The sequence below is a fragment of the Fundulus heteroclitus genome, chromosome 11 (assembly GCF_011125445.2).
Source record: "Fundulus heteroclitus isolate FHET01 chromosome 11, MU-UCD_Fhet_4.1, whole genome shotgun sequence".
Classification (NCBI taxonomy): Eukaryota; Metazoa; Chordata; class Actinopteri; order Cyprinodontiformes; family Fundulidae; genus Fundulus; species Fundulus heteroclitus.
This window is the reverse complement of record NC_046371.1, coordinates 20162915-20235003: the sequence shown is the minus strand read 5'-3', so window position 1 is coordinate 20235003 and position 72089 is coordinate 20162915. Positions and strand designations below refer to the sequence as shown.

Genomic DNA, 72089 nt, shown 5'->3' with positions numbered 1-72089 from the left:
AAGGCCCTGGTGTGAGGCCCTCTGCTGGTGCAGCAGTGGGTTTCTGCACATGCTGAGCTTAGATGTGTCCCTAAGAAGAGATATTACAAAGGGTCTCTGTTTGTTTTCTGAATTCATTCTGAGTTCCCACAATTTATTCTGAGTGCCCGCCATAGGACTAAAATGTCTTTCACATTCAACCCATCCTTACCAAAATAAAAAAGGTTTTTACACATGCACCGTGTTTATGAATGGTTATAAGCATATTATAAAGCAGTGGCATAGAACAAAAATGTCCACAGCATTGACTGAATTTCTTTCAGATGTTTTCTTATGGGACCCTTCTAAAATGTTTGCAAGATCAGCTATACGAAAATGTGAGATCAATTCAACACTATTATTTGCAAGTGTGCCTGCTGGCAAGAAGAGCGGCTTTTTATGCTCATCTGCTGCCTTCCACTTGCCATCAACAGTGGGCATAGATTTAGATAAATGTGGTCTTGATATCAACACAAAAATAGTCATCAGGACACCTAATTCACTATTCTTGAGGCGATGCAACATAAATACAGCAATTTCCCCTGTCTGTTTTCGGCATTGAGGCTGCTGAGCTCGCTTCTGCACTCTCCAATGTATTTGCTGCTTTGAAAGCATACCTCTTGCAAAAAATATCCTGCTATCAAGTGCAAGTGTGAACAGCAGCGCTGAACATGTGCCTCTTAATATGTAAGAATATTATGAAAAAATTTTTATTTAATTAATCAAATTCAGACTGTATAGTTAACTTTTAAATAGATTCATTGCACACACACACACAGATATATTTACAATGTTTTTTTTTATTAATATTTATTTTATTTTATGCTTGAAGCTAATGAAACCCCCATTTATTTGTCAAAAAAGTAGAATATTTCAATTGACCAATAAAATATATGACTAATGACTATTATCACAAAAATGTTGGTCTAAAAAGTCTATCTTATAGAGCATATTAAGTTATTATTAAAATTATTGTTTCCTCACCAGTCAGCACAGTAATGGCCTGGTCATTGAACCAGTTATTGGTACTTGCAGTTGAGCTGGCAGGTCCTATCGCCTGCTGCAGAATGAAATCAGCAATTCCATAGAGCTTGTAATCATAGGAAAGTATGAAATGCTGTAAGGTTTGCTGCTAGTCAGCTGTAAATGATAAAACACAGAAGACCAAGGCTAGCAGATAACTTGGCACTCCAAATCATTACTTACCGTGAAAACTTCACATTGAATCTCAAGCAACTTGGATTATATCCCTCTCCACTCTTCCACCAGACTCTGGGACCTAGATTTCCAAATCAAATGGGCATTGACTTTCATCTGAGCAAAGGTCTTTGGAATACTGAGCTACTGTCCATTCCGTTTTCAGCTTACACCATGTAAGATGCATCTGACATTGTTTATGATTAAGGAATGGCTCTACACAAGGAATGCGATAGTTATAGCCCATGTCCTACAGGTCTACGTGTGGTGGCTCTTGAAGCACTGACTCAAGCCATGGTCCACACATTAGCCCCATTTACACTACCCTTGTGAAACCGATCCATGCCGAGCTCGGTCTGAGCTTGGATCAGTTAACCAAGCCGAGGTTGGTTCTGATGACCGTTTACACATCACGCTGTCTCGGTTCCTTGGTTCCTCGCCTCCTAGTGACGATCTGCGGTTCTAATGCTCTCTAGGATTGAAGGAGGGACTCAAGCAAATCAAAATGGCGGCGCCCGTAACATTCAGGAAGTTATGCTTGGTTATTATTATGATATTTCGGTGTTTGCGGAGAGTCAGGCAAAGATGGCAACTTTTGGTGAATTTACTTGACAAAGTCGGCTTTTGGGAAGTGGATAAGACAAACGAACGTCTAATCAGGGCTCACAGACGCAGGAAACAACGACAGATGTTGAGGTTCATCACACGCCAAGCAGAATCATCACTGGAAACCGTGTGTAACGGTAGGGAAGCTAGTATTTTTATGAATGTCTGAAATGTCAGCTGGCTGTAAGGAGATAAAGCGGGCTGCTCATGCGCTCTTTGTTATTAGAGAACCAAGCCAGGAAAAAACCGGGCCGAGCCCACACATGGAACTGGTCTGCATTTAGCGCGGTCCGGTTGTGTCTGGCTCGGTTCAGTTCAGTTTGTGTTCCATTTACACTGGATAGTTATTTCGATAACCGAGCTCGGACTGGTCTCGGCACGGTTAAAAAGGGGTATTGCCATATTATCATTAATATGCTTGCCTACAGGCCTCCATCAACAGCAGTGGCCTTTTAGGGCTTACCTTATGTTGAATGTCACTAACTGTTTGCTGGAAAGCTGTCAAGTCGGCTGTCTTCATTGTCGAGGCAGATGACTGTTCACACTGAGCCTGGTTCTGCTGGAGGTTTTTCCTTCCCGTTAAAGGTGAGTTTTCCTCTCCACTGTCGCTTCATGCTTGCTCAGTATGTGGGATTGCTGCAAATCCATCAACAATGCAGACGACTGTCCCTGTGGTTCTACGCTCTTTCAGTAGGAGTCAATGCTGCTTGTTAAGACTTGATGCAATCTACTGGGTTTCCTTAGATAGGAAATTGTTTTGACCAATCTGCATAATCTGATTAAATTTCACTTTGAAAAGTGCCTTGAGATGACATGTTTCATAAACTGGCGCTATATAAATAAAATTGAATTGAATTGAATTAATTGTATAGGCTATTACATGGACATGCTAAAACACTTTTGTATTACAAGTAATTTTTATTGGTCTTGTGCGCTGTATATTCATGTTCAATAGGTCAGAAGATACACCCCTATGATGTTTGTATGAGGCTTGAAAACACTACTCTGTAGGTGATTAATCTATATAATGTGTTCCCCTTAGTGAATTGAAAAACTAAAATGCATACAATTTTCAGTGATAATCTAATTTATATATGACTAATATATAAACTTTCTGAGAAACTGATTTTTTTATTAGCTGTATGCCATAATCAGCAATATTAGCAGAAATAATCACGCTGTGTATAATTCATCTGTTCACTCTTAATTAAATTATTTAAAAATGATGCTTATAACAACAACAACAACATTCTGCCACTTTAAAACTCAGTAAGCTTTTGAAATAAATATTAAAGAGCACATATACAGCTTGAGATAGAGGTCTGCTTCCATTGGTATATGTTATCTTGTGTTATAAAAAAAGTAATGGAGAAGTTTAATCGAGTTGAATTACATTAAAATATGCATGTTTGCAAGAGAAGGTGCTGCTGTTACATTACTGTCACACTCCTCCTTAAAGAAGGTCAGTATCAACAAGGCTGCAAGATGACACATGGTGTCAGGTCAGATGCTAAAATCATGTGCTGACCAGCTTGCAGGGTTTTTCTGGACATCTTGAACCACTCCCTGCAGCTCTTTAGGACCCTGCCTACCTGAAATCCTCCATCTTTGTGCCTGTTTCCAAAAAAACAACCATCACCTGCCTGAATGACTGCTGTCCTCTTGATGTGACCACTGTCATCATGAAGAGTTTCGAGACAATCCTCCTGAAATACCTCAAGGACACCATCTACGCTGGCCTGGACAGCTTATAATTCGCTATCAGGGAGAATCACTCTACAAAGGAGGTTGTCGCGCCGGCACTTCACATGGTTCTGACTCATCTGCAGCATCCTAAAATTTATGTTAGGATACTATTTGTGAACTTCAGCTCAGCCTTTGACACCATGCTCCCGCACATGCAGGCCCTGAAGCTCTACAACCTAGGATTATCCATACTGCTCTGCTCCTGGATCAGTGACTTCCTCATCAACAGGCCCAAGGTGGTGAGGATTGGGAAACGCACATCTGCCCCACTGATCCTCAACACTGGAACGCCGCAGGGTTGAGTCCTCAGCCATGCTCCCTTTACCCTGTTCACCCACGACTGCTCTGCTATCCACCCCACAAGGATTGTTGTGAAGTTTACGGGCGACACCACTGTGGTGGGTCTCATTTCCAACAACGATGGGACCCGCTACAGAGACAAGGTCCACAATCTGACGCAATCGTGCTCCAGGAACACCCTCATCCTGAACACCTGCAAGACGAAGGAGGTCATAGTGTAACGGCTATCGGCCTCTGATGAAATTCAACAAACCATGAGCCCTGTTCAAAATCTGTTTCATGTTACAAACACACTAGTTGTTACACAGGTTTCCGATCCGAGGAAAATCATTTATACAATCGTTTACACTGTCTCTCATTTGCAAATCTGTATTTTCACACTTCAATCTCTCAAGGACTGTCTGTTTAGACATCCATTCATATAACACAATTCTATAACTAAACTTATTAGACAGGGTTTTAGACTGTTCTCTGACTTTTTGACTTGAAAAGAGTCCATTAGCTGCAAAAGACTGTACACACAAGTAAGCCCCTCATGGAGTCTTGCTGTTGGATAGCAATCAACTGTTTGTTTTTTTAGTTGTTGCTTTTTTGTTTGTTTGTTTTTTAATGGAAAGATTATGTCCATCCATCCATCCATTTTCTACCACGTCTATCCCTTGTGGCGTCGCAAGGGGTGCTGGTGCCTATCTCCAGCTGTCAATGGGCAGGTACAACCTGGACAGGTCGTCAGTCTATAGCAGAAGATTATGTCTTGTTGTGTAATTATGTGCATCCTGAGCCAGTGTCAGCCTCATCACCATTATGGTGAGACATAATGACAATAAAGCTTTTTGATTCTTGAGTTGACAATCTTAGTATTGTGACAACCACAATGGGTACAAACATTTGTCATAGTAGGTCATGGGCAAATTTAGCTCCAATATATATAATAGATTCAAGCTTCAGCTGTTGCAGGTATAAAGGTCAAGAGAAGTGTTATATTTCTTTAGTCTCACACATATTGAAATATGTGAACATCAGCAGCACATAATTCATTATTAGAAGACAGGTGATTATGATGACCTTTAATCTCCAACGAGAAGGCAACTTCGTCAGTAACTCCAATGATGTATAGATTACTGAACAAGCTTACCACAACTATAACCTGCCAAAATGGTTGCAATAATCACTGTTCAGGACTTTTGAACCAAAGGGTTGAGGATGTACTTTTCTAACTTCATGTAAAAGCTAGCTGAAATGTGAATCAGAAAAACTACAGTACGTGTATATACACTTTTAGTTGTGATATTTACTTCTGTCCTACTGTATAATTAACATTTTAAGGCGTTTGCTCCTTCTGCATATGCAAATTTGCACTGTTGTAGCTCCCCATTTCTTGCATTAATTTTACCAGTGCATGGTCATGCAGTTGGACAATTGAAAGTTAAAATTGGAGCTTAAAGGTTTTTTTTCTACCTGAAGGATCAAGACAGTTTTAAATCTAATCATTCAGCTTTATTTTATTTTGTATTTATTTTTTTGCCGTTTGGTTTAAATTTTCTGTTGTTATAAACCTGTCAGCATTATGTAGACACCAAACTCAGGATAGATACTGATACTATTGGCTTTTATTTCATAACAATACTCAAATTAGTTTGTACAAGCAATTAATGCAGCTGTTTCTTAGATGTGTGGAACTTAGCTTTAAGCACAAAATCTAAATGAGCTTTCTCTTTACAGCTGCTTTAAAGTACCAATGAGTAATTCACGGTTGTCCCAGAGGAGCTGCTCACTGTCAAGCGTTGTAAAACAGTTGCCCTTTGGTAATTCCCTGGTGAGCATCTATATATCTGTGTGACGATTACAAAGTAGAGATTTCAAAAATAGCACGTATACTAGGCCAAAGTCCCTGTCTTGATTCAGAAACTTAAATGCTGAGAGAAGTATCAAAAAAGAATAGCTGCACAATTTTTAAATAGTTGCACCTCCCTGTGGTGCAGTGCAGTAGCAGGTGATTGCTGTGCCCCAGGTCTTTTTCCTTTTAGTTTGACAGAAAGAAAGTGGAATGCATTTAGGGAGAGTTATTCTTGTATAATAACTGTGCAATCAAGAAAGGAAAAAAAAAATCTCTTTTTGTCTTTACTCATAAACTTTGTAAAGATTCTGGTGCCCGTCTGCAAAGGAGAGATAGTGAGTGATTGCTATGCCTCGGGTCCTATTCCTGATGGGGCTGACAGGAAGGAAGAAAGAAATGCATTCAGTGAGAGTCATCAGTTATCCTTATGTAATTACGCTGAAATCAAGGTGCTGAAATATCTGTACTCAGGCTGACAGAAAAAAAAGCCCTGAAGGACTTTCTGAAACATATGCTGACTACGGAGCGAGAAGGCTCAGGATAGAGCCGAATAGACAAAGGAAAATTGAAATGAAGAAATGAGAAGGAACAGGAGTCAATACAAAGTAGAGCAGTTTTTAAAGAGATGGTCTAATTAGCAGTCAGATACAAAGACCAATCAGCAGAGTGAAGTATAACAATAATTGTGACATAAAACTATAGTAACATAGTTGTTTTAAAGTGCCTTGAAATTAGTTACTTTTGTTTTTGGATTGTTTGTACTATTTTGGTGCTTGTTAATGTCAAAGGAAAAATATGACTGCATTCAAATCTACACTCTTAAAATAGTTCTAGGGTGAAAATTATGCAATTTTGTTACATTTAGCTGTCAAGGCCACTGTTGATTAGATACAACACAGTAAGCTTATGGGTCTAACCTATTAAAGGACAATTAGGAGAGGCCATCTAAGCTAAAATATATGTTTTTGGACTTTTGGTGGAAGCCAGTGTAAGTGGAGAGAAATCAGTCATGCAGGGCACTGGAAATTTTGTTGATATTTATTTTCAGATTTTTTGCAAAACTTTGTCAGGACAAAAAAAGATAAAGTTCTAAGAAATTTGAGTGGAATCAAGATAACCATGACAAAAAATAATGGGCATCATATAAAACATTATATGGAGAGAAAATCCAATCACATCTAATTTTGTTTTAGTGGAAAGATGAGCTGAAAAATAACAAATAAGACTTGATTTTTCTTGAGAGATTGAACTGAAATACAATAGAGTAGAATTCTTGGCAAGTATAATACAAAAAGCTAGTAGATGCAGAGAAGCAAGAAAAAAAGTGATGGGAACATTTCACATTTAATAGCAAACTTAACAATACAAATTCTATTTGGGATTTTCTGGTTTTAAAACTTTATCAAAAACAGCTGATCCAAAAAAAGAAAAAGAAAAAAATCCTGTTGTGCATTTCTGGACAAAACTTAAATTCCATCGCATCCCAACATAAATATTTTAACTCAGTGAAAAAAAAGGGATGTTGCTTGAATAAGTAAAAGTTCCTAAAAACTGCATTTATTTATTACTTCATATTTTAATTATGTACATTTTCTGTAAATTTAATCAGCTGCATCTAGGCCGCGACCAAAATATGCCTAATTTGGCACTGAAACTATTTTTAACACCACATTTTAGTCAAAACACTATGGACAAAATGTAACTGATCTAGCTCTGCGAATTAACACTGATGCAAAGGTAGAACTCCACCGTATGCCAAGTCATTGTTCGTTGGACTTTAAAGGAGCCATAAGTAAGATATTTACTGTCAAATCAACCTAAATCATTCTCATTTGTCACCCAAGATGGACGTTTTTCATTTCTAACCTAGAGGTACGGTCCAGAACGACTTTGTTTCAGAGTGCAGCCCGTGTTTACTTCCTGGTTTCTCAGCCAATCTTATGAGATTTTGCAGGGTTCCCAAAACAAAGCGCAGCATTTGGTAGTTTATCTTGGCAAAAGAGCAGCAGCCTGCTAACATGGAAGCCAGTAAGAGAAGCAGACCAGAAAGAGAACAGAATACAACATAATATACATTATGTTGTATTCTGTTAATTTATAATAATATATATTTTAGAGTGGCTCATGTTACCCTGAGCTACCTCTATAGTTATGCTGCTATATGCTTAGGCTAAAGGAGGACATCAGAGCCTATTTTTCTCACTCTGCTGAGTTCTACTGTTCACCAGTTTTGCATTGCTTGCAGCTTTTAACTTTTTGTTCTCTCTCTTTTCTCTTCATAGTAGGTACACCTGGTCTGGCGTTCTGTTAGCTGTGACATCATCCAGGGAAGACAGATCACCCGCTATTACCATTTAATGTAGAACAGATTACTGGATCAATGTGTGCTTCTGTGCTTGTTTGTCTGTCTTGTTGTGTCTCTACTCTGTCTTCTCTAACCCCCAGTCGGTCGAGGCAGATGACCGTTCATACTGAGTCTGGTTCTGCTGGAGGTTTTTCCTTCCCGTTAATGGGGAGTTTTTCCTCCCACTGTCGCTTCATGCTTGCTCAGTATGAGGGATTGCTGCAAAGCCATGGACAATGCAGACGACTCTCCCTGTGGCTCTACGCTTCTCCAGGAGTGAATGCTGCTTGTCGAGACTTTGATGCAATCAACTGGTTTCCTTATATAGGACATTTTTGACCAATCTGTAAAATCTGACCCAATCTGTATAATATGATTGAACTTGACTTTGTAAAGTGCCTTGAGATGACGTTTCATGAACTGGCGCTATATAAATAAAATTGAATTGAATTGAATAATATACCTATCCTGTGTTAGTAAAATTTCAGAAGGGTTTCACGCCTTTTAATAACGGCATATTAAATTCTCCTCATTGGCAAACTGTTGTACTGATTTGAGCCACAACGTGTCAGTATTACTTATAGCTCCTTTAAGTTTTGTGTGTCATCCCTGAAGTTTTGCTATTTCCCTGAGTTCCCCGAATTCCCTGTTATTTTATCATCTGTATCTATTTTTCTCTGAGGTTCCTATATCCCTTCTTCCCTCACAGCTGTCATGTTTATAGGATTCATAGGTTTAGCATTCCACCTATGAATCTCCTCAATATAAACACTTGTCTGATACCTTATTTCCATGGTACTTTTCATTACAATCCATATCTATGCTTGCATTTTGGTCTCTATTCCCATTAGTTGTGAGATTTCTGGCTTGGAGTTTAACCCAGGACCTAGGTACTGCAAGGTAATAGTGCTAACAACAGTAGCACAGTTCAATAACGTTATTAATGTCAAATAAGACGTGAACTGGCAAACGGCTAAATTACATTATAGTAACTATTCCCTGTCTGCATTGACTTTACGACTGTGTGCGCTGTGTTGTTGCTATCTACAGCGACTTAATGGATCATCAAACCACCCACCTTATTTTTACATCATATTGCACCTGCTTGTTTAATTTCAGTCAAATGTTTTCATTGTTTGTATTGCTCCTGTGCTTGTGTTTTCAAACTGGGTCTCTCTTGTGAATGAGATATTGAATCTCAGTGGGACAGCATGTATAAATGAAGGTTAAATTAAATATAAAAAAGACAATAGCAAAAGTATCTATTGCCATGTACCCAACTTACCATACATACTCTTCTTGATGGGTCGCAGGCACCTCCCCCATTTCAAAGCAGCCACAGTCAGCTGAGTCCTGTCATAGCAGTCCCTCCCAGCTGCAGTCCGGACATCTAATATTCACATCTCCATCCAACGAGAGCAAATTAATCCTATCAATTAATCCTTATGAGGGTTTTTTTATTACTATTTTCTCTTTTTGGTCTATTCAGATTGTTAATGTAGATAGTAGGGAAATAGAAGAGAAAAAGTTTACATGTTTATGATTAGAATATTTTCCATTTTAATGTAGCATGTTGTAGGTTATAGTTTTTAAAAATAAATCCGGCACAGAGAAGAAATATACTGAAAAGCTATAATGATAAAGTAGAAAAAGATAACAGAAAACAAATTTGCTGTAGCCTCTTCTTTTGTCCAACAAACTGGGTCCCAATGCTAATCTGTTTGGTTAAAACTAAAAAAACTTTTGTCACAACAGCATAACCCGAACATTTTGGTAAAAGAAAAAAATCTCAACAGTTCTGAGAGTGTTTCATCTGTCCTCATCAAAATTTAAAAGCTCATTCATAGCGCTTAGCCAGCATAAAATAAAACACCCAACATCTGCTACTGTCATTATGTGTGTTTCTGAATGGGTGCAATTGCCTGAAACTCCATGCTTACTACTTAAAGTGTTGTTGAAATCCCTGCCTCATTTAGCTTCTTTTTTCAAATACTTGGAATATGTGCTTTGAAAATTCCCCTTTCTTTCAGCTGCAGTTACTCTCTGAGATAAATAAATAAAATTAGAGTCGTCTCCCCCTCCTTTCCAGCCAAATGAGAAGTTTAGCTAACACATCTGACACTAATCTCAGGACCATCACCGATGCTGCGGGGATGAAAGAAACGTAAGAGAGCTGATAAAAGCACAGAGGGCTTTTGCTACTTCTGCAAGTGTTGTGTCCACCAATGAGGCTAATTTTAAAGATGTTTGGAATTGATCATTAGAAGGTAAAATATATCCCACATTTTCTTCCTTTTTTTCATGTCTGATCTACATGAAGGCAGCAGCTGGTGAGCTGCAAAGCTTCCTTAATTCAATATTGCCTCAAACTCACTCCTAGAAGCTGCATACACATTCCTAAAGTGTGGGTGTGTGTGTGTGTGACTTTGACAGGAAATGAATATTTAAGCATTGAGCCGCAGGTGTACGAACCACAGCCGTTTCTTGAGTCTTCTTGAGCACATCATTTATTTACCAGTTTGGGGCTTCAAAGTAAGTTTAAACATCATCATTTCCCTTCCTGTGTTCATTTTAATAAGGTACCTCATCTCCTCCAGACTGTTTCTCCACTTTAAGTCTCAGTCTGCATCCCCTTTAGGTGCCATGGGGGTAACATCTCACCGCAAAGTATCTTAAGGACGCCGCCGTTTCTCCCTTGTCAAAGGTTACAGATTAGGCTGCGTTGGCTTTCTCAAAGCCTTGGCAGAAATCCTGGCTCATGAAAAGATCTGGGTAAAGAAAAGCTGCTAGAAAGAAGAAGCTCCACCAAATGAAACAGAAATGCAGGTAAGATGGAACGCTGAAGGGGTTGGTGTGTGAATGGAGCCAAGCAAACATGAGTGGGAGCAAAAGTCCTGATAGTCACCGAGTGATCACGCTTTTGATGTTACCTTGAGTGATACGTGAGAGAGGAAGAGACGGAGGAGGGTTGGAGGACAGGAAGTGTGACGTTGCTGACACTGCAGTTTCACACAACTTTCCTCCTTGTACATCGTTTTAAAGTTTTTGCCTATCGCTTCTATCTGCACTCTAAGAGAGCAGCACAAAAAAAAAAAAAAACGCATCGCTTAACAGATGGGGAAAGTTAGTAAGAAAAGGTGGCAGCCGAAGGGAATGGTGGAAGAGCGTGGAACAGAAGCATGAAACGCACAATGTCAACTTTTATTCTAATGCATGGAGGAGGCAGTTGGAGGTCACTGCGTATTCATGACTGCGGGGTTAGCGCTTAAGAGAAACACTCCGCCATAATCAACTCACACTGTCAGATACAGTAAGCTGTGCTCTGTGACAAGAGCAGCCGGGGAAGGCCGAGAAGAAATATGCAAATGCTCCCACTGACACAATCAAATAGAACATCTTGCACATGCACAGAAAATGCATCAAGCAGCGTGAGAGAATGAGCTATACTATTTGGTGATCAAAACACCTCTACAAATAACGCTGGAAATAGCGTGTGCACTCTGTCCCACGCTGTGTTTCTTTGTCTGAGCCCTTGGGTTCATTTGTGATCTAACAGCTTGGGTTCAAACAAACAAATCAGTTACAGTTAGGCTTTGTGTGAAGCCTGTAGAGTTTTTGATGCTTCTGCATAAATATTAAAACATCTGGAGACTTCCTCTGTGCTTTAAAAGTGGTTTAAAGGAAATAAGATAAAAAAAAAACACATAAAAGGAAACATATACATTCACATGCCACTCTATTAGGTATGTCTTGCTTGTACTTGATCCAAACCCCCTTTTGACTTCAGACTACCTTAATTCTTTGAGGTATAGATCCAACAAGGTATAGAAAAAGTTCCTAAGATATTTTGCTTCATGATGACATGATAACTTCACATTGTTGCTGCTGATTAACAATGTGAATCTCCCAGTCATCCACATTTCCAAAGGTTCTCTAGTAGTTTGAGAACCAGTGACTGTGAAAACCAGTTTGAGATTGTTTGAGCTTTGTGATGCGGTGCATTATCCTGACAGACTTACCCCCAGATTCCACACCCGCCGTGCTTGCTCCATTCGTATCACGTCTGACCAACGGAGCTACTACATTGTGATGTTAATTAATGAGAACCGTTGCACATTCTCCATGACTACTCTGTACGTCACTGTCAGCGGACCCGCTCTCCATCAAATACAGAGCAACTCCAATTTTCTGTTCCAATGCGGTCCATCAGGCTCCACAACTCCAATTGTAGCAAACAGGGAAAAGAATGCCAATAACTTCTGGTTTGTTAAATAGTGTAAAGAGAAATCGTTAAACAAATAAAATATATATATATTTTAAATATTTACAATAAAGTTATATGTTTTATTTAAATACTGCATGCAAACCTCTGTTTTTGCTCCAAATAAAGAAGCATGTTTGTCATTTCAACATTTAATTGGAAACATGGTAATCCTCTCCAAATAGATTTGCATTCTGATTGTAACGACAATGATCGCACATGCTCTCCTTGGGCTCCAAGGAACTTCGGAGCGGAGCTAGACGGAGTAACCGCGGATGTAGCAGGCTTTGCTTTTCACAGACTCACGGAGGCGATCTGGAACACGTACAGGAGCGGAGGATGTGGAATTACGGGGTTAGTCACACTGATACACCAATGGCAGTGCCAGGTTTCATACAAGGTTTGAATTTTTTTTTTTACTGATAGAAATCTGAAATATGGGGCGTGCATATGTATTGAGCTCCCTTCTCGGAGATTCCAAAAACAAATGGAACAACAAATTGTCTTTTGAAGTCCCCTTATTAGCAATTATCCCCTTGCATGTAATTTAATCTCAGCATAAATACAGTTGTGTTGTGAAGGCGCCATAGGTTAGTGAAGAAACCGCATCATGAAGGAACACACTGGAAGGGTCAGGACTAAAGTTTGTGGAGACATTTAAGGCATGGTTGAGTTATAAAACAATGTTCCAAGCCTGAACATCCTACACAGCACAGTTAATCCTTTATAGTAAAACTGAAAGAGTATGGCACAGCTGCAAACTAAGCAAGGCCTGGTTATCCACCCAAACAGACATGCTGCGAGGAGAGCATTGATAAGAGAAGCAGCCGAGGGGTCCATGATAACTCTAGAGGAGCAGTGAAGATCCAAAGCTCAGGTCAGAGAATCTGTTGACACACTCCCAGCTCTAAGCAGAATTTTATCTTTGGGGCCCACTTGTAATTAAGCCCACCATCTCCTTTTTCTATTGACCATACTTGATCCTCCCTGTTTTGGTAACTTTTTGGATCCTGCATTTATTGTTGCAACGGTCACCCCCTATATTTCCTGAATGAATTGATTTAGGAAAGGAGTTCCCACATCTATTTATTTCTTTGCACATGCCTATGTATAGTTTTGCCGTATTTAGAGCCACCTAAGGACCATTTTGGAACGTCAGTATCCACACCCCGTGATACACGCCTGCAGGTTAACAAACAGTCAAAAATTATATTCTGAATTTTGTTTTTGGTGTACTACCTCCAATATTATCAGTACCGCCCTCTATCACACACCCTTTTGAAAACTTATCTATTTACCAATCATTATACCTGGTAGGAAAACTTTCTCCAGCTCAGATTCAAACTTCGGTAATTATTAATCAGGCTTTAAATTACAACTCCCTTAACATAACTTTGAAGTTATGAAGGAATTCCTTCTACCTGAAGGCGGGCCTGCGTTGAAACGACACCTTTTAAATGTGTCCTCCGTGCATCTGCAAAGACACTCACAAGAACCACAGTTCCCATTTTTTTCCATGCAAGGGGCACACAAAACGTCAGATCAAGCAAATCAAAAAGTAAACTTGAAGGCATACATGGCGTTATATAGTGGAAAACTATTACTGAATATCCCCCCTGAACAATCCATCTCCACGTCTGTCTGTCCTTCCATCTGTCTGTCCGTCCATCGATGTTTTAGGTCATACTCAGAAGTAAAGATATTTCTAAAAAGCCCCACAAATTTCAAGCATTAGTGGCCGCACTTACTTCAGTTTATTTTGTAATGAATAGGTCATACAACAGCCAGCATATCATGCATGTGTCCTTGTTATTCCTCTTCAGCAAAAGGAGAAATAATGCATTGTGCAAGCAGAGGGGATTTAGAGAAAAGCACACAAATAGCAGCAATGAGTGGGAGTCAAATCAAAAATGCTAAAATAGTTGACCCCTGTAAAAGCGGAAAAGTTAGCATAAACAGGGTGACACGGCGATGCTGGAAGGTGTTCAATTATGTCTTTATTTTTGCTCAAGCTAATGTTTATAGCCTTGCATCAACTGAGACCCTCAGTAAAAGGTGAATGTCATGATCCTCTTGTGTTTCCATTAGAACACCTCTTTTCTTCTCTTTTCTATCTTTGTTACCTCTTGACACCGAGTGGGTATTTAATAAGCATGGTTATTCAACCCTGATGTTTCTTTCAGCGATGCAAAAGAAAGCACGGCTCCTATACCCCTGCTTTCACAATTACAGTATCCAAGTGGGAGCAATTTAACACGGCTCCTGCCACTCCTTAAAGAAGACAGGCAGGCTCTGCTTCCTTTGATCACGTCCCCCCCATGCTATCACGAGCAAGTAAACAATGTGTGATATATGGCTTACAAAGCTTAAATTGTGTTTCCTGGTATGCAAATACTCACCTGAAAGAGTCGCAAGGCAACAGCTTCTTGTTAAAAACAATGGTAACAATTTGATCAACACCTGAGAAGACAGTATTGATGTAATCTGTATTCATTCTGGCCTGATTTAGATTCCCTGGATCAGGAAATGTCATTGTATTTCATTAGCATTTATACCTCAGTGTACCTCAGTGAACTATGAGCATACCTTGGCCACAAATTAAACGCAGTTTGTTTTCTGCTTACAAGGAGGTGCAGCGCCTCCAAGTGGTTTTTAGATGGGTTTGCGTGTTTTGTTCAAACACAAAAGAACATCATTGCACACATGTGGTTTATTTTCTCTTTCTGGGACCAAGGCTAAGACCGTTTTATTGGTTTTAGACTGTCAGGATCAAGAGTTAAATGTTACAGAATACATCCAAACTGGGGCTGCTTTCCCAAGCATGCTAGTTTTGCGTGGACTAAATATTTTTGTCACATTTTTCTGTCATTATTGTTTGCTTCAAATATTTTCAGCAATAATTAGAAACACATCTCCGATGTATGCACATTACTCTGAACCTTTTGAGCAACAAGACCAGAGCATTGTTCTACCCTACCTGACGTTATCAAAAGCACATTAAAAAAAATTCTACCAACCAAATTTTTTGGGTTAGAAAGGAGACATTCTTCACAAACAGCTTGAACGTTTTGAATGACCCCAAACGTGTAGGCAGGGATAGAATGCGGGTGAATAGATGGTGCTAGCTATATTCAATATTCACACTTTGTAAATAAAAGTTTATCAGACCAAATATGCATGTTATCTTTCTTTGTGTTTAATGTTGTACTTTGAAACCCAACTGGGTTAGAAAGCAAAACATCATTCACTTTGGGGCTGAATGGGGGTGTAGTTGTTACCACTGTTGCCTCACAGCAAAACAACCTGTGATTAAAACCCAGCTGGAAGCGTGCTTCTCAAATGTGCATGTGCATATCTTTAATGCCATTTGGGACTCAGAGTCAATTTGAACCCACGCGTTGCCATTCTGTTCCATCCAACGTACAAAATTTACTTGAAATTGTTGTGTTTCTAAGCAGGTATGGAATATCCTGCGTGGTTGGTACAAATTGACACGTGCTCAGTGCCCGAGGAAGATGGATCCCTTTTGTATCCTAAATCTGGGGTATGAAATGATGATGTCAGGGTGACCAGCAGTCCCCGATTTCTGGGGACAGTCCCCGTTTTGGACTACCTGTCCCCAGCAAAAGCTGCTCCTGAAAATGTCCCCGATTTCATTTTTTTTTATGGAGGAAAATAGCAAGACCTTGCCACTATCAAGATGTAGTAGAAGAGCTGAGCGTGCCTCCCCCCATCCTGTCAGCATTGCAGGGCAAACAATGTCTATTGAGCAGACAAGCAGCAACAGGTATCTTGTTGATTTGTTTGTATAAATAGCTAAATGACAAAACGTGATACTATTTTTGATCAATAAGCTTTTGGACACTACTAAAAAATTCACAAGGTTTTTGCTCATTTTTTTTAATTAATTTTCTTTTTTTGAAGTTTATGAATCAAACTCTAAATCAGAGTAAACAAACATGAATACCAGTATTTAAAACACAGGCTAAAAATCATTTGGGTATATTATTTTATCAATAGTAGCAATAATTGTTTTCTGTTAAAGAATTTAGATTATGATTTTTCAAACTTTTGGATAAATACCACGTTTTACACTCAGGATTAACACAGGATTATCGCATACTGAATAATCTCACATAAACCCAATATCACGTTTAATCTGAGATTTTTTTTTTTGGGCCAATTTTTCTGACAATCAGCCAGGTCCAACAGTTTTCTAATGTCTGGAAGCTGCACTTCCTTTTATGTGCAAGTGCAAACTAATTCACATAACCAGACTTAAGACTGAATGATTCACAGACATAGTTACAAAACTCTTCCCGAAAAAAATACAAATGCCTCAATGAAAATCTCAGGGAATATAAATCATAATATTTAAAAAAAAACAACTTTGTTTTTTTTGTGTTTTAACCAAATAGCTATATAGACAAAGAAGATCTAAAATAGATTTTTATTCATTCAGGTTTTTTTGTGCGTTATTTGATTTAGAAAGACTTAGACAGACTTTATTGCCACTCAACTGCACATTCACAATGTACATTTGAGCAAAATTTCGTAGCAACAGAAGACAAAGGATAAACATTATAAATATAAGTATTTCTCAGGAATGCAGTCAAACCAAAAGGACATTTTATATACAGAAAACTTAAATTAATGAGTAGTGGATGTGTGTAGCAGCAGGATGTATTGCCCTTTTCAGTTTTTTGAGTGTATACCTATATTTTCTCTTTCAAATCTGAAAAGGGACCACTCACAATAGCAATGTCATGTAGAATGTATCACTGCTAAATAAATAAATGATGTGTCATTGCCAACTACCATTAAAAATATAATAATAATAATAATAATAATAATAATAATAATAATAATAATAATAATAATAAATATTATTAGTAGTATTATTAGTATTATTATTATTATTTTGTGGGAATCTGTATAAATATGTATTAGTCGGCTATAACCGTTTTGTCCACTTGGTGGCAGTATCTTTACAATAGCAGACGTGTTCCGCTTTAATTGACAACGAAGAAAAAAAGAACAAGCACCTCAGACAGAAAATGGCCGCCATGCAGTGCGGCTTTAATATTTCTATTTTCTAAGCGTTGTCTGTGTTGTCCTGCCGTGACGTTATACGCGGTTTCCCTTAAAGGGTAAGCATAATGTTCAAAAAGGCGAAAAGAGTAAACTTGCGGCGGAGGAATGACTCCGACGAGGATGAGCTGGAGGCAGGCCAGCCACAGACTGCGGCGCCCACTTTATTCGGGCCTGTGGTGGAAATCCCGTTCATTGAGACCAGCGCAGCTCCGAGCAGCGAGGAGAACAGTTACAGCAACGGCTTTCTGGCAAACCTAAACAACGTGAGACCCGTGAAGAGGGAAAAGAAGAGCAAAGATGTTGCCGTTTTGGCTCCTCCCACCAAGGCCAGTTTGCTGAGTTTCGACGACGATGATGAAGGTAACAGCGCTAATGTAGCTAACCGGTTAAACTTAGCCAAAGCAACGATGTCAAACCGTACAACACAAAAAGAGCTAGACTGTTCATTCATATGCATATTTATCACGTTCACTTGTGGGAGTCGTTCCTGCGAACTGTTCTGATCCCTGTTTGTCCGGTTATTGTAAAAAAAGAGGGATCCGAGGTGTTCAGAGTGAAGAAACCCAACCACAGCAAGAAGATTGTAAAGCAGCTGAAGAAAGAATACAAAGAAGATTTGCAGAAAACCGGAAGTGTCAAGCAGGAGACCAAATCAGGTGGGTCCCCCTTGTTATTCCTTTGCAACGGCATCATCATAATTGGTGACATCCGCATGGTATGTAGCTACTAAACATTGCAGTGATCAAGTATCTGGTAGAGGGAGAACTGTCCATTGATACTCGCCACACAAATGATAAGAAAGTTACAAAACCTTAAATATGGGAAATATTAGAATTTTTGGGACCCGTTTGAAGAATCCAATATATTATTGTAAAGGCTGTTAGATGGACTGTAAGAGCATCATATTGACCTGTGAGGGTGTGTAATAGTTATTCAGACATTTATGAGTAAGATTGTAAATAAAGTAATGCCCATCACTGCAGGCTCCCAATCAGTTTGCATCTTCATCGATTTTGTACCCCCAATTCATCCCACCCTTTCATTTTTTATTTGTAAATAAAACCATTAATACATATGGATGGGTATTAATGATTTACCGATACTACTACTCTTAACATTACTCCTTACCAATCCGGTATTTTATTGGTACTATTATTGCTACTTTTTTAATTAAACAATAGGCAAAAAAACAAATCATGATTACTGACTGGTTTATTTTTTTAAACACCTGGAACAAAAGCAAACAAAAGTACAAAATATTATTTTAATAGAAATAGAGCAATAAAAACATCATATAAATAACTTTAAAGATAAAAATGGCTCAAACACTACGCCTTGAATAAAATGTATGTTGTAGGTGAGAGAAATATGTACATTGACAAGACAGCTGTGTGAATCAGTTACAGGGAGGGATCTATTTAAGTGCAACAGTTTCAGAGAAAAAAAATGACCATTGCCTGTTAAAGATTGTTTTTAGCTGTGACTCGGCTTCAGTGGGAAACAGACTTCAAGCTGAGTCTGTTGCAGCGACCCTGACTGACTGACCGCCTGTCAGAGCTTTCAAAGCGAGAGGGGCTCACAGCTGATGGTTTGTTGAAGAGACGGAAAACTCAGAGCGATCGTTGCTTTTACTTGTTGCTAAAGTCTCAAACAACACGGGGGGGAAATCACGAGATCCATTTCTTGTCATTTTTTAAATAAAAAATGTTACGAGCGGTCTGAAAAGTGGCTTAATAGTTGCCAACAGTTAGCGTTGATGAACGTAAGCAAGGTGAACATGTGAGAGCAGAAAGTTAGCTCCTCCCACCAGTCCCCTAGGTGTGTGTGTTTCTTAAGGAGGGGAAGATCGGCAAAACAATGTTGTTTCGGTTGGAGTCTCTCTGAAAAATTAAGTGCGACTTTAAAAATACCATTAAGGGAATCGATAAGGCTGAAGCATGTCGGTCCGTCTGCATTGTCCATGGCTTTGCAGCAATCCCTCATACTGAGCAAGCATGAAGTGACAGTGGAAAGAAAAACTCTGCATTAAAGGGAACGAAAAACCTCCAGCAGAACCAGGCTCAGTATGAACAATTATCAGTTTTAACTGGCTGGGGGTTACAGAAGACAGAGCAGAGACACAACGAGAGAGACAAAAAAGCACAGAAGCACACATTGATCCAGTAATCTGTTCTACATTAGATGGTAATAGTGGGTGAGCCGTCTTCTCTGGATGATGTCACAGTTAACAGAACGCCAGACCAGGTGTACCTACTATGAAGAAAAAAGAGAGAGAACAAAAAGTTAAAAGCTGAAATGACGACGAGGAATGCAAAACTGGAGAACAGTAGAAATCAGTAGAGTGAGAAAAATAGAGCCTGATGTCCTCCAGCAGCCTAAGCCTATAGCATTATAACTATAGAGGTAGCTGAGAGTAACATGAGCCACTCTAGTTATAAGCTTTGTCAAAAAGGAAAGTTTTAAGCTTAGTCTTAAAAGTAGACAGGGTGTCTGCCTCACGGACCAAAACTGGGAGTTGGTTCCACAGGAGAGGAGCCTGATAGCTAAAGGATCTGCCTCCCATTCTACTTTTAGAGATTCTAGGAACCACTAGCAGACCTGCAGTCTGAGAGCAAAGTGCTCTGTTAGGAACATACGGGGTAATCAGAGCTCTGATATATGATGGAGCTTGATTATTAAGGGCTTTATACGTTAGAAGAAGAATTTTAAATTCTATTCTTGATTTAACAGGAAGCCAATGAAGGGAAGCTAAAATTGGAGAAATATGATCCCTTTTGTTGATTTTCATCAGAACTCTTGCTGCAGCATTTTGGATCAGCTGAAGGCTTTGAACTGCATTTTGTGGACTTCCTGATAGTAAAGAATTACAATAGTCCAGCCATGAAGTAACAAATGCATGGACTAGTTTTGGTCAGAAGTGTGCATCTTAGAGAAAGGCTCCACTCCGCTCTTAAGGCTCTTGTCCGTGCGACAAGGTGAAAAAATGGTGGCTCTGTATTTCTAATGGACATACAAGTGCATCTCAGTAAATTAGATTATTATTTAAAAGCTCATTTATTTCAGTAACTCAAACCACTAAGTGAAACACATTAGCTATATGAGAGTTATTGCACACAGACTTTTTTTTTCCAGGCCTTTCTTTCTGTTAATGAGGATTTCCCACTTACAGCTAATGAAAACTGAACTATTGAGATCAGAATATTACATCAAACCAATTAAATAGAACATTTTAAATGGAGAAATTAGGGCTTAGTGGAAAATATGTTTAATAGAGGTTATTTTGAAAAGCCACTATTATTCAGACAAATGAGCCTTATGTCGCTGTAGGGGTGGGCATGTTAATACTTATTCCAATTTAGCATGTGTGAAAACTCCAAAAACTGGATGTTTTGAGTTTGAGCCTTTTTAGTGATAAAAATCACACATTAAATTGTGTCTCAAAGAAGACACAAATGGGTGTTTTCTTTAAAGCAGTATTTTTTTGTGGGGTTATGATTGCTTTGCAACGCAGTCACAACCATACAGTTACCTGAAAAAAAGATGGCAAAGAAGTAACCAACAGTTTATCGTCAGTTTTATGGTTATCACCATAGTACCATAAAATATCCTGATAACATTTTAAGACCACATCGCCCACCGTTACGTTCCACTCTAGATTGTCTCTGCTCTTATGGATTGTTCCAATATTCAGTTTGAATGCCGGTCACGAAATGTTGCTATAGTAATAATTATGGTGTAATCCAAACATAAGATGTTTGCTTTTTTTTTTTTTAAAGACCGTTTGATTTATGTTTTTTACCAGATGCACCACCTCAGCTCGTGTTCACTGTCAAAGAGGAGGTTATCAGCAGGGCGAGCAGTGAACACGGGGAGGAGGAGATGGAGGTGGAGAGTGCAGATGAACAGGACGAAGAAGCAAAAGCCCAGGGGGGTCAGCTGTCCAGGGGCAGGAACGTAGGAGCGTCGTTCAACACGCTGTCCTCCCTCACCAGCCTGAAGCCAGGTACTGTTCCTGTTTAGAAACCTTCACTGCGAAATTTTTTTTCCAGAGTTTGGACTTTAGCTGATTCACATGGAGATAGCTGACATATTTTAAGTAAATTTTACAGCTAATCTTAGGGCTAGAAATGTAGCTAATTTTTGATATTTTCTTACATCCTCAAATGTTGCAAAAACTTTTTGTAAATCACAAATGGAAGTGCAGAAATCCTCACCCGAAAACCCGTGTTTCCACCTCAGGAGAGATCCCCGACGCGGCGTTTATCCACGCTGCCAGGAAGCGGCGGCAGCTAGCGAGAGAGCTGGGCGGGGAAGCCCCTCTGGTGGAGCCCGAGCCTTCCAAGAAACACCTGACAAGAGACGACCGAGACGGCAGCGACGACGAAGACGAGGACGAGAAGAGGATCCGCTTTAGTGGCGTCAAGAACAAAAGTCAGAGGCAGAAGATCGCCGAGGAGATAGGTAGTGCACTGAAGCGTTGAGTTCATTTTGCACATTAACTATATTGCCTCATTCTGTCATCGGCTGACATGAGCGTCCTCTGGTAATGCGCCCAGGTATTGAGGGAAGCGATGACGAAGCACTGGATACAGGTCAAGATGAGGAGGTGAGCCGCTGGGAGCAAGAGCAGATTAGGAAAGGGATCAGCATTCCCCAGGTAAGTTGCATCTCTAACATGCTGGGAAATATTCTTACTCCGTGTTGGACCTCTGAAAATGGAGAATTAGATTTTTGATCTGAGGAAGATGCTGTTAAAAGACATAACTTATGGCTTTGTACATTTTGATTTGTAAATGTGTTTGCAGTTAGTCTTTTTGTAAAAAAAAAAAAAAAGTCTTTCATTCTTTTGTTGCTTCCTTCTTTATTTTCTTTCATTTTTTAATTTTGTTCTTTCTTTTTACCTTTATGTAATTGCATTGTATCCTTCATTTACTCTTTCCTCCTCATTCTCTCCTTCAGTTTCTTTCTTTCTGTCTCTCTTGCTTCCTTCCTTCACTTTTTCTTCTCAACTTCCCTTCCTCCCTCCATCTGTACTTCATACTTTTTCTTGTTTGTCTTTATTAGCTTCCTTCTTGTTTTTTTGTACTTTATAAAGTTTAACCTTTGTAGAAATAGCTGCGGTAAATTAATTAATTTACTTTAAAATTGGGCTAAAAGTGAACTGAGAATTCAACACTTGGAAAGGTTTGGTATATGGGAATGAAAAATGTGTCGGCACTCTGTTCTTTAACTTTTCAAATTTTATTTGTTCTATTAATACTTTTTTTGGTTGAATTTAGTCATTTTATTAATCAAAGGTATGTTTTGCTTGTTTTCGTTCGCCAGGTTCAAAGCAGCCAGCCAGAGGACAGCACAGTCTACTACCAGAACAGCTATGAGACTCAGCCCTATGGTTCCTCATATAGTATGCCTTTCACCTACAGTACAGTGGCTCCACAGCCTGGAAAGATGCCTTGCCTCTCTGACAACGGCTCTGTCCACTATGGGGCCCCTATTTGTGATCTAACCCCAGTATCCATTGATCTGGTAAAGAAACGCCTGCAGGATAGGTAGGTTCTGCAGTAGTTTGCTACAACGTCTAATATCAGTGCTCACCTCACCTGCTGCCCTCTGTGTGCCGTGGTCCTGAGGACCCAGCAAAGCTATCTGAGCGTCTAATGGCCAAGAGGCAAAATGTGTCTCCACCTTCTGACAGTTTAGATGGATCTCTTTTTGACTGTGTCTCTTTCCCCCAGCTAACTAACCCATACTCGCTTTCCCTGTATTTCATGTGTCTATAGGCTTGTCCAAATGCATGCAGGCCACAACGCGAATATCACCCGCTACGAACAGATCAGGGATGACCTAGCGGCCTCTGAGAGCGCCATCCAGCAGCTTGAGGGTTCCTCCAACGATAATGCAGATCGATATAAATTCTTGCAAGAGATGCGAGGGTATGTTGGAGACTTGCTTGAGTGTTTCAGTGAAAAGGTAAGGGAGAATTTATCTGCGGTCTGATAAGCTGCTTGCTGTTTTGTGTCTGTAAATTGGGAACATTATGTGAATCTTAAACAGATGCAGTCTAATAAAATGAATTGTAATCCACACGTAATGTGGGAAACAGGTTTTGAAGGCTAGTTGGAGCCCCTAAAAGAACAAAAGATAGTCACCAGTGGAATGTTTGCTTATCAATTTCTTTAAAAAAAAATCCAAACCTGAGTACAGATGTGTAGAATAAAATGAGAATATTTAATGCACTCAAGATACATTTTTGTATATTTTAGAGATGCACAGAGAAACTGTCTGTTGACCGGATTAATTGATTTCGTCTTATCTGGCCCTGACATAGAACTGTCCAGTCAGAAACTTAGAAATGCAATAATTTTTTCCGATCGGTTATTGCACCGTATTGGCATACTTAAGTGTCAGGTGCATTTACAACAACACTCTTCATTGTGGATGTTGTTACTAAGTAAAGCAAATTCAAAGTCTAAGGTGTTCAGAAATTAAGTCCGATGGCGCAAACGTTGCAAGAGGCCATTTAAAACTAATCAGCATTTTCTACAACACCTCAAAATGTGTCTGCATTTTATTTAGGCTGCTAAAGGGCGAGAGAGAGGCAGACTTTCCGCAGATAACAGCAAGGCTAAAAGGAGTACAGAAAAATTAGCTCTTTCTTTTTTACCTTTTAAAGAAATAAGATGAAACATGCCTGATTTGGTAAGTTTTGCAGCCTTTTAGAAATCTTCGTGTAGGAGTCTATATTCTCTGTTGAATACACATAATGACGGCAATTGTTGTTATGCTATTGGCACTAATGGCTAATTTAGGATGCCAAAGGCAGTTTTTAACTATTTGAGTAAAAGTAAAGGCCTGTTTTACAGCAACTGTTCTGTAACACGCCACAATGAAACTCTAATGGCTGCTGAGGGTATGAAAGTTGGGGGAAAGAAATGCTGTTTTTACATCTTCATATATTATAACTCTTAAAGAGAAATCATAATTTGCCAAATTCCCGATCAGCATGTCAAAGCTTTACAAAAACCCGGAGAGCAGAGATCTGCCGCAGCATTCTGACTGGTGCATCTCTAATATATTTACAACCACCTGCATGTCCAGACAGAATAATTTCATCTTGATTTTTGCAGCACCAGATTTCAACTCGGTGCACAGAAGAAACCATGTTCTGTCTTATTTATACCATTGAGTTCTTTTCATTCAGTATGTGTTTGTAACTGAATGGTATGTTATATGTATTTGGTTTAAAAAAAAAACACACATACCTCTTGTGCTTTTCACTCCTCTCTCAACTTCAGTCTGCAACATTCAAGCTTAACTTAATGGATTTCAGACAGAATCATGAACGATGCCAGGGATTTCTTTCCCGCAGTGTATTGTCCGTCCTGTTTCTTTGAAATTGTCCGGCAAAGACGCCCCAGTGACTCGGAGTCCCACCTTTGCTGGGCCAGAGGTCACAGAAAGCATCATATCTTTCAGGTGCCTGCTGTCCTGGAGCTGGAGGCTGCCATGCACCAGTTACTAAGGCAACGGGCTGCACGGCTTGCCCAGAGAAGACAGGATGATATTAAAGATGAATCGTCGGAGTTTGCAAGCCTTTCAAGTCAGTCCATCTTGAAGGTTTTTATGATTTATTTGAAACAGCCTCGTTAGTTCTCTGTACCTGAGCGTATGCTTGTGTGCTTGTCCATGTTGCACCTATTACAGTTCCCTTGGGATTATGAGTAAAGTTAAGTGGCTATTTGTGCGACTGAGCATGTATGGGAATGGAAAGAAAAAAAAGAGAGCTTTTTGAGCTGCTGATTTCCGCAGCTGGATCTTTCAACTTGGCTCAAGTAATGGGCCACCAAAAAAAGACATCAAAAACATTTGTTTCTGACTAACAGGTTAACATTCTTTACTGTAAAATGTCCGAGGTTGCAGCACGGTAAGTTATAAGAAATGTTACACAACGCATTTGTAATAGATTGATCCTCTGCACACAAAAATAAGTAAAATGTTCTTAAAGTTAGTGTATTTTTCCTTGATTTGGGTAGGTAAAATGGATTATCTGCCAATGGAATGAGTATTTTTACCCCTAAAATACGATAATTAAATATACTGCATTTGAAATAAGATGATGAAGATGAATTGTTCCTATTTTTTTAAGTGCAAAAATCTTATTCCATTGGCAAATTGTCTTATTTATCTGCTCAAATCAAGGACAAATACACTCATTTTAAGAACATTTTACTTACTTCTAGTTCTGTTTTTGCAGTATACTTTCACTGGAAGAATTGAAAAGTTCACATTTTAGCATGCTTTATAAGTTAAAATGATCAAATAGTTTTTTTTGGTCTTACATTAGTGATTTACACGTCTCTACATTTAGGTTATGTTGTTGATATGCTTAGATCCCAAAATAGGAAAAAAGTTAGTTTGTTTTATTTCCACTATCCAGTTCAGGCTTTAACATTGAGCCTGTTTTTACAGATAAAGCTGTCATGGCGCCCAGTCTGGACTCATTTGGTCGAGACCGTGCCGCATACCAAGAGCACAGTCGGCAGAGGAGGATAGCTGAAAGAGAAGCACGAAGGTTGGGCAGATTTATTCGTCCTGCAGCTATTTTGCTTGTGCTTCCAGAGGGTGTGAAAGCGTTGGAGGCAGGTTTTAACTGTGAGATTGCAATACTCTCCAAAAACAGTAGAGGGGGTCACTGGTCAGAGAATAACAAGTCAGACTATTAAAAAGACTGCAATCTGATTTTTCTTTCTTTTGTTCTTCTCAACTGTTTCATAAATTTCAGACAAGGAAGAATATAATCACAAACAAGGAAATTATAGTCAACAGTTCATATTTGATAAAACCCAGTTGCCATAGAAATTTAGAAACTAGCGGTAGAGCAGAAAGTGTAGCATTTTATGTTTCTGTGTGATAAAGATTACACACTCTGCAGTTGTAGGGTTGCGATACTTTGTTACAAACATCCTATAAGCAAGTTATTTTTTTTCTTTTGATTATTCATAAAGTGTGAGGCGTGGGGAATCCATTTAATACAGTTAAATAATGTTAAAACACTCAGGGGGTCAAGTAGAGTCATTTTCAGTTCTAATATGTTTCACTCTAATTCTTCCCTGAAAGTTGTGACTTTTAGAAAATATTTTGGTGCCGTTTGGGAGACCGAACGTTGACCTAACCGTCTCTGTGTTCTTGGCTGCAACCAGAACTCGCCGGCGACAAGCAAGAGAGCAGAACGGGAAAAGGGCTGAGCATAAAGAAGGCCTGTCGTCTGACGACGAGGAAACCTCTACAGACGTCACCACTTTCAACATGGAGAGAGGTGCGTCTTTAAGTTGCTGAAAAACTGTGGGGGGAAATAAATATTTCAGAATGTTTTCAAATGCCAGCTAGAGACTGGAGAAAATCCATAGCCCTGCCATTGTGTGTCCCATCCAGACCGTATCAGAGCGGAAAGTAAAAAGGTTTTTGAGGATGTGGTGGAGGACTTTCATTCTCTTGACTGCATCAAAACCCGTTTTGAGGCTTGGAGAAAGGAATATCCGGACTGCTACAGAGACGCTTACATCGGCTTGTGTTTACCCAAGCTCTTTAACCCTTTAGTCCGTCTGCAGCTCATCACGTGGAATCCTCTCGAGGTAAAGAAACATTTTATTTTCCAAATATCATTTTCCGATCAACAATGCTTAATTCGGAGCTTGGTTTCAATTGTTGTTGTTCTTTCTATGTAGGAGCCGTGTGCAAACTTTGAGTACATGCTGTGGTTCGAGTCGCTTCTGTTTTATGGGTTTGAGGAGCACAAATTGCTTCACAAAGAAGACGGGGATATCGGCCTGCTGCCTGCTATAGTAGAGAAGGTTCTTCTCTCCAAACTATCAGGTAGTCAATCCTCGGCTGCAGCACAGGATGCTTAAAATGTTTTTCTTGAGATGAACAAGTACAATATCTGTCATGTGTTTGTGTGTTTGTGGTAGTGCTGGCGGAGCAAGTGTGGGACCCACTGTCAAGCAGTCAGACAGCTAGGCTGGTGAGCTTCATCCACAGACTCGCTGAAGGTTATCCAACTGTGCTGCATGGAGACAACCTGTACACACAGGTAGAGCGCACTTTGCTAATTATTTCCTCAGTGCAAAATATTCAAAACATCTGTTTAGTTTTATAAAATATTCCTAACTAACTTTTCTGTTGTTAGGAGCTTTTGAAAACGATAGTCTTACGGACCCGACGGACTCTGGATGAGGATGTCTTCCTTCCGCTTTACCCTAAAAAGTATGTCAGAGATCACTTGAAGCTAGGTTTTATAGTAAGTGATCTGATATTTATAGAAACTCTATTTTCCGTCATTCAGCGTGATGGACAACAAGAACAGCGGCGCCTACCTGTTCTACCAGCGACAGTTCTGGTCCTGCATAAAGGTATGGACACATTTGTTGGTGCTGTGTATGCACTTTTTATTTTCCTAAATCAAGCTGTTAAAAACCAATTCACTAGACTTCCTACAGTCAGAAAAATAATAAAATTAGATTGCATCATTTTCCAAATAAGTATAAGAAAAGTACAATTTATTATTGAGTTTCCAGACAAATCTAAAATCCTCCATTCACTTTTTTTATTACTTGTCTCGGAGGGTCGATTGAATATCTCTAATTAGTTAATGGTCAAGCGGTAGGGTACATAATATCAGAATATTTAAAAAATATATACTTTTTACATGTATTTTTAATTAAGATTATCTTTGATTTGCCTTGTTTTTAATTACTGGGCACAGAAACATTTACATTTACTGCAGGAAAGGAGCAATTTCACAATACTTTTAGCTTCTATACCCTTTCTCCCTTTTTTTTTTTTTTTTCAACAAAAGCCAAAAATCAGAGAGAAAAAAACGACTGTGCTTCAAAGAATCTGTATTTTGTAGAACATAATACAGCCCATATTTGAAAATCAAGGGGATACAGATTTAGTAACAAAGCAAAATCTATGGTAGTCCAGATGCCAAAAGGGCTTGTGTAGCTCTCTACCACTCTGGTAAATCAAATGCCAAGTTCAACACTTCAAATTCCTCAGTTGTGGAATTCAATGTAAATAATTTTTACTCAGATGTCCAGTATGTTAGTAAAACTGTTAATATAGTAATCTAGAAATCTAAGTCTGTAAAAGTATGGAGTGTTGAAGGGCTTTTATTTAACAGAATGCAAAGTTTCAGAAACGGTAAACTCCAGAAAAAGCCAATAAAACTGAAATCCGTAAATTATCCATCGTAACTCTGAAAAGGATTGCAGTAAGGATTGGGCTGCACAAAGTGTTACTTTAACTATTCAGAGAGCACAAAAACGTCAAGAAGTACTTTTCTTTTACAATAGAACAGCGGGATAAAAAGTTAAATAACTGTCTGCTTTATTTTTGCATTTTCTTCGCGTAGCTGCTGGGCAACATCGTTCAGTGGGATGGCATCTTATCCTACTCCTGTCTGAAGGATCTGGCTTTGGACAGCACTCTGAACAGATACATCCTCTCCGCGCTGCAGAGCACAGACATAGGAGAGGAGAATGTGCAGAAGTGCCAGAAGGTGAGATTTTCAGACGTAAAATAGGAAAGTTCGGAACTTGATTTCTTTCAAAGTGTCTCCAAGTATGTGAAGGGGGAGGAGCTGGTGCGGAGTTTCTTCGTGTTGTATAAACAAGCATTAATAACATCCAGATTGTGGTACATGTCGTTCCTGCTCAAAAAGGATACCTTGTAGAGTTAATCCCCCTAACTTAACTTTTTTTCCCTCTTAAACAGAATTACTTTTAAAGATTCCTTTTATTTAAAACAAAAGCTTTTCATACAAAATCAGGTAGTGATTTTTTTTTTTTTTTTTTTTAGTTATGTGCGACTTGGTGAAATGAGTCACACTGAAATTATTTGCCGTCGTCCTTTCAGGTGGTGGAGTGTTTGCCGCCACAGTGGTTCTCTGGGCTGAAAGGCCAGCAGACCTTGCCTCAGTTGGAGCCCTTGTGTCGCTACCTCACACACCTGGCTAACACACTGCACCGCAGCACCGTGGGGGCGTCCGATGTGGAGCGCCGTACCGCTAAGTAAGAACCCCGACGTTCTTCCGTAGACAATACTGAAGACAGTTTGGGTTGTAATAGCTTTTAGACAATCATTGTTGTTTCACTTAATTACCCTGCTGTATTGTGTTTTACATATTCCTATAATGTGTTTCATACATCCCATATCTACCACCAGGGAGCAAATAAGAGAAGTGGTGAAGATGTTGGGACGCGTGAACGCCCTGGACCACATCATCGCCGTGGCAGAGGAGCACGGAGTCAAAGACATCAAACAGCTCTTGGAAGTGAAATAACAGAATACGACCTGAGGCGATTCTTCCTGAGGCGATTCTTCCAACCTTCTGTTGTGCTCTGTGCATTTAAAGCCCATGGAGGAGGATTATTGGAAAATGTGCATCTGCATACAAAAATTTAAACTCTGCACTTGGTACAGTCACTGACGAGAGCAGAGGATTCTTCTGTAAATATTGTGAATAATGTATAGTGTAGTGTTCTCCATGGCCACAAAGCTGAAATCCTATGTTCCCTACTCAGAAAGTACATATTGGAAGAAGAAAGAAATGTAAACCCATAATTTATTAGGAGTAAAAAAAAAAGAGTCATTATGGTTACATTTTGGAAATATTCTACCTGAACTTTTAACCCCTCTGTTTAAGTTTTTGGCTGCTAACAATTGCCCTATAGGCCCATTCATTCTGATTGTGGTAAAAGGCAGAAGTTACTCACATTCAGCAACTTCTTTTTTACCCCAGCCTAAACCATAAGCACCGCCATCACACCCAGAATGCTCTGATGGTTTGTAAGTTATGTTTTAATTGTGTTTCTGCCTGTGAATAAAACATACGTTGTAATTGATTGCTGTCTTCCTGTCCTGAATGGAAAATATAAGCGCAGCTCTGGACATATTGCATATATCGCAAAGTCAAAAGAATGGTTTTGCCGTTTTTGTGCATTTTCATTATCAAAGCAAATTAGTCCAAATTCACTAGGTAAGAAAAATATTTAAATGCCACGGGGAACAAGTGCTGAACACAAAAACAAACACTTAATACTTATTCCATGCATCACTCCAGTGTTTCACACATTTCATTTATAGACTGATGTGCTTTGAGTTTTTTCTTTATCATTATGTAAATACATGTGAATAACTTTGGTTGTTGCCAACATCTGGTGTGAATTATGTTGGTGGCTCCATGAGATACATTTAAACTGAGAAAAACATTGTCAAGTTCAATACTTTACCTGCTGTGCTGCTTCTGGCCGCTGACCAGTCCAGTCTATTTCCTCCTTAGCCTAGGTAACTTGCCGCTGATGTCACTGGTTCGCCAGTGGCTTAATACGAGGGTTGTGACAGCTGTTGCCCTATATGTCTGTGTGGGGTACGCCTGATTCCACCACACTTTTCCCTTCCATTTTCCATTAATATGTTTGGACACAGCACTCTGTAACTGTGTAGGCCATAACATTTGTCATTGAAAGGTTTCTGGCACAACTTCACCGACTCCAATTTGATGGAGAGGGTCAAAGATCTGCTGAGGCAAAGATTATAGCAGTGGCCTTTAATTCCGGTGGGCAAGGGCCGGTGTCCTGCAACAACAAACTGTTGAGTCTGTTGCAACAGACTCCTGGCCCAAGGGACAGTTGCAACATTGCTTGGTGATGGTTGCAACATGTTTCAAATACAATGTATTTAACTGTTAATAAATGATTATCATTATTATATATTGTATAATTTTATCAAAACATATGTTCTATAATAGTTGTCTGATCAAATCGGATAACACTGCAATATTATATTTTCCTAGATGAGTAGGCCATAAATGCAATGTCAAAGATTCAAATATATATAGAATACAGTTGGCTTTCTGTGACATAGTAAGAATGAAACAGTTTGTGAGCCAGTTAACTTTTATTTTGTCTTTTTATGGGACATGCATTCAGTATTCTTATATATGTTTTTTATATAACTAAAGCATTAACTGCATCCTCCTCAGCACATAAACACACGGTGGAAAAAGGGCATAGATACAGACACACACACACATACTGTAAACCTCCTGTTCCTGCTCTAACCCAATGAACTGTTTTGTATTTAAGAAAAACAAATGAAAAGATGTTAAGAATACTGTTATGCGCTCTGTCAAGTATGATAAAACCTCATGTACAAGCTAAACAAGGTGATCTTGCTACGTTCCAACCATTCTACTTAAAAGTAACATTACCACTTGTTTAAACCATATAGGTTTGAGTTAAATAAGTGACAACAGTATAACAAAAACAAAATTAAAATAAAACATTTTCATGACCTCAAAACATTTTTTCTCCAAATAAAACTCAGAATATTCTCAGAATCAGCTCTTGAATCTTCTTGCTTTTTCTCTGCTGGAGGGCATCCAGCTGAGCGTTTGCAGCCTAGCTTGTTTCTGATTGGACAAAAATGACATGTTGCAACCCGCATTCCCTGTTGCAACTGTCCCCGGTCACCCCTACTCACAGCGTTGCAGTGCACCCTGCATACTAAGACGGCGAATTAGGGCCATTGTAGATATAAGAAAAAAAAAAAAAAGGAGTCTACACATAACATTTGTGTTAAAAAAATAAAAACGTTTTGTGCTATGTTTAATTGTTTACAATAAATACTCAAAATATATCATCTCGTGTGCATTGAATAAATGTCTAGATCTGAGTTTTGCTTTTTGATCTGAATTAGCTATCCAAATGTAGGGTATTGAGAAGTTTAAGACTTGTTTTTTATGAATTCCTCTGTAGCCTGTAAAAAAAAAAAAAACAATCACAGCGTTGATCTCAATCAATCACAGCAGTATATAGGGGAGTAGCCGTTCAGTATGAAAAGCGGTGAACGGGCGGAGCTGCGTTTGGGTCTCTCCGTGGATCCCCTCCTCCATCTGAACGCGCCTGAGCGAACACTACTTCAACATCATAAAACTACTTTTACGCAGACGTGTAACGCTTGGAGCAGCGAGTCGCGGCGCTTTTTCATTTTGGAACCTACAGACCTGGAAGGCTCGTATGTTGGAGCACTTTCCTCGCGGCAGACGGGGATTTGGCACTATTCAAGTGTAAATAAACCTACTTGTATTCCCTGCTAGATGTTTTGTATTATCATCATCTTGCGCGCTCACGTAAAATATTGGAAATGCTGTCATATCTCTAAAGCTGACAATAGCCTATTCTTAAAGCACGTATGCGTTTTTATATTTGTTTCTGGCTTTTTTTTAAGTGTTCCTGAACGTTACATAATGTCCTAATTCCTCCAACACGGCGTGCATTAATAAGTGCCGTTGATCTTTATTAATGCACTTTCTATAAACAGCACGCATGCTACACATCTTGAGACTTTCTGGAGCTGCGGTAGACGCGCAGCGATGTTTATGAGATGTGTGAGCGTTTTAACAGGGTCGCTACTGTGCTGGGTTCTTAAAAACTCATGTGAATGCTGGTTAGGGGAGAGGTTCGAGTCCCGATGGACGAACTGATCGGGGGTGGGGGGCCAGAGAGGCGACTTGCAGAGTGAGAGCAACAAGTGGTCTCTCTGAGCAGGCGCTGCTTTAAAAAAAGCCATGCAGCTTTGAGAGACTTGAGTGTGTCACAGTCAAGTTAAATGCATCAAGAAATACACACTTTTCTGCCTCCACACAGGGAACACAAACAAACAAAAAAATCACTGTTAAACGGCTATTTCTATTTAGTCTCAGTTTAATCACATTGAGATTTAAAATCTCTTTTCCCAAAGATACCTGGGCAACAGTCTTTAATCCATTTCATTCGGATAGATCAACATTTCTGTGTAGAAAGAATGTTTAACAGGTTCTGTTATGTTGCTGGAATCGTACTAAAATAGTCAAATTTCCCACAAATCTTTAAAATACGTTTCCCCAACTAAATTGTTTCATTCTGTTTTTTTTAAATCATGTGTTTGTCCTGTGTGAAAACGCAAGGCAAAGTACAAGAAGTACGTCAGGTTATTCACACGTTTTACATATGAGTGAAAATCTGGGATTGATTGTTTTATTTTTAGTTATTTTATTCTGATGAAATCTTCATTAAACGTAAGCGTGAACATAAAGAAAGCTGTGCTTTTAAATACATGTCCAGGCTTTAATAATTAGACTGCTGCGTGGTTATCTGCCGCTGGAAGCGTGGGAGCAATTGGATATGCCGTCTTTAGCAAAAGTTCATCCTTTTAAAGAATGGGTGGCTGAGATCTGACCTTTTAGATCCTGAAAGCAACAGTTCAGATCAGCTTCACTCAGTCTAACTTTAGCTGGTCCCAAAGTAGGTCAGTAGTGGGCAAAGCTGCAGACCGCACTTCTGCTGCCAAGGTCCTGTGTGAGTCTGCGGAAGCTTTCCAGGTTCTGTGAATTTAAGAGCTTCATGTTTCCTCTCTGCTGCATTGGTCCAGTGTGGGCTTGATAATACCGGCATAAACTGGATAATGTGACATAGACGCACATTGTGTATTTGTTCCAATGAGGCACTGCAGTGAAAGGAGGTGGAAATTCCACGAAATAACTTTTATTTTCAACGGACCAGGTCGTCCTCTGCCGGCTTCGTTGGTGTCACACTGCGCTTGCAAACAAACTCTATGCCAACTACCTGTCATTTCTCCTCATAGCAAATATATATTCTCTTTTCTCAATGATACTGCGTTATGTTGCAAAAATTTAAAAAGAGCATTTTTGCGTCTGTTGACGTGCCGCTATATCTGACAGTGAAGCGAAAGGCGATAGAGGTCAAGCTTTTGTTTCCCAAAAACATGATTATTTCCCGGCGCTGTAGGATGGAAACACTTAGGTTGTTATCTATTCAGACAAAGGAGTCTCCGCTGTCTTTTTTCATTTTTTTTTTTTTTCACTAGAGAACATTCTGTGGTCACATGTTTAAAACTTGGCAGCCAACAAATCGAATGGCCTCTTAGGCAATGGTATGTTTTTACTTAGCTGAGAGATATTCTAAGAACATAATGCTGAGATTACCGTTAGTCATTGCGTATATGATCTGTTTGTGTAGGAAACATTTTGGCCCGACAGTTGTTGAACGTTATTGGACCTGCATTACCCCTAGGTTTTTCTCAATGGAGGTGGTGCAACTGATGACTTTGTCTCTCCTCACAGCCGTTCAGACTGGTTGAATGACTGATACACGTTGTTGAAGACACAAATATGGCAAACTGAGGAGGAAACAGAAGAGCTCGCCGAGTCACCTCTATTTTACGGTCAGTTACAGAGGTACACAGTGTTGTATTTTCTTTTGTCATGGATTAGAGGACAGAAATGTTAATCAATTTGACACCTGCATAGGACTTACAGTTGAAACCAGACAGTTTCATACAGTTAAAAAAAAAAACATGTCTGACATTAAATCAGACTAAACTATTCCTGTTTTAGACCAGTTAGGATTGCTAAATGTGTTTGTTTTTCATAAATGCCAGTAAACTGAATTTGTTTTTTAGCTATAAGTTTACACACACATTGCTGTTTCAACTGCATAGTTTGGTGGTCTAAGTGGTTAGAGTGGTGCACTTGGAGTCAGAGAAGGCTGCAAGTACCCTGTTTGATCCCCGCAGACTGCCCCTATCCCTGAGCAAACCCTTAACACCAGATTGATCCTTGGGTGGTATGAAAAAGCTGCCCACTGCTCCCCAAGGGGATGGGTTAAATGCTGAAAATAAATTTGGTTGGAATGTACAATTGGAATGACCAATAAAGATTTATCTTTAGGGTGTTGTTCCACAAGCTTCTGCTGTAAGCAAGTCTCGGGAGGTACAATTCTTCCACACAACATCTTCATACTTGCCCAGACGATTTCTTTGAGACTGAGATGATGAATCTGTGACATCCATTCTCAAACGTTTACATTGTTAAGACACTTTGTGACAAATTTAGCAAAATGTCTAGTGTAACGTTCCATTTGGAAGCTCAATTTTTGACCAATGTTTAACTTCCTGATCTTCTTAAATATTTAAAATAAAAGCTATTTCCTATTGTTGCCATCTATTATAGTAATTACAGTAGTCCATCCGGCAGCCAAGTACCCCTCAACAGAATGCCACCATCATTTTATCTTACACTTGTGATGGTTTTCTTAGGCTTGAGAGCTTCCTTCAGATATATTGACATGGTTGATACAACAGGTATATTGAATTTTTATCAGATTAAAGAAAATCTCTTGAAAAATGAAGGTCTTTGTTCCTGAGTCAAATTCCAAACCTATATCTCTGTTTCATTAAGATACTTTTGGAGTAATGGCTTTCTCTTCGCTGGATGACCCTGTAGATAATCACACCCTCTTATCAGCTGTAGGCAACATTTTCACAAGGTTTTCACCTTCACACAACTGTATAATCGCACCCAAGGATGAATAAGACTTCTAGAGGTTCACAATTATCTTCCTGTTAAAGGCATAGCAATCTTAAGTGTATGTAAACTTCCGAATTTAAACAAAGAAATAGCTAAATGTCTTCTTTTGCCATTTAGCAAATTTTGGTGATCTAGCTAACGTGAAACAGGAAAGGTTTCATTTAATATCAAACAGAAAAAAAGGTATGGGTGTTGCTGTTTTTTATATATGGTGAGTGTAAACATCTGGTTTCAATTGTATTTTCTCAAAGGTAGTTAAGCTTTTAACACTGACATGTCTCCCAAGCAACACTGACTACACAATAGATTTAAACTAAGTTGTTATTTTAAGATACTCCTTCAGCTTTTCCGCATTTTGCTACTTATTACTGAAATCCTCAATGTATTTTGTTCTGACTTTGTGTGAGAGGTCAACACAAAGTGGTACATAACTGGGAAGTGGACAGAAAATGGGTTTCAAAATTCTTTATAAATAAAATCTGAAAGGTTAATTATGCATTTGTGTCCAGCCCCCTCCATTCTGATACCTCTGAATAAAATCCAGTGTGACCAACCATCAGACAAGTAGAGAGAAAGCCTAAAACATGTAGTGTGCTGATCTTGAAAAATAGTGGTGACAGCATCAAGCTGTGGGGATGCTTTTCTGTAGCAGGAAAACAAATGAAGCTCGACAGAGTTGATAGGAAGATGGATGGAGCTAATAGAGGAAAACCACTAAAAGACTTCCAGCTGTAACTGCAGCGAAAGGTTCTTCTAGAAAGAATGGACGCACTGTGGGTCCCATTTCACAATTGTGCAAAATGTTATTTTGATCCATCACATACAATCTCAATAAATTATACTTAAATCTGTGGCTACAATGTGACAAAATGTGAGAAAGTGAAAAGAATGGGAACTCTAACTGATCTTTTGAAATATAACTGTATAACTGCTGTGCCGTGTACCCTTATTTGGTCTTTCGCTAAAGGTGTGTAAAACATTTTTTTTATCCTGTATTCAGGTATTAATAGGAATTACGAGGCACTTTTAATTAATAATTCATGACTTCACTGGTTATAAATATGACATGATGTGACTCAGGGGGGGGGGAATTTTCGTTGCCACTCTCAGTCAAGTAAACATGTCATTAAAAAAGGACAATGTACATAAAACGGGAAATGTCTACAAAAATAGTTACTTCACTAGATTTGTCAAATCTTGCTGTCCGAGCAATAATTAAGTTTTAAACAATTGAGCTTCGGACGAGCAGCTAAGCTTATCTTGCCAACACCCACCGTGGGCAGGATGGTGAAAGAGGTAAAAAAAGAATCTCCAGAGTTAATTGTTAAAGAACTGCAACAAAAAGTGGCATCTTGGGTTGGGGTCACCAACTATTAGAACATAATCTATATGCAGTCCTGTTGTTTGGGTTGAAGGCAGTACCTTCAGTCCTAAGATCACAAATGTAGGATTTTAGGTTGCTCAGCGCTACTCAAACCTTGTATGGTATTGTGTGCTTTCATCATGTTAAAATCTATAGTCTAGTCTGAAAAAAAGGATGACACCACTGTGGGTGGAGGATCCGTGATGCTGTGGGCCTGTTTGTGTCCTGAGAACCTTGTTACAATGCTGGATCTCTTTGAAATACAAGGGTCATTTGAAAAGAAAATGTGGTAGCCTCTCCTCAGAAACTGAAACACGGTTGTCACTGTCACTTTCAGCCTGATTGTCCAACACATATTGCAAAAACGATGCGGAAATGTTTCATCATCGGACACAAAATCATTCTTCCTGTATGCCCACCTTAATCGTCAGACCTAGATTCCATAGGAAACCTGTGGACTGAGCTGGAAAGAAGGGAATTTAAGAGAAGATCCAGGACTGTGAGTGATCCAGAGGAATGGACAACACCACCCTCTGTATGTTACATCATTGTAAAATATTATTGCAAATGAATGCGCACAATAGGGTCCAATACGTGTGGTACTGGTGAGTTTGTTAAAAACTATTATTTCCAAACTTCTTTTTTTCTCCCTTGAATAAATATATCAAAGGTTATATTTTTCTACAATTAACAACTAAAGAATAATTTATTTCAAGCCTTTTACACATAAATGTCAAAGGTACCAGCAAAGTGTGAAAGATGCTGGATAATGTTTTTAAAAAGTGAAAATCTGTATTTGAATGCAGGTTTTTTTTTTTTTAGCAGTGATGGACATGACTGTTTTTTGCCATGACGTAACATTTCTGACCGTGACACTGTGCTAAACTCATGGTGGATTTTAATTGGCTCTTAGGGATCACACCCCTTCTCCAGATCAGCTACTCACTCCCCCTGACAGGCATTGGTTAAATTTATTTGACATGTGATTTACAGTACTCAAATAATTTTGTTGCTTTAATATAGTCGGTTTGGTGAATGCATCTGTGTGTGCGTTTTAAGGCAACAAGAGGCAATGCATCAGAAAACTCAGGATTGCAACTTTTACAGTTATCCAGTTGGACTTTTTGATACTACTGATTATCGTCTGTAAATGTAATAATTTTATTTTAATACCTTCAGCTTGAGTAGGCATGGCACTATTTACACTTGTTTGCACTGAAGCATCTGCGGAGCAGCTCCTTGTTGTGACAGTTGTGAAAAGAAATTAAAAAAGAAGATGGCTGCCAAACATAGTGTGACTGCAACTTTTTGTCTGTGCACGTTCGTGCTCGTCCTCAGGCTGCTTGGAATAGCCAAGCCATGTGATTCTTCCATATTCTATTTTAGAATCCTGTCCGTCTAACGGCTTGCGCTTCTTGCAGCAGTTGAAAGAAAAGTTAGCAAATAGGCTTTCGAAGCCCCTTCACCTGTCATCATTCATCATTCAAAACCTTCCACACAGATCAACGCTTAAAGTGTCACCGCTTTCAGGTATGTCCAAAAGAGTTATTTAGATTTTCGTAAGCCACACCAGTGTTTTTTTTTTTTTTTACCGTGTTTGTTGGTCCAAACACTCAAAGTTATTTCGATAACTTTCGATTCCCTCTATTAAAGGTGTCATAATTGTCTTGTAATTTGAATTGATGGAAAATTTCTTCCGTCAAGTAACTTGTGTAGTCAGGTCAGCGAAGAGTCACATGGCTCATGTAGGCTACTTTACCTTGGCTGTGTGTGTGTATATGTGGGTGTTAATGTCGTCTCAGTAGGTGCTTACAACACCTTCCATTTATCAGTAGCATTTAAATCAAAGCTTTATTTCATAAAGATTTACAGTTCACAATAATGCTGTGCAGCAACTGTTTGTTGGGTTAGATTCTTACTATCAACACTACGCAACCCCCAAAAAGTTTAGAAAATATCAAAGAAATAATTAAAAAAATACATGTTCCCTCACTTGGCAGAGTATATCAGCCGATATTTTTTAACAACCAGTCAGCTTTTGCAAATTGGCAGATTGTAGTGATTTAATGCCAGAAAACCAGAGAACCTGCATCCTTCCTTAATTATTCAACAGCATCCAGCCAGTTTTCCAGTTGGTTCGAACAGGTTATGATCTGTGACATCATGTGAGCTCCAACGACCTGTAAGACACATCTGGAAATGCAAATGTTCTTGACCTCTGGGCGTACCCTGCAATTAATCTGGTGTGGGCGGTATGGCTCACCACCCTGGGTAGCAGAGCCTGAGGGATGGCATGAGAATTTGACAAGAAAACAAAGTTAGTAGCATTCTGAACAAGTCTTTTTTTCTTCTTTTTGTTCTTGTACCACGTAGGGAGTAGGCTCCTCGGGTGGCTAATGATGCTGAAGCTGGTATCAGATTTGCAGCATAAGCGTTCAGATTGTTAGAAGTTAGGTTTTGTACTAATACTACCAGTGGAATGATGTCATATCATGATGAGTGTCTAGAAAAAGTAAGAATCCCTCAGAACAATGAAAAGCTGACATTTAAGCATATCCCCACCCCCCATTTTTAGCTGTATCAATCCAATTGAGTCCACAGGGGTACTTTCTAAAGTACCAGAAGACCTGGAAAAGCACTGGATGACGAATAACAGCCTGCCATAATATCACAAAATTGACTTCACTTGCAACGGACTGAGAGCAGACTGACGACCAAGATAAACTTAGTGTAGTAGCATGGAATTTGACAAACTTAACAAAATTGATTGAGAGCATAGATGTTTGTTGGTAGATAATAACCTAACAGAATTACACTTTGAAAACTACCTTTTTTTTTTACAATCCAAGATAGCTTTGACTGGTCAATTCTGAGTTAGATTGTACAACACACTGAACAAAGATGATCTAAAACACATATTGAGAAAAATAAAACCTTAATTCTATTTTTGAAAACACTGCTAAGTAGATCCAGTGCTTTCTGCACTTCAATGTTTCTTTGGCATTAAGACTACCATAGATTGAGACAACTGTGAAAATTGCAATATATAGACCAGGACTAGATTATTCTACACTTATTACATGTTCTTTATAACTGCTACAAACTTTTTCTGTAGTCATGCTGTGTAGTCATAGCTTCACCGTCATTCTGTTGCCATAAACATAAACTGGTTGCATGTTATGGTATAATTCTGTTTATGTCTTCAGTGACTTACCTACCTTTGTCCTCTACAAAGAACTACAAGATATTTTACCTTCTGAAATTTCAGTTTCTAACTGTATTTTTTATAACATTCGTAACCTCACCACTTTTTCCGTATGTGCTCTTAATTGCAAAGTTGGAGAGCTGAGCTTGAATGTTTCCAGGGAGGAAAAAGGAAAGAGTACATGGTGTACGTAGCAACCTCTTTGGGTTTATGCCATCATGTCAGAGCTTTTTGGCGAGGGACTAATATGTGGACTAGAGTCACAGTATTATAGTGCTCCTGTCACTCACCCTGCTCTGGTCATTTCCACCTTGGGATGTACTGCAATTTTTAGTCAGGCTCTTGGACCCTAACCTGTATTGCCGGACATTGTTTATATGCATTGTGATGTTTTATTTATTTTTATGTACAGACCAACTCCTGCCCAATTTTTTGCAAACATTTAGTGTTTGGCAGCTCTGATGACAATGAATGACAATGAATATAAGGTTAATTTCTAGATCCAAACAAGTTTATATATTGAGAAATAAATATGTTAAATTGAAAAATGTTGAGATTTTGTTAACAAACTAAAAATCATTACTACATAAACACACAAAAGTACAAAAAACAAGTACCATTAAGTACCTGTATTGATTCCCCGGTACTGGGTATCAGTACTGTATCGGTTCAAATGTGAAAGGTACCCGACCCCTACACACATCATTGTGATTTTTATCTTCTTGTCTGTTAATGTTTACCATATTTTTTATAACTACAAACGGCCTATAATGTTTTAAATAGTGTGTATTTTACTCAATTATCAAGATGTTTTATGGAATTAGAATAAAAGGGTTCCTGTGGATCAGTAGAAGTGATAACTCTCTCCTTTTTAAAGCGCATGTGCTCCAACTATTGAAAAAGTTGAGACTGAAACAATATTTTTATTGTAACAAGCAGTGCTTCTCTTTTAATGTACAAAAGTGACATGTTGCTGCCACCTTTTTGTCTGTGTTCAATTATGGTGTCCTTTTATAGGTGTGCTTTTGCCGGTGTCTTCACAAGACTGACAATTTATTGTTATGCCCTAAGATTTAGAGCAAAGTACAACAAATTGATCCATTATATTTTTGGGTGGGATGGCCTTCTTTGACTGGCCGCAGGCTCCATAATTGCTACACTTTTATATAAAAGGCAAGTCCAGGTCTTCCAATCTGTTTGTGTGAGATGATAATAAGAAAGAGCACCAAGCAATACTCTTTGCATTACAATGATTGGTACATGCTCTCTCTCCCAAACGTTTGTGCCAAACTTGGAAAAAAGGCTTTTGTCTATCTAGCTTACACAACATGGTACAATGACTGTCTTAGAGATGACTTCTTTAAATTGTCAAGGTTTTTAATTCTGTCTGATGTAACATTTTACAGTTTTAATTTCTTAGTAGTCTTTATGGAGGCCATTTATTTATGTTTTGTAACAGTTTTTATTTTTTTGTCAGGGCTTTTTGCCCTGACAAAGTTTCCCTTGAAAAAGTGATTGCCTCAATAGTGACTTTCCTGGTTAAATAAAGGTTTAATGAAAATAGTAAATAAAAGAAATAAACTATGTCTCTATGGATTTACCAATTTACTGAACAAGAGATAATAAGAAATTCTTTGTTTTCTATTCTTGTGAAAACTTAGTATGGAACCTTATTATTGAGGTGGTTGGTTCCTTACTTCAGAGTTTCTACTGCATACAAAGATAGATGACACTGGGTCATGTAATGTGGATGCTTTTCTGTTGAATACTATGCTAAAGAGCATTTCGCCCCTTCCTCTGTGAGTTGTGTTTACATATCAGCAATATAGGTAATCCCATAGACTCCACCCTGTTTCTCCAACCACATGGTGGTTTTGCATTATGTAAGCCCCAACCAGCCCCTAAGAAACCACAATGTCCTCCACAGTTATTTGCTAGATCTTTAATACTTCAGTCAATATTTATAGGCAAGATTCAACGTGCACTTTCCACATATTCACACATATTCACACATATTCACACATCTTTTAACTCCTGTTCCCCCCTTAGGGTGTGAGTGGCCTCCCTCTTTTTCGCCCTGTGACCTCTGAAGAAATTCTCTCCCTTCCTGAGGCCAGACCATAAACCATGGTGCTAGAGAAGCTACTGCACTTCGGAAAACAGCTGCTACGGGTGAAGGCGGTGAATTCAAATTCTGAGGACTCTCGTCTGTCTCGATGCCTCAACACCTTCGACCTGGTAGCCCTGGGTGTGGGAAGCACATTGGGTGCTGGCGTTTATGTGCTTGCTGGTGCCGTTGCACGAGACAATTCAGGTAAGTTGATCAGCCTTGATGAGGTTAACGTTTTAGCTTTTGTAGAAAATGGTTGGAAGCTTTTGATTATATCTTGATTTTGTCGTTCTAGGACCTGCAATCGTCCTATCTTTCTTGATAGCTGCCTCAGCCTCAGTATTGGCAGGTCTTTGCTATGCTGAGTTTGGAGCCCGTGTCCCCAAAACAGGCTCCGCTTATCTTTACTCGTATGTGACAGTAGGAGAACTCTGGGCCTTCATCACTGGATGGAACCTCATACTCTCCTACGTTATTGGTAGATCACTTTAACCTATACAGTAAACAGATTTGTTTAAGGGAGAATAACTGATTTGAGAATGAGGTACCTAACTTTCTATGCTCCAGGTACCTCGAGCGTGGCTCGTGCATGGAGTGCCACCTTTGATGAGTTGGTAGGGAAACGCATTGAGCAGTTCTGCAGAGAGTACATGTCTATGAATGTACCAGGTGTACTGGCAGAATACCCTGACATGTTTGCTGTTCTCATCATATTTACTCTTACAGGTAGGAAAATCTCTGTCTGCCTTTTCTTTTGTCTTAATACTTACTGACCAGTTTATTCTGTAGACTTTGCTTGTACCGTTGGACCCCACACTGCTGTACCCTGTTTCTTACAGCACAGGATTTACATGTAAATCTTTTGGTGCATATTGATATCATAGTATCACACAGCTGCTGCAGATTCGTCAGCTGCACATCCAGGATGCAAATATCTTTGTCCACCACATCACAAAGGTCCTCTGTTGGACTGAGATATTTGAGGCTGTGGGGGGCTGTTTTAGAAGAGTGAACTCATTAACACGTTCTAGAAACCAGCTTGAGAGGATCTGAGATTTGAGATAAAATTAAGACTCACCAGACCAGGCAACATTTTTTTTTCAATCAGTCCAATTTTGGGGTGCCTTTTTTTAATTGTAGCCTCGGTTTCCTGTTCTTAGTTGTCAGGAGCGGTACCTGGTAAAGTTTTCTGTTGCTATAGACCATCAGTTTAAAGGTTTGACATGCACATTCAGTGATGGTATACTGCATGTCTTGGTTTTAACAGGTGCTTATTTGAGCGACCACCTCTATCAGTATATCTATTCTCCCCTGACCTCTGATATCATACAAAACCCTTATGTATGTCCACAACTGTGTGCCCTGTATATCTTCAGATCAATCTCTGTAACCCTGCAAGATGATTGTACTTGAAAATCTATATATATCTATATCTATATAAATCTATATATACCCAGACCAACCGTTTTGGTACGAAAAACCGTGCCCCATTTAAAATCGCTTAAATCCCTTTTTTCCCCATTATTATACTTCAGCATTAACTTCAGCAAGTCATCTTTACCACTTCTAGACGGAGAAATGCATTGAGTTGCTGCTGTGATTCATTGACTTATTTGTGTTAAGCAATTTAAAGGATGTACGTGTACCCGATAAAATGGTAAGTGAGAGGGTATATTATAACTTTCTAACAATGACAGTGTTAAGCCTGAAGGCAAAATGTCAGCTATGAACATTTACCTTGGATAAATATAGATATGCATTTGTGTGTGTATTTAATTCTTTTTGTCTTGTTTTCATTTGCAAGGTCTTTTGGCATTTGGAGTAAAAGAGTCAGCGATGGTGAACAAGGTGTTTACCTGCATCAATGTTTTAGTGTTGTTATTCATGGTGGTCTCTGGCCTGGTCAAAGGCACTTTGAAAAACTGGCAGCTTGATCCAGAGGAGATCCTTCATGTCAATTATACGAATACCTCAAACCAAAAGTAAGGATGTGGCTGATTACCACTGTTATTTGTCCATGATGGCCTAATGCATCTAGCTTTCATCCTTGTTAATGATTTATTTCATGCTTTTATTTTCTCCATTGTAGTCTGACTTACATTCTGCCATCCAAGGAGAGTCTAGGAGAGGGTGGCTTCATGCCATTTGGCTTCACAGGAGTGCTTTCAGGAGCGGCTACATGTTTCTATGCCTTCGTAGGCTTTGATTGCATCGCCACCACAGGTCAGTAATAGATGAAAAATTTCAAAAGCACTCCTTCTTATTGTGTGTTAGCCACCCCTTTTGCTGCCAAACATCCAGTCTAGGTGTGGAGTCCAGTAGGCATCAAGAAAATATCAGTAAATTAGCAAGGCAAGGTGGGGCCTCCATGGAGCAAAATTCTTTGTCCAGCACATCCCACAGATGTTCGATTGGATTGAGATGTGAGTTCTGAGACCAATTCCAGTTCTGATGCTCACATGGTCACGCTTGGTTTTATGGTGGTGCACCAAGTCAGCATGGACACCCTGGCTCATCTATGGCTATTCTGCCCCATACACAAGAAAATAAGTCACGTTGCACAGTCTAACACAATTCTCTCAGAACCAGCTGTACCTCAGTATCATGCATGCCACTTTTTTACTCCAGCATCATTGAGCCTATTTCCGGCTCTCTTCTTTCCATCAAGTTTGATGATGGGATGTTCATTTGCTGCCAAATATATCTAAAGTCACTAAAAAGATACCATAATGAAGGAAATCAGTGGCATTTACTTCATCCATCAGTGGTCATAAAGTTATGCAAAATCAGTTTACTTTAGAATTGTGATTTTTTCAAATTCAATGGTTCATGCAGAGTTTTTTTTTTTTTTTGAGAAACCTTGCCAGAGAAATACATTCATAACACTCAACTTTGTCTCTCCTTCAACTCACAACTTCAAAACTTGTACACATTATCCTTCAAACATTTTTTTTGACATGTTGGTGAGAATTTTCTTTTAAAAGTGGGTATATTTGATGGATTTTGTAAACATTTAAGTTTTTTAACAGGCCTACTCCTGTTTAAGCATTTCTCTCAACTCCAATTGTCTGACTGTGTTTCGGATATAGGCGGGAGTAGGGGTTTGGGGCATGAAACTGAATCTGGACTTGGAATGCGTTCAGCTTCTAGCCTTACGTAAGAGTAGCCAGGCAGAGAGAAGAGCTGCACTTTTAATGCATTTGGTCCACTTGTGTACATGGCAGGATGCCAGGAGCTGTGACGCAAGAGGGTAGAGTTAAAGCTTAAGATGTTTTCCAGGCATTTTGTGCAGTCTTCAAATCTGCATCTGTGACTAGATATTTTTAGTGCACTATTTCTGTGCGTTTCTGTAATGAATCCAAGGCCTGTAAGTTGGGGTAGAAGGAAAGTTTACACATGTGCTCCAGCTTGCATACATTCTGTCCCTTCTTTTCCCTGAGTTTTAACTGGCTCATATTGAGTAAACCCTTAAACCATTGCTCAATTTTAACTTGCAGAGGCACATGTTTTGCACACATTTTTAGAAAGTTTTCACCTTTGTAATATCACAAGAGCAGGTATAGATAACATCTATGTGTTACTTACTTCTTGATCAGTAGCCATGTTTTTTTTTGGTACACACTTTATATTTCAGTCTCTGAATTCCTCCTTTGTTATGATGCAATGTCACTGCAGAACATTAAATTGAGTGGTTGCCAAAGGATCAATGTTGCCCAATCGCCTGCAGCTGCGTGTTCGGCCCTATGGCTCCATAGTGAACATAAGCTGCTTGTTTTATTTTTTTCACAAACCCTTATTCCCAGTATGTCTAAAATACATCTGTTTTACAGTTTTCCACATGTGCTGGATACCTGCCAACACAGTAACAACGCGCCAACAGTGGCGCAACAACTGTTGGACAGGTTTCAGGCTCAGCGACTCTGGGTTGCAAATTTGAGAATTTCAGAGCACTGGCCTCAATAACTTTCCGTTTTATTACCCAAAATGTGTGTACAGTTTTGTTCAGAAGCTTTGGCTGTGACACAAAGTTAGCATTTTGCAAACTTTGCAGTTTCCAAAGGCTTTTTGCCCTGACAAAGCTATGGCCATTTCACTATGGCCAATGTCAATCTAGACATCTAAGTTCTGTCGTTAAACGTGTTATTTATTATGAAAACGAACTTTCAAACTGATATTTAAATTTGTTTTGTATGTGTCCAAGTGAGCTTAGAGCGCTCTCTCCTGATTTTCCCATCAAATAGCTTAAAAGATATTTTTTTACACAGTTAATTTGTAGCAAATAGTTCTACTCCATGTCTTATTAAACCAAAAAGTTTGATTGATTGTTTGTTTTTGCACTCCCTAATATATATATATATATATATATATATATATATATATATATATATATATATATATATATACACACACACAAAGATTTTAGAGCAGTAAATATGGTCAGGACCTAGTAGGGCTAGGACCTGACCTTATTTTATGTATTATTGCTGACCTAGTTATTTTTTCCACCTTACAGGCGAAGAGGTGAAAAACCCCCAGAGAGCCATTCCTATTGGGATTGTCTCTTCGTTGCTGATTTGTTTTGTCGCTTACTTTGGTGTTTCTGCCGCCCTCACCCTCATGATGCCGTACTATCTTCTGGACAGCAACAGCCCTCTTCCTGTAGCTTTTAAGTATGTGGGTTGGGGAGGAGCCAAATACGCAGTAGCTGTAGGCTCCCTTTGTGCTCTATCTACCAGGTAAGAACATTACACCAGAACTACTTTCCCAGGCACATTTGTTTGTGTGTGTTTTGTTTTCTCTCGAGTCTTTTCCACGTATGCACTTTTGATTCATTCTGCTAATATCCTCTAAATTAAATGTCTAGAAGTTAGGCTTGTGTAAGTAAACATGTAAATTTAAGATATTTTAATGTGTCATTAATATCTAGCAAAAAAAACATTCAAATCATGTTCTCACTTTGTGGTAAAGAAAACACTTTTAACAGTGGATATTGCATTTTGCCATGCCTCCTCTTGAGTTTTGCTAAATCAGGTTCTCGTAAATGTTTCTAGAGCCACCTCCATCAGAAATGTGCTGATAAGCCAGTGTGTGAAGAACAACACATAATCTTTGGGTATAAATCTTATTCACAGTCTTTTGAACATCTGCGCTCACGTGAAAAAGGCTCCAGAGAAACACGCACAAGTGCATGTGCAGGCACATATAAACATGCCTGTGCATGCTTACTGTATGTTTTCTGTGGGTATATTTAGCTTTCAAAGGGATTTGACTCCTTATCTAAAAATAAAAGCTCTACTGACAAATGATTCGTAGTGCATGTGTCTTATTATGTAACCAAGACTCATCAAGCCGTTTTATTTATGTTCAGTTTTAGTGTTTAATGATTCTTATATCATAGTACATATATTTATCATGGCCGTGTTTTGATTAGTGCAAAAGATATGAATTATTTGAATGCATGCAATAAAAAAAGAGTTTGTCATAATTTAGTTTAAGGCAGGGTTTTTGCATTAAGTGCTTGTATATTTAACTTTTTTCTAAATACCTACATCCAATTTTAAGAGTACAGAATATTACAGTACTGTCCAAAAATCATGAGCAATCCCTATTTTGTCTCTCTCTTTCGAAGAATCAGAAAAGCTGGACCAATGTCAGCCACTGTCCAAAAAAACCTTTAGAAATTCTGAGGAACATTTTTACAAGACAACTTCCAAAGAATTAATATGAAAGTCTGGCACTTTTGAGACAAAATATGAACCTGACTCTGACCAGATGGATGTTGTTCCGCAGAGCTCCATACATTCATCTGGGATTGCTCCATTGGAGATGTATTTCAGGAGGGGGCCTTATCTAAAATCCTTGCATATGTTTGGATAGACCACTTATCCGTCATCTTTACTGACACGCTGCTTCCACAACTCACATCGAAACCAACCTGTGACACTGATATTTGGGAAGGCCACACCTGGTCGGAAGAAGGGCGAAAACATTGTTTCCACTAACAAAAACATTTAAAGCCGTTCTCTGGTGTTCTTTTAAAGAATTAATATTTGGTAGATTGGACAACACTGATGAAATAGCAGCATCAGCGTTACTGCTTGCTTCCTCGCTGAGAGCCGCCATTGTTGTCTGAATACAAACAGTCGCTTCTCTGATACGTCACATCTCCGAAAATCCTGCCTGGCATTCCTGATTGGCTAGTCCATTTTATGTGGTGTTGAAATCCCTCCCAATGGCAGCGATTCCAGATGGATGTGTGGAGCTCTGTGGAACAAAATCCATCTGGCGAGAGTCAGGTTAGCAAAATACTAATAAGGTCTCAGAACTTTTTGACAGGACTGTATGTTCCGATGCTATGCTTTATGCTACTACACTCATTCTGTTCTGTGTTTCTTTAATGTGTGAGCCGTTGTCTTCGTTCATGTATGTCTTATGGCATTCTCTTGGGTGTAAGTGAAGTGTGGATACTATATATCCTGGTCTCCTCCTGCATGGCAGCCTGCTGGGGGCTATGTTCCCTATACCCCGTGTTTTGTGGGCGATGGCGGACGATGGGCTGCTTTTCAAGTTCATGGCTGAGATCAGCCCCCGCACCAAAACCCCGCTAACTGCAACCTTTGCCTCTGGCACAGGGGCAGGTGAGACACTAACACGCATGTCTTTAATCTTTAACTTGCATCCATCTGCACGATAGCATCTCTAATACCTGTTAATACCTGGTAGAAAACCGCTCACTGAGTGTCAAAGGGATCTATTTACTGTTTTATATACAGGGCTCTGTTTCCTTTTTTGAAATGCTGGCTCAGTGGCGGTTTTTGTCATAGGCAACATGAACAGATGCCCTCAGTGACATTAGAGGGAGGGTGAGCACCACTGAATAAATACATAGAAATTAAAACCCATTATATTATGTTATCCATCCATCCATTTTCCGACGTGCTTATCCGTGCTGGGGTCACCAGGGGTGCTGGTGCCGATCTCCAGCTGTCAATGGGCGAGAGACGGGGTACACCCTGGACAGGTCGCCAGTCAATCGCAGGGCAATATTATATTATATTATATTATATTATATTATATTATATTATATTATATTATATTATATATGGAGCACTGAAATCACTCAGTTGTGCATAGAATGTGCCGTCCACTGTGATGAGAAGGCACACACAGCTGACATTAGTGGCAGCAGGTTATTGTAATTAAACACCACAGCATTTTTAACTGCCTCACATCTCAAAGGGTATCCAAAATGTTGGTTAATTTTAGGGAGGCATTAATGTTGAGTCGTGTCAATCAAATGTGGTGCAGCACAGCAAGTTAACCTGTGAACTTCTCTCTGCCTTTAGCAAGAGCGCCTTGGTGCTACATTAAGATACATGAAATGTGGAAATTTGAAGGAATTAGACTTTTGCAATTCAGGGGCATCTTTATCAAGGTTTGTATCATGGAAGCAGCCATGGAGAAAATATTGTACTAACTAGGAAACACAGCACAGCCTACTCTGTTTTTTTTTGGTCAAGTGGGTGTGGGGGTTCCTCGCCTTAGGTGACATTCATATAAGAACTGCCACTGGTCTAGCTTATTGTTGTCCTTCTGTATTAATTCCTATAACATTGGTCTGTCAAAAATATATATTTCACTTCTATTCAGCTTTGAAACTTACAGTAATAATTTCAGCCTGCATCATGTAAGAAGAAATCCACTGAGTAAAACTGCATGTGTAAAATGGCCAAATACATGTAATTTACTATAGAGAATAATAGCATGTGGAGCCTTGCATCATTGCATGCCATCATTTAGAGAACTTTGGACAAACAACGTCATGGCCCCTTGATCTATACCGCTTCGACCTTCTTGCGCAATCTCCTGCCTCAAATCTCCAACACACGTCTTACTAACTAGGTTTCTTTTTCCAACTAGCTTTTCCCACTCCTTCCCTATATTTCCCGCTACTTACCGACAACTGTCACCAAAACCTTATGTTTCCCTCCTCACTCCACCCCAGTCTGTTGGGTTCCATGTTCCCCCTGCCCCGTATCATCTTTGCCATGGCACGAGATGGCCTTCTCTTCTCCTTTTTGGCCCATGTCAGCGAGAGGAAGGCCCCTGTAAACTCCACTGTTGCGGCTGGGGTCATATCGGGTAAGAGGAGTACTAAGTGAAAACCAAAGAGAGAAAATGAATAACTTTGAGAAAGAAAAAAAAACAAGTCCTAGTCATGAAAACAAAAATGTAAGGATAGAGGATGATGCTGAAAGCTTCTTTTAAAAAAATATAAGGGAAAATCTAAAAATGAGCAAAGTCTATATGATTATCTTTCCCTATAGCAGTTACCAAATTTAAAATATTTAAGCACCATGCGCTGAAATGAAGATTGTACTATGACCTATATTTTCAGCCTCAACATGGACAATCAAATATTACATTTGCAATCTGGTCTCGGCCTAAATTTTTATATATATTTTTGCGTCCTTCCTGTTTTCTGTGGATATATTTACCAGTGAATGTCAATATGTTCAGCTTCCGACCCACAAAATAACATGCAAAGGCTCATTACCATGGCTGTTGGTTGAGTATTGGGCTATATTCTTTATAGGTGTTTGCAAATATATATATATATATATATATATATATATATATATATATATATATATATATATATATATATATATAATAAATATTTCAGTCTGTCTTATGCACATTCTTAGGTCTGCAGAGAGGATCGTCTAGGCTGACCTTCCCTCCATCCATGAGTTGTGCAGGTCTAGGGTCAGGAAAAGGGCAGCTAACATCTCTGCAGACCCCACACATTATGGAACCAAAGTATTTAGACTTTTAACTGCATATTGACGCAAGGGAACACAATTTACAAATAAACAGCAATACCAGGACAGTTTCATTCCAGACAGAGCACACAGATATTTGCACCAATCCAGCCATGTCTTCCCTTTTTTCCTGAAACATATATGTATAGATGTTTACAATAAAAAAATATTTCTGCTTTCCTTTTTTGTACTAAAATGGCTTCATTGAGTGCAAAGTGGAACCGGAGTCAAATTCCTTATTGTATGAACCAACTTGGCAATTAAAGCTGATTCTAAATCTATTCATTGGGTACTTACACTTTATAGTTTTTCTTTCAGAGTTAGAATCCCACTTACTACTTTGCAACCTCCAGTGGGGATGTAAGACTGACTTTGCAATATTCACTTTATTATGGCTAAATATATAATTTAGATTGTTATTATTCATCCTGTAGTTATGCCATCCTGAAAGTAGTCAATTCATTATGTATTCAGAAAAAGGAGGTTAAAAATGTTGATCTCTGTAAAAGCTGCAGGCCTGCAAAAACTCTGACCAATTACCGCCCTTCACACTGAAGAGCAGGGATTGGTCAGAGTTTTTGTCCTGCTCTCACCTTATCACCTTACCTATTGGTTGTCCCACATGTCAATCATTTTGATGCCCTTACATAACACTAGCGTGCGTGCACGTTCCTTGTTAGTTTCCGCTTGCTGGCTGCGCATGTGCACTTCAGATGAGGTTAGACAGAAATCTTCATGGACAATGACGTTTGCAGATGACATTGTGGTTTGTGGTGAGAGCAGGGAACAGAAAGACAGAATGGCTAAGTGTGAATGAGAGAGACCCAAGAGAAGCTATGATGTTACAGGGAGCAGATTGAAGGATTACTCACTGTGGTGATGCCTAAGTAGGAAAAGCTGAAAGAAATAGAGATGGTCTTAGCGTCGCCACAAGCTTGGCTCAGTGAAAGTTTTTTCTGGAAACAAACAACGTTCTTTGTTTTAAATTTATTAGTAAACTAACATCATAATAATTGACATAATCCTGAAAGCTAATTTCGCCATGCTCATGCTGAGCATTATATATCACAGATATCTTTTGATTTTTTTTTTATCTTAGTTGACAAACTTCCATAATATATTATATGGCAATAACGTCTGAGACATTTATGCACATATGTCCTTTGAGGTCAATCAAAATGAAAATCAGCTTTATTGGCCAAGATTGTGTGCGCAGCAAAGAATTTGACTTTGGATTGTTGTCATTCAGCTATTTCACACATTGTGTAAAAAATAACATAAGGATGTTTAGTAGTTTTGATGTCCATGAATGTAAAAAATAATTTAGTACTTTTCCATTTTTGTTCTTGTGAAAGACGAGTCTCATCAAGCATGCACAGTTCTTACAGCAACTATCTTTTTGCACATTTTTAGCAATCATGGCGTTTCTGTTTGACCTGAAGGACCTGGTGGACCTCATGTCAATAGGAACGCTTCTGGCCTATACGTTAGTGGCCGCCTGTGTGCTGGTGCTAAGGTCAGTTTGAGCAGTTTTATTCAGAATTGGTAGGTGGGACTGAAAGGAACAGTCAGCCATTTTTCCTTAGGAATGAACTAAGTAAAGACTTGTGCTGGATAATGAAGGTCTCACAGGAACAAAATAATAGAGGGCACGTTACACTGGAATTTTTATATATTGACATACAAGTATCTTCTTTGACTATTTGTTTCATTACAAAAAATGCTGATGGATTTGCATAATTGTTTGTTCTAAAACATTAAATATAACTAAGAACATTTTTGAAAGTTACTTATAACATTACTTGCTAAATTAGTAGGATTTGGCATAAACATGTCGCAACATTCACTTCATTAACATAAAATTTTTACTTTATAGAATAAAATTGTCATTTTCTGAAATGGAAATTTTGCATCAAAATATACTATTTATAGTTTTTAATTGCTTTTATCTGTTTTTTAAACCCAGCTACCATTCTTCCCTGTGAAAGGTTTCCAACACAGAACTTGTCACTCTAATAGATGATTTGTTGGTTTATGTTCAAATTATTTGTATAAATCCTTTTTACATAAAAAAGCTATTCATTTATATTTCATACTGCGTTCACTTATGCTGTCACAGCTGTGGGAAACTGCTGAAAAGTTGCTGGTGAAGATTCTCAATCATCCAGGTCATGGTCATTCCAAAAAAAGTAAAACACAAAGCAACTAGACTTGTTTTCAACTACGGAAAACAAGTCCAGTTGCTTTGTTTTTTACTTTTTTTTGGAATGCTAAAAAGTTGGCTTCAGCTCCAATTTTAACTAATATTACTTGTACAAAGGGTACCCGCTGCTTTATATTTTATTTACCTTAGAAAAATATTATTGCCTGAACAACATATGTGGTGTTAATTTAATCTAAGAACTGATGGAGAAACTACTTTATTTATTTATTTTTGTTTTGTTACAGATACCAACCTGAGATGCACAGCCATGTCTACCAGATAGCTAATTGCCATGATGAGGCAGATTTAAGTGATGGCGTAAGTGTGCCCAGTACCAGTATGGGCATCCTTCCTGGTGTCGAGGAGAGATTCAGCTTCCAGACCCTGCTGTTTCCAAACAACCATGAGCCATCCATGCTGTCGGGCTTCACTGTCAACATCTGTACCTCTGTCCTAGGTTCGTTTTCATGCAAGAAAAAGAAAAAAAAATAGCTGATTTTGGTCTCAAAAGCCTGTTTGTATTTTTATAACAAGGAATAGAAGGAAATCAAATTTTTTTTTTTACTTTACTGATAGTTGGATATAGCCAAGTGTGTGTTTGTCATTAGAGGATAAACATACATAAGTCTTTATTTAAAATTAAACCAGTTGATGTAATGTGGAAGTGCTTCATTACATGTATCTACCAAGCCTAAAATGTAATTATTCTCCCCCTGTGTTGAGTAACAGTCTCTTTCATATGTGCTTCTGCAGGATTGCTGATCCTGACTTTCAGTGTACTGGCTGTGCAGGGAGGCTTTGCCTCATGGAACATGGTAGCCCTCAGTGTCATCTTCATGGTTTCTCTAGTTCTGGTTTTCATCATCTGGAGGCAGCCTGAGAGTAAAACAAAACTCTCCTTCAAGGTTTGGCTTTAAGACCTTTTCAGTACTACAGCATGCTAATTTCATCTAACATTCATGTCCCTAATTTTTAGCTATGATTGTAAACAAATGTAAAAAAAAAAAAAAAGCCTTAAAATCAATTCATTGTTTCTTGGAGTAGCACAATGACAGAGAGAAAAAAACTAAAATAATCTTGCATTTAATTTGAGTAAATTCTTTCAGTGAGATGAAAAATCATTATTTCTGAAGTTATTGTTTTATTCTAAATTACGAGTACTCGACTTATTGTTGCTGCTAGAAATTCCTATCAAATGAATGCAGCAGAAGCCGTTTTGTAATTTGTACTTTTTCATTTTCATATCTATTCGCAAATATATATAGCAATAACACAAAGATTTGTTAGTTCTTTAAAATTGTTGGTATTATTATGTCTGTCAGCTAATTTAACTGTGCTTGTTTTGTTACTTTCAGTCCCAACTCCTTAGCATGCCTAACTAAATTGTTTGACTTGACTACTATCTAATTCACTTGGTTATACCTTTGTTATTTAATTTGTTGTCACTTGTCAAAAATAACTTTTTTCAGTTTTGCTAACTGGAATAGAAAATAATTGATCTGAAATACAGTTTTAGAAGTCTAATAGTTACGGCATCCTCTATACTTGTCGCAAAACCTTTAATGCACAATCCAGGGATGTGTAAATATCATATGAAACAAAGGCCCAGTTTTCATAGCCACTCTTCAGAAAGGGTAAGACTCGAAAAAATATCTTTCAAACAAGTCAGGAAATAGCTCCAAGAAAACACCCGCTCTCCTAAACTTGCTCATATCAACTGTCAATTGATAGTTGATAGTAGATAATAAAGCGTAACAATTTAAATGTTTACCACTCCTGTCCCATATTAAAACTGCACAGTGTTATTGCAATGACATTACATTTCTGAAATATTGTGTCGCTCTTGTTAGAGAACTGCAGCAAAGAATGGCAACTTGGAGTCACCAAGCCTTATAAAATAGTGTTTTTTATGGCTTTTGTGCATATATTTGTCAGAGTGTTGGTGTTTGGTAATACAGTCCTGTTTTCTCAGGTTCCCCTGCTGCCCTTTATTCCAGTCGTAAGCATGTTTGTCAATGTCTATCTGATGATGCAGCTGGACAGAGGAACATGGGTCAGATTTTCCATCTGGATGGCTATAGGTAGTCTTACATCATTGTCATATTGAACATTATAGCTTTATAGACCTAATGAAGTTTCGTCTCTATCAAAATGTATTGTCTCTCCACCCTAGCTGACGCTTTTCCAGATTTTCTTTGATCTCTAAGCATAATTTTATACAAACTGCCCCCCCCCCCCTCTTTCTCCTTCTTTGCAGGTTTAGTCATCTACTTCTGCTATGGCATTCATCACAGCTCTGAGGCTTCCTCATCCCACTCTGCTCTGGTAACAGAAATGAACGGTTTCAGTCTCGATCATGAATTAGAAGCCATGTCGTCAGAAAAAGAAGCTTTTCTCAATGATGGTATTGATGTCAGGGAAGAAAACAACGGGGATTTGTAGGAGGCAGAACATACAGCTCCATGCTTACCTGTCCGGACTTCAGTCTGCCATTGTAGGAGGGTTTTTGTCAGTCAACTCCTTCACTTCTCCTTTTTGGGGAAATGTATTTTTTTTAAAAAATGGCTAACTGTGACATCCCTATCTTGGTCCTGATTAGAACACAGTTAACTAGTGATTAATCTCCTCCAGAAAATCAGACTGAAACATTCAATGGAGTCAGTACTTCACATGGCCTCACTGTTGAACTGCTCGTCATCACCTGACTCTCTGTAGAGGAAGCGCTTTCAGAGACATTAATGTTTAATGGAAGTTAAGAGGTAGGACATGGTCATGTTAAATTCTCTACATGTTAAGTTGGAGTGTGTATCGGTTGCATTACTGGCAGTAGGACTGTGAAATAGTTGATGTTGTGGTGCAAGAAAGTTTTCTAAAGGTATATTTATTTGGATTTCCTGTTGTTTATTAAAAGATGATGTCTACACCGATTGAAAAATCATAAAACCATCGCAGTACTAGATCAAAGTGTTACCAGCATATGCTTGTTTGAAACTACACTAAGAAACATCTGTGGATTTTTAGCAATGCAACCTTCGGGGGCAACAAGGATTTAAGGCAGCCAGCAGCGGTATTTATTGCCTAATATTGCAGTAAAAATGGACATCTTTATTGTAGTTATTTTAAGTTTGCCAGCCATTGCCTCATTTTGCCCAGAAATAGACATTGAAAAGAAGCTTTGTTCACCCCAGGTGTTCCGTCAAAATTGTACTTAAAAAAGGTAAATTATTGTCAGACATGGCTACACAGTTTGATAAACCTCAAAAACCTTTTGTCCATATATATACATCAGTAGTCATCATCATGAAGACATCTTCTTATCTTTAAGTTTTCCGCCACATTTTTTATGTTCTCAACATGAATGATGAAATTATGTCTATGTATTTTTAACAAAAATGTGCTCAGGGTTAAGGGTCTTTCGCTCTCTGTATGACAGATTATGTCTAAAACCTTTGTTTGAATGTGAAGAATATGTACCAAACACAAAGTAATTTCAGCCCTTCAGGCTCTATGAGCTTGTACCTTGATAAAATATTCAGAATATTTCTTAACACGTTTCCATTAGGCTACCCTGGAACCTTGTTATCTGAACCCTCAATCAGTGAGTAGGGTGTGCGTTCTGACTCTGGTGGTGTTTATGCAAATTATATCCATTAGGGGTTGGTCCTCTATGCTGCTCTTCAGCTTGCTTCTTGCCCAATGTTGCTGACTGGTGAAAGAAAAATGCCCCCCCCCCCCCCCCCCACAGCACAACTGAGACGATTTTTGGATGGACTTCATAGACACATTCCCTGCACTTTCAATTGGAATTAGAACCTGGTTTTATAGCCATAACTGTCATAGCAGTAAAACTCATGAAACAAAACTACAATTGATCCTAACTGTGTGTGGATACTTTTTACATTAACTGCAACATATCCCAGAAGAGTATAGTAGCGGCATGCTTTGCTTTGTTTCTAAACTTAAAATTCTATCGACATTACGTGTTCCATGAGCGTTGTTGTGGTTTGCATTTGTGCCTTGGATCATACAACATTGTAATATAAATAATTTAAGACTCTAAGATGTTCCAATGCAATGCCTGGTTCACACTGCAAGACTTTTACATTGTCGGGTGAATTACAAAACTTGAGAAACCCACACATGACAAATTAAAATAATGTAGATATAACGGGTTAGCTCGTAGAGTGTTCTGTGTCTGGTCTCACACCAAGCACAACAGTTGTGTTTTTATTTTCCTCCAGGTTTCTGTCCCCTCACTTTCTGATTGGCTATACATCATATTCAACAAGCAGTGTGCTCGTTTGTCCTCGGTGAACTATCACACATCGTAGGATATTGAGCCAAGACAATCTAACATGTTGAATATCCCCGATTTCAAGATGGAGCGGCCCAACGTCCTTCCAAGCAGACTAGATCGCTCTTGACACGCCACACACAGCAGGAATATCTCTTAAGAGTTATCCCAATAGTCGGGGCATCCTTAAGGTTGTTGAAAGAGGAAGATTAGGGCAAAAGTTGTCGTAATTATCTTGCCGTGTGAACCTTGCATTAGATTTATTCAAAGTGTTTCCACAGTGGATGTGATTTTAAATCTATTGACAGGAAAACTGAAGAGAAAATATTAGTGAAACTGGGATGACTAAAGCAAAAATAGTGAGAAAATGAAATCATTCACAAATGATCTGCACCGTCCCTTCACTACGCTCCTCCCCAAAGTTTCAAGATAATACCAGAGATGTTACACCCCTACCTAGGCCATTTTCCAGATGCAATATATTTTAGTCTGGTACATGGAGTAACAAGGTAAAACTGGATAAGTGTCCTTAAATATGCAGATACTGGGAGATTTATTTGTAAGTCAGTCCCCTGAAACCTGGTGATCTTTTTTGAATGTGAATTGTTATGTTTTTAATAACACATAGTTAAATTAGGGACATTTATTTTTGGATAAATCAAAATCCTAAATCTGTATTTACTTAGTGATCTTCAGGTGAAGTCACAAAAGGTACTAGTGGATTTTCACAGTGCTGGCTGCTGTGTCTTGGCATATGTAGTGTTTAACAATCAACTTCTCCCTTTAAAACTTGTAAACATATTGCAATTTGTATTTTACTAGTATGCTTATTTGGAGGAGTTAATTTAGTAAATGTATATGCCTTTCTCTCAAATGTATATTAATGTGTTATTACACACTTTCTAAACCTTTGTTATTTGCAATTTTACGTTTCCTTAGTTGAAGTTTTATTGAAATAAAATATGTGGGAATTTAAAGCATGTCCTCATGGAGAAATTGGCACACATATACATTTATTTCTAGGGATTTTAATGAAAGTATTTTGCGAATTGATGGTGCTTTGGAGAATCATTTCAAAGAAGAAAGCAGTCAATAACCATATGTTTATTGTCAAAGTTGTGTATATAAAATGTGTATATTTCAAGCAGTACATTATTTATTAATAAAAATGGCTCTTTTTCTGAAAACAAACAAACTGTTGGATATGTGTGTGGGTTCAATAGCTTTCAAATACGCTTTAAGTAAATTGATCTTACTCTGTGATAACAGCATCACTGCAAATAATAAAATTCTGTATACTCATTATAAACAAAAAGGCTGCTTTCGTCTTTCTTTTTTCTTCCATCAGTGGAAATACTAAAAAATGCTCCAAACTACAGCTGATCCTAGCAGGCACAGCTTTTCACTGTGAGTGTGTAATCATTACCTGGGACACACTACTGTTTAAAATGTCTCTTTAACACACTCCAAAATGTATTATTCATAGAAGAAAGGTAGTTGTTCATGTGAAAGTAAGAGGTTGTCCAACTTGCCATTACTGTCAGTTCTTAGATCAGTTCTCAGACTTCTTATCTGATTTAGTGTTAAATTCTAATAAGGTCATTATAGTGTGCATTTTAACAGTCATGTAGACACTCAATGTGATAACCTTAATGTGGCCTTTAATACTACCCATAGACTCAATTGGCTTCTCTCAAAATGTACAAACACCTACACAATATTGCCTTCATGTTTTTGACCTTGTGTGGACATTATTACAGATAATTAACAGTATTTCCTCACAACCCTGTCCTATCTGACTAATTTTAATAACCTTTGAGTTCAATGTAACTGAGGTATCCACCCCCAAAACAAGGTTTATTTATAGTAGATCTTTATAAGACTATGCTTCAGCAAATTTTAAAGAGTCTGTCCCCTTTTAATTTCCTCACTATCAGAAAAATAGGGCAGAGTGCAGCAACTTTATTTCAAAGGAAGCTGGCTCCCTGGTTTAAGTTTAGCAGGAACCACACCAGTGCACAGACTGCAGTTAACAATGGTAAGGACATATTGCGCAATACTGGGAAAGACCTAAAAAAAATTGCCATTTAAAAAAGAAATATTCACAGGTTCAAACAGCCTAAAAGATGCAGAGCAAGTGGCTGAGACAGAAGAGTCGGAGTCCGGATGGATAATCAGAGCCCTTGAGGCAACAACCTTTTTCAACAAAAAACTTTAAGAAATGGTTACACAAATCAGCCGATGCTTCTAAGCAAGGGTTCTGAGGATGGTTGAGAACAGAGTCAATGGTGTTGAACAACACATGTGGGTTATGTCTGTTTGATAACACAACATTTTCCAAATAAGTTCTTTTCACCTCTTTAACTGTGTTCTGATACTGGGCGCCAACAGTCCTTCAAGATTTGATGCAAAACCTGCAGTTTGTCTTTTTTCCAAATCCATTCCACTCTGTGACATTTCCTTCTAACAGCACGAGTCCTCTCATTAAACCAAGGCTCAGGTCTAGACTTTAGCTGCCTGCTTTTTAATTGAACCACGGAGTCCAACATTGTTTGGCAAGAAGAATCAAACAAGGAGATACACTCCGCAACTACCGAAGAGGGAACATCAGGAGGGACAGAGAGCTGGTTAAAGGCCAATGGAGAATTGAGCAGCAGATGAAAGTCCAACAGCATCGAACAGGGGCACAAGGTTAAGTTAAAAGTTGTTTAAAAGCTACGTCAAATAAAACAAACCTATGGTCTGAGCCTCCAGAACCACAGATTTCCACATGAGACACAGGAAGACCATATGACAGAACCAGATCCGAGAGCCTAAGGCAAGGCAAGGAAAGTTTATTTGTATAGCACATTTCAGTAAAAACAACAATGCAAGGCGCTTTACATGATTAAAAAAACAAAAAACAGAATAAAAGCAAGTAAAAACAGTTGGAATAAAATGCAGGAAAATTAAAACTAAATAAAACATAAGAAAATGGAAACTAAAAGCAAATATTTGGGATTTTAAAAACTGTTGGAGTACAAACTTAAACTGATTAAGTTTCAGTTAACAGTTTAACTAGAACAGTCAAAGGCAAGCCTAAACAATGTGTTTTTAATCTTGATTTAAAAGAACTCAGGCTTTCAGCACTTTTATAGTCTTCTGGGAGTTTGTTCCAGATAAGTGGAGTATAGAACCTAAATGCTGCTTCTCCGTGTTTGGTTCTGGTTATAGGTATGCAGAGCAGGCTGGAGCCAGAAGACCTTAGTGGTCTGGAGGGTTGATACACTGATAACAAGTCTCTGATGTATTTAGGTGCTAATCTATTCAGTGCTTTATAGACTAACAAAGTATTTAAAGTAAATTATATGAGATATACGGATCCTACTATAAAAGTTATTCCAGACATCTTTTTGTATAGTTTTCCAATTTAGCTAATTTCATGCATAGGCATACATTTATATCTACTGTATATGCCATGTTTAAATGAATTACCTCTGCCTAATTTAGAATCTGCATGACAGCAAAAATACTAATTTCTTTAGAATATAATTGCAAATGAATTCGGGCTGTGGCTACCCACCATTACCGGCTGGCCTGAGAGTTTAGACAGATTGGCAAGTTTTAGTAAGTTTTCAACTGTGATATACTCATCCCATTTTCAAATAACATATTAAACAGGGCTCTGTGAGACAGTGAAGCTTTAGATCTTGTTTTATGACCTAATAGTCGCCTCCTCAACTTCTTCCACGATCTGGCCGTGGTGTTTCTTGGTCTTCAGGATGCTGTTTGTTTAGAAATGTTCTCCAACAAACCTCTGAGCCCTTCACAGAAGCTGGATTTAGACAGAGATTAAAGGCAATTTGCTGGACTAGATTTTACTCAAGGGTATTATATCAAAGTATGGACAGGTGGAGTCCACTTTACTTAGATGACTTCTAGAGAGAGTTGGTTGCACTGTTTATTTGGAGTTATCAGAGAAACAGAGGCTAAATATACATACACACCACACGATACACATTTTTATTTGTAAAAAACAAACAAAGAAAGAAGGTAAACATAATTATTCTCTGACTTCATAATTCTTTTCTGCTTTGTGTTAATGTATTAATGTGTTCATATAATCCTAATAATAAAAACTGGAATTAGTGGGTGTAGATGTAACCAAATACTATAATGTTCAGAGGCTCTGTATAGATTTGCGAGGCACTGTATGCGGTCTCTTTTAGAGCTGTTAGGACCATCTCTTCAATGATCCAGCAGAGGGCGGGAGTGCATCAAGAGAATAAAATGAAAGCCTGTCTGTAAAAGCGCACCTGCTGTGGGCTGTGCATCATCAGCACCACTCCTCCTCCAGATCCCTGCCTCCTCCTCCTCCTCCTTCTCTCCCTCCTGTCTGCTGCATACCTCTCTCCTGCACCGTTCATGCCATCCTGATCCTGAGAGAGAGCAGAGGAAGCAGCTAAACCACGCGGCTTTGTTTCCATTTGCAGCTCCTGTGTTTTCTGACTGCCTCCTCAATGAATCAGCACCAGAAAACCCTGCAAGTAAGTGGCGACACTGAAAACAACAGTCAGGTGGCTTTTGCAGCGATCGTCCGGAGGCCAGCTGCGGTTTCTGGAAGATGTGTCGCACATAGATTTGCTTGCTTTTTTTTGTTTCCTTCCTTCCTAATCCTACGGGTTTGATCACAGCTAAAAAAAAAGAATGGCATAGAATTTTTAAAAGCATTTTAGAATGTTTGTGTAGACTGAATTGCTGTTTTATGTGAGTTAGGTAGGAATAATGCAGATGGTATTGGAGAGAAAGTGAGGTCATACAGGTTGATGTGATGGATGGAGTAGGTCAGATCTCTCTCTATTTCTCTCTCTTTATGTGTGTGTGTGCGTGAGAGTGTGTGTGCATGAGAGTGTGTATGTGTGTGTGTTGCTAATGATTGTGCATAAATCGCAGGCTTTAGACTTAAAGACTTCAGCCATGAGGTAATGGGTATTTGTATTATATTTCAACGATTTCAACTGAAGTGTTAAATCTTGTAAGTAGTTATTTTTTTAACCAGATTTAGGAATCTAAATTCACTACTTTACTGCTAAGTATAGGATTAAAAAATATTCTGATATATTTATTGCTTTTGAGACTATGACTTGATGATAGATATGACATAGGATTGTTTAATTACCTTCTTGGCTTACTGTTGGGGTTATTCCAACCTTGTTAATAACAACAACAAAAAAAAGTAGGCTGACCTATATGCAGAACATTCTCACTTTTTTTCCTGTTATTTTTTTAACATTATTTTTTGGGACGATCCATCCATCCATTCATCCATCCATCCATCCACTATCTATGCACTTTCATCCCTCATGGGGTCGCGAGGGGTGCTGGTGCCTATCTCCAGCTATCAATGGGCGAGAGGCAGGATACACCCTGGACAGGTGTTTGTGATGATCCCAAAAGTAGAATTTGATTTATCCAATTTTATAATTTCTTTTTTTTAATCTAATCTGTTTTTTTGCGGGACGCACTACCGGACCAAAGTATATGAGACTTCTGTCACTCCTGAGGGCTCCGGTTCTTGTCTCGGGGGGCACCAGAAGAAATTGAGCTCTTCTGGACAAGTTGGCAAAATACAGTAGTTGTACTAAAGTATAGATGCTTAAATCCAGGATTTTCGGGTTGAACAGATCCTTATTTAAAATCTCCATGTACTGATATTTTCCATCTATCCAGAGAGCCTTTGCTTGAAAATGTATTGGTGTTTTTGTGCAGATATTCATAGTAAATATGATACAAATTAGGACTGGCACCAGTTTGTGCATCTGACCTTTAGTTGCATTAATATTAACAAGCCTGATAATGAGACTCAGAACAATCCTTGAAGGCATCCATTTACATTGTATTTCAGAGCTGTTAAATCAATAGATAAACTACTTAGACTAAGAAGAGGGATCGAGGGTGCATCTTACTAAAGAACATAACAGTTATCTTATAAAAACTGCAGCTGCTAGTTATTTAGCTTTATTAGGTTGTAAATGTTGAGAAAACGGTTTAAAACGCCTTTACATCTAGTGGCAAGTTTCTACCATAAAACATAAGTGGGGCTGTGTACATGAAAGATTGATAGAAGTCAAGGAAAACAGCTTAATGAGATCATAGTTTTCTGTTTTAGTCAAAGTAAAGAAAGTTTGATGGAGATTTTTTTTAAAAAAAAGATGCTTCTAACAACATTTATTCACTATTAGCACAGTTATCGCAACCAAGAACACTCTCGTCTCATATTTTCTAATATCATAAGTCATCTGACAAGTAGCTGAAATCTTCTAAATATTTTATGCTATATTTTATATATATATATAAATATATATATATATATATATATATATATATATATATATATATATATATATATATATATATATATATATATATATATACAGCAACTGTCTGTATTCTAGTTAACTGTCTTGTTGGCTGGCTGCTGAAGCTAGAGTGCTCATCCTGCTGCAGGAGCCTGACTATAGCTGACATTGTCCTTTAGTAACAAGCTCCGACCTATATGTAAGATGAAACTTAGACTTAATACTTAGAATTATCTTTACTGTCATTCAGATTTGCATTAGATATCTTGATTTCATTGCAATGGCTCAGGAAAGTTGCAGAAACAAAACATCAGCCTCATTTTGTAAATGAGCAGAATTGCAACAAAACCAACCCTAACCCTTTAACTGATGGTGAACAAAATTCTGCCCAGAGCCTCATACAACCTTGGTCCAGCTCTGTTGGGACGTCATTAATTAAGACCGTACCTTATTGTCTGTTACCTTCCTCTTTTCAATGCCAGAGAAGGCCCAAGGCATGGCTGCTGCATTGTTTCTACGTTAGCCACTTTTGCAAGGCTGTTTTCAACCTCTCCATTGTGTTGTTTGGAGGCTCTGAGAGTCTGAAAGGTGTGAATTGAAGAATCAAACAAAGGTTGAGTGAATGTGCTTCACATCCCGATGTCCCTTAAATGGTCGATTGGTGTCTGATAATTATGTTGCCCTTGAAATTGTGGAGATCAATCTGAGAACAACTTGACCACAGTTTTTGAACCCATTTCAAATATTAGCATCTTTCTAGGAGTTTGCATAGTCTAAAGCCTTGTTGTATTGCTTTAATTAAGATCCTTTCAATAAAATGTATGTCTGATAAGGGCACTTCTTAATGTTTATTGATTCCAGTATCAAAAGCTTTCCCCGTTTATGGATCACCTAGTTCATTTTGTTAAACCCCAGCAATCCTTCCCTGTCATGTTAACGTGGAGGCGGACACCGTGCTGGGCGTGACTGGCCTTTCAACCGAACGGCTGTCTGCTGCTGTTGCCTCTCTGCATGCCGACTTTTGCATGATTGATACATTACGTCTGACCTCAGCTCTGTCTGAGCTGCAATCAATTCAGCAGGAACACCTCTGGCTGTCATGCGAGCGCGTGGTTGACTGTGTATGTGTGTGTGTGTGTGTTTGCAGAAGCGTTCTGATTCAGATATCATACACATGCACGTGTGTGTTTGTTTCTGCAGGTAAGATAGCTTGTCACAAAGCCCATGAGTGTTGCACACTGGCACAACCTTCAAGGATATTTTAAAGGGAAGGGGGAAAAAAAACAAAGATGTAGGATGGCAAAGAGTAATGGAAACTGAGAAAATAGTATACAGAGCGTGTCAGTGGGACTCTCAGAGTAAGTTGTAGTTTGCTTGGATTAAAGATCCAGCAATCAGTTTGTTTGTTGTTTTTTTTTTGCCTGAGAATTATAACACTATTAGAGAACAACCAAAACCAAAGATGTAGAAGATTAAACTGAAATCAGAGGAATAATTGATCATCAAGTTGTTTTTCTTCCCCTTTGCTAATCCCTTTTTATAGGCAATGCACTGATCATTCTCTTATAGGCCCAGACAGATTCCCAGCTGTCTGCAGGTTATGTGATTAAAGTCATAGTTTTGGATCCAACAGAACACAAATGAATTACAAGATTATCCCTATTTATGCATCAAAGCATATATCTCTCTAACCTTCAGTGCGTCTGTTGTTCACTATACGTGGAACAAAACTGACGGGATCTCTTGGTTTTTACGCATTCAAGCAATATAAAAGAAATCAATTTTTCGAGTGTTTACTTGCCCGTTCCCTCATTAAAGCCGGTCATAAGAAAATTGGCAAACTGGTCGATCGATTGGTGCATCTCTCACTTTCAGTAGTTATGTTTTGTGTAGAGGAATCTTTGGTGAATAATTCGGGGAAAAAACAGAGACTCAACCTATTTAAAGACCTGTCTTGTCGCATTCACCTCCTGGCCCTCTTTTGTCAGTATGTGGATAAATCTGAGCATATGGCGGCACGTGAACCTGTGTAAACACACGCGCAGACCCGCGTTTTCAAATTCACACTGCTTTTGTGTGAAAGGTGGCAACGAGCCTGCCAAAGCTAGCTCCTCCCATGCAGTCTCGGCCAAGACGTGAGGGGTGAACAGGGGGGGGGGGGGACACGCCTCCTTACATACACACATGCACGTCCCTGTCCTGTGGAGAGTCAGCACGGAAGCCATTGTTTCACTTGTGTGCAACCTTTTACACAATATCAGCAGTCAGTTCAAGGGCATAGAGTCTGCTCATTTGGGTTACTACAGCAAGAAAGCTGGAGCCTTTACCTAATTATTTTAGAGTCCCTATAAGGATGTTTCGGAAAATCAGGAAGTTTTCACAAATTCTCATGATCAGTAATATTTAAAAAAAAGCCCTATCTAGATCTATCCCCTTCTGTTTCTCAGCCTTGTCCATGTTGGCAAAAAAAAAACAACAAAAAAAGGAGTTCATTGCTCTGTTAAGCACTCTTCCCTCAGCATGAAAACAGTTGCATCTTGTCTTAATGTATTTTCCCCTCTATTCTCCTTGAACCCTTTTTTTGCCCTTTTTTTCCCACTCACCTCTCACCAGGCTTCCCTCCCCCACACTTCAAGGGTTTGCACATTACACACTCACATTTACACATAACAGTGCTAACTAGAATCCTCTCTCACCCCCACTACTTTCCATCAATGCTCTTGCCTCACCGCAAAGCCAGTGCCTCTATATTTTCTTAGAATAAACAAATGTGACTCAGCCTCTAACCCTTCCAGCCTTATGTCTGCCTCTGTATCGTCTGCAGCCTCCCCTCAGAGTCCAACAAAGAATGCAGCTCTTTTTTATTCGTAAATCTTGAGCGCTTTAATATGAAGCACATTTGTCCCACTCTTTGTCCCACTGCCTACAGTTTCAGCCATGCAAGAGTTAACATTTCTCTCTCTCCCTCTCTGCGACAGGCATTAGGGTAGTGGGTGGAGGGGCATTGTTAATAATAATGCAGTGTTACCAGCTACCGGCGTGGACAGACACCCTCGTTTCTCGCCTCCTTCATGCCTCCGCCACGCCGACTGATGTTAGTCTGTGTTTTGACTGCTCTTTCACAACCTCCTTTTCACCGTTTTCTCCGACAAGCCGGGAGAATCTGCTCATTTGCGTCTATGTCTCGGTCTCTTGACCAATGTCGCTTTGTCCCACCTTAATAACCTATCCCCAGTTTGATGTTCTCTTTTACACTCTTTTTGCGCTGTCTGCATTTCATCACCTTCCAAGGTGCGTGGCACAGCAAAATGAGACGGCGAAGAAAAAGCCTGTCCTATGAAGTGGAGATTGATTCCCTGTACTCGCCAAAGGCAAGACTGAAAAGAGAGAAAAAAAAAAAGAACGATGAACTACAAGTGTCGCTTGCTTGCCATAAACTTCTACTAGTGAGTGACAGCCTTTTTGTCAACTACAGCTGTGGTGATGCATTGCCAAGTACAGGTATTCTCAATCCCTTGAACCCTTTATACAGTGACTCGTTTAACCATGAAGTGTGACGGATTTCATTGGAACTGCTTGTGGCAAACCAACACAGTATAGTGAGCCATTGTGAACTGGGAGAAAATGACACATTGTTTTGTAATGCTCTTGCAAAAAAACAAAAAAACAAAAAACTAATCTGAAATATGTGGTGTGCAAATGCATTCACGTCCTTTTTAATTGAATACCCTACAATAAAGTCCGGCAGAAACAACTTTGTTCTGAAGACACCTAATTATCAAATATACTTCTCCTCTTTAAACTTAGCATAAATGCATTTTTTTTAATTTAATGACGTGGGAGTGGTAGTCTAGTGGTCAGACTAGGGTGTTTGCTTCTTGGAGAAGCAGCAAAGGTGGCCAGATTGAAACTCAGTCTGTCACTCTGGGTCCCCGAGCAACACCTTTGACCACAGATTGCTCCCTCTTTGTCACTGTGTGGCAGCACACTGCTCCCCAAGGGATGGGTTAAATGTAGAAATAAATTTTCCCTCTGTGGGACCATAAAGGGAAATTTAGAGTATGTGTGTAAAAAAAACACTCCACTTCACCCTGAACATACTAATACTGGCAGCATCATGCTGCAGGGATGCTATTCTTTTGAAGGAACATGGAAGGTTCACCTTCAGGAAGACAACAACACCATAAAACCCATTACTCCTAAAACAATAAAGCTTAACAAGGTCCTTAAATACTTTTAATGTAAAACCAGAAATGTCATCTTTTTAAGGTTTCAAAACAAAGAAAGACAAACCCCTTACATTGAAAGAATGAAGAGATGTTCTTGATTTTAAAAGCACTTCATTTTTATGTCAAAGAAATATAAATAAAAAAAATGCAAATGATAATTAAGTATCTTCCTTCCACTTACTAAAGTATGCCCTACTTCGTGTTGTCCTGTCGCATAAAATTCCACAAAACTACACTGATGTCTGTGGTTAAAATAAGACAAAATGAGAGAAAGTACAAGACAATGCAGCTACAGGCTGAACTATGTGTGGTTGCACAATAGAGTTGCCAATATTTCCTTGTATTGTTGCTTTTGCATTGAAGCAAATCCAGAAAATGATGCATTTGTTTTTTCTTGTAGATTTCTTTTGTCTGAATTCTAGAATACTAGATTATGGTTGAACAAGCACTCAGTAGTGTGAGCAGCAATGAGACAAAGCATGCGCAGGGACATGTGTCGATGTGTGAATGCGTGATTGCATTTGTCCATTTCGGATTCATCTGATAAATCCCATTAGTGGCGTATTGTGAGTTTCTGCCGGTTTCTGAGCAGGTAGTAAACACAGCATGCCTGCGCGAGGAAAGGAGATAAAATCAGCTTTTATTGCAGAAGATCCGATTTCCTTATCCCGCTTATTCACTTAGCTATGACCACCCACTCTGACCCAAGATTCTCCATAAATCCTGTTACTGTCCCCCCCCCCCCTCCCCCCCACCTGCGACGTGGGAGTGCAGGGAGACAGAAAGCTACAGTCTGCTGAAGTGTCACCACATGATGATGGAAATAAGATTGATTGCCTCACCCTGCCCTTATGAACACTTCATTATTAAGATGTAAGTAATGAAGGAAGGGAGCAGCGAGGATGAAACAAAAAAAAATCATATATATATATATATATATATATATATATATATATATATATATATATATATATATATATATATGATAAGGAATGAGTAAATCAGATGGAATCACTACAGGAACAAAGCCTATCTGAATATGTTTTGAAACACCCACAGAGAAGAAAAGTGGAACATTTGTTGTTTTGATGCAAAACCAGTTAGATTAAATAAAGAGGAAAAAACTGGGAGACTATTTCTATGTCTTTTCCTGCACTGTTTTGCGTCTCTTTTGTATGTGATGGTAAATCCCTTGAGTTATCCCTTGACTCAACCACACAAGCGCTCAGCAACACCGCGGTGAGTCATCTCGTGAGATTCTGCCGACGGGCTGTCTATTGTGCACCGTGATAATGAAGCATTTAGCTCATCCCAATGCTATTTCTGCCTGTACTGTGTTGCAGACAGATATAGGAGGAGCAGGAGTGGATGGTCTGAGGGTTGTCCAAGCTTTTACCTGTTGGAGGATATTATACAATATTCTGAATTTGTTTGCTGTGTCTGTTTTTATGTGCTGAGCGGCGAAGCACGAGATTCATCACCTCTGATGCAAGGAGCACAGTGTTAAGTGCATCGGAGCAAGTTCCACCTTTCAGAACAACTCGTTTTAATGAAAAACCAGGTGCAATATCAGATTATGTCATGTATAAATATTCAGGAGTCACGATTTATGGTGATACACACACACACACACACACACACAGACGTCATTGTTCTGGCCGTCTCCATTGCTTCTATTTTAAGTGCTGGAATTCACATCTCAGCCGAAGTGTGGATGAAAGAGACGGGAAGGGGGGGATACATGTGTCAGAGTGTTGCTGGTGTCCCCCCATGGGACCACAGAGCTATAAAACCTGTCTGCTAGCCAGTGGGGGGAGGAGAAGAGTAAAGCAAAGTGCCAAAGACAAATGGCTTTCCTAAAAAGCCGCTTGCCGCTGCTGGATGAACAACAAAAGATGCCGGGGAACTGCATGTTGGGTATGAGTGTGTGCCTGAGCATTCGATTGGCTTTGTATTGTCTCCGTGCTTATGTGTATGTGTCTGGAAATGGAAACATACGTTGCAACATGACAAAAAATAAAAATACTGGGCATGTCAGTTGTCCAGTATTTTTGAAAATTTGGTAGGTTATGTTGCAAATCTTATATGAAATATATTTTTTGACCTATACAAAAACAACAAACATCAGTTCCCCTACTTTACTTTGATCAGCCTATTCTTTACTGTAAAATGTATTTCTCAGAACATTCCCTTGGATAGTAAATTAAAATGTCAACTTATTCAAGACCATTGCCCAGCCCTAAAAAGAAGCATCTTATTACTGCATCTTATTCAGGTATTCATACCTCTTGATCCTATTCACATTTTCTTAAGGTGCAACACCAAACTTGTATTTTATTAGAATTTGTGGCCAACATGAATTGCTTCATAAATGTGCTTCTGTTGAATGGATTTTAATTAATGATATCCCCCACTACATGATGTTGCCAAAACCGTGGTGGATGATTATGAAAGCTTCTATTTTCAGATGGATTGTTTTGTGACCTAACCACGCTGTATCGACTTTATCCTTGATCTGTCTGCTGCGTTTCTTGGTCTCCTTGGTGTAGCTTGTTCTCCAATGCTCTCTGTATACTTCTGAAGCCTTCAAAACAAACTATTGCATTTAGAATGAGAATAAAAGCAATAGGTGGCACTGGATTTTATTCAGGGGTATTATGTCCAAGGGAGCTGACTACAACTGCATTCCACAAAATAGGAAACCTTGCATGATTATCCTTCCAGTTGGATTTTGTGGTATAACACAACAAAATGTGGAAAAGTTCAAGGGTTGTGAATACTTTAGCATGGCACTGCAGCACATCTCTTGTCTCTGGTTTAAAGGGAAGCTTTTTCTTAGATCCCAGTAATGCCCTACACCATAAAACTGTTAAATTTATTTCATTGCATTATGACCGATTCAGCAGCTTAAAGCATAAACCTCCTGGCATTGTTTTTATCTTGAGATTCATTTATCTCTGTCTGGAGAAAATAGTTTTATTAAAAAGGAAGTCCGAGTTCCCAGTTTCACCAGTGTGAGCAATTCATTACTAATGAGCCTTATTTGTGGTCAGGGATTTCCAATAATCACTCCGCTCTCCTCTCTTGGGCTTGAGTCAGTAAGTCACATCATAAACAGAGCTGTAAAGCTCATATAGCGGCCCTCATTACGTATCCCCCACCGTCCGTCTAATTAGAAATCTTCAGCAACTCTTTTCTTTCACCCATCTGCACGTCTGAGCCCTCCCACGTCCGGCTGTGTCTCAGTCTCTCACCCACTCAGACTAAATCCTGTTGGATAAATTAAGAGTCTTTTCTCAGTTCTTTTCGATTTTAAGTACACCTATCTTTGAGATCACACCAATGTCATGGAGGATTAAAAAAAAAAAAAGGCTCAAACTGATCACAAAAAAAAAAATTCCTTAATAAAACTTGACGACCCAACCAGCTCATGGGTCATTCTTTCATCACGTCATGAGTGCATCCATTTGCCCTAAGAGGGTTTCTCCTCCCCCATTCGCAATTTTCCAGTAGTGTGTGTGTTCTTTTATGTGCATTGTGCCCAGCAATGATTGTGCTTGTGTGTGTTCTCACGTGAAGGTGATGCGCAAGAGAATTTCATGCATCTTGTGAGCTGTGAAAGCATGAAGCTGACCTTCAGACCGCCGTGGTACCTGATCCGTTTCATTGATGGGAGATGGAGGGGGTTT

At 38.8% G+C, this 72089-nt stretch overlaps 3 protein-coding genes across 6 annotated transcripts in view; all 3 read left to right on the top strand.

The window, feature by feature from the left end:
- The first annotated feature begins 17321 nt into the window (after positions 1-17321).
- On the top strand, positions 17322-30308 carry paxbp1 (PAX3 and PAX7 binding protein 1). Its single transcript, XM_036143082.1, has 18 exons — positions 17322-17763; positions 17937-18059; positions 21206-21406; positions 21643-21864; positions 21960-22060; positions 22729-22952; positions 23184-23373; positions 24880-25003; positions 25873-25975; positions 26604-26719; positions 26836-27035; positions 27129-27276; positions 27372-27493; positions 27590-27666; positions 27746-27812; positions 28817-28963; positions 29320-29474; positions 29629-30308. Exons 1-18 carry the CDS (start codon positions 17469-17471, stop codon positions 29744-29746), a joined length of 2733 nt encoding a protein of 910 aa, XP_035998975.1. The 5' UTR covers positions 17322-17468; the 3' UTR covers positions 29747-30308.
- A 1994-nt stretch (positions 30309-32302) lies between these two features.
- slc7a1a (solute carrier family 7 member 1a) lies at positions 32303-56091 on the top strand. 3 transcript variants are annotated; one of them, XM_036143079.1, is made up of 14 exons: positions 32303-32533; positions 34589-34689; positions 42451-42715; positions 42807-42989; positions 43079-43237; positions 44316-44493; positions 44601-44734; positions 47025-47247; positions 49010-49149; positions 52750-52852; positions 53785-53996; positions 54293-54444; positions 55512-55620; positions 55797-56091. In XM_036143079.1, the coding sequence occupies exons 3-14, from the start codon at positions 42529-42531 to the stop codon at positions 55979-55981; spliced, it is 1965 nt and encodes a 654-aa protein (XP_035998972.1). In that variant the 5' UTR covers positions 32303-32533; positions 34589-34689; positions 42451-42528; the 3' UTR covers positions 55982-56091. The 3 variants fall into 3 exon arrangements, with proteins under 3 accessions (XP_035998972.1, XP_035998973.1, XP_035998974.1); XM_036143080.1 differs by having other exon boundaries at positions 34589-34702; XM_036143081.1 differs by lacking the exon at positions 49010-49149 and adding an exon at positions 50517-50653 and having other exon boundaries at positions 32305-32533.
- Positions 56092-62194: 6103 nt separating this feature from the next.
- Positions 62195-72089, top strand: part of mtus2a (microtubule associated tumor suppressor candidate 2a) — an 87709-nt gene continuing 77814 nt past the window's right edge. The window contains exon 1 of one of the 2 annotated variants that reach the window (XM_012849999.3): positions 62195-62359. The gene's annotated coding sequence lies outside the window, so the exon portion shown is untranslated. The remainder of the gene's footprint in view (positions 62360-72089) is intronic. The other variant, XM_012850000.3, reaches the window with a different exon arrangement.

What these genes read in the sequence shown, in the direction of transcription:
- slc7a1a (XM_036143079.1), top strand. Translation starts at nt 42,529, where the DNA reads ATGGTGCTAGAGAAGCTACTGCACTTCGGAAAACAGCTGCTACGGGTG. An exon ending in TGCCTCTGGCACAGGGGCAG is followed by an intron (nt 49,150 to 52,749) that starts GTGAGACACTAA and finishes GCACATTTTTAG; the next exon opens with CAATCATGGCGTTTCTGTTT. An exon ending in TTCCATCTGGATGGCTATAG is followed by an intron (nt 55,621 to 55,796) that starts GTAGTCTTACAT and finishes CCTTCTTTGCAG; the next exon opens with GTTTAGTCATCTACTTCTGC.
- paxbp1 (XM_036143082.1), top strand. Translation starts at nt 17,469, where the DNA reads ATGTTCAAAAAGGCGAAAAGAGTAAACTTGCGGCGGAGGAATGACTCC. An exon ending in AAGGGATCAGCATTCCCCAG is followed by an intron (nt 22,061 to 22,728) that starts GTAAGTTGCATC and finishes TTCGTTCGCCAG; the next exon opens with GTTCAAAGCAGCCAGCCAGA. An exon ending in TCACGTGGAATCCTCTCGAG is followed by an intron (nt 27,036 to 27,128) that starts GTAAAGAAACAT and finishes CTTTCTATGTAG; the next exon opens with GAGCCGTGTGCAAACTTTGA.